The sequence below is a fragment of the Odontesthes bonariensis genome, chromosome 14 (genome assembly GCF_027942865.1).
Source record: "Odontesthes bonariensis isolate fOdoBon6 chromosome 14, fOdoBon6.hap1, whole genome shotgun sequence".
In the NCBI taxonomy this organism is placed as follows: Eukaryota; Metazoa; Chordata; class Actinopteri; order Atheriniformes; family Atherinopsidae; genus Odontesthes; species Odontesthes bonariensis.
Genome location: NC_134519.1, coordinates 28,282,375 through 28,352,304, shown reverse-complemented (window position 1 = coordinate 28,352,304; position 69,930 = coordinate 28,282,375). Strand labels below are relative to the sequence as shown.

Sequence of the window (69,930 nt, the reverse complement as noted above, 5' to 3'; positions counted from 1 at the left end):
CCACAGAAATCAGAGACACCTTCAAGTACATCAACACAGTGGTGTCCTGCCTGGTGTTTGTCGTTGGTATTATTGGCAATTCCACCTTACTGAGGATCATCTATAAGGATAAGTGTATGCGGAATGGGCCGAACATATTGATCGGCAGCCTTGCACTTGGAGACCTGCTGCACATCATCATTGGCATCCCCATAAATGTTTACAAGGTGAGGAAAGGTGCAGAATATGAGTCTGATCCAGGGTCAGATTTTCATCATGATTATCATCAGTATTGATATATTGACACACCTTATCTTATCCATATAGTTAAATTTACAAGTGTCTGTTAATGACTAAGTGCTAACAGTATTTTTACTTTCAGTCAATTCAAAACTCCTTCTTTCTATCTATACTATCCCTTCAATATTTATTACATTGGCTTTCTATGTTCACACAAACACACTAAGACACCCATTCCTAACACTATTCATGTAGTCAAGCATGCACATACATTCCGGTGAAAGGGGGCTCCCAAGTAGTTTTAAAATGTTATTACTCCCCTGGATTCTGAGCCCCTCTATATCCCCTTATGTCTCTTGGCATGTTATTATCTGTCGGACTCATTTTGTGCAAGAGAGGGAGGACCAAATTATTTGTATATTTGCGTAAGGGGGCAAGCTTGTTAAAACAACTGGACGCGGTTACATACCGGGACAGACGCAGAACAGGCGGGGTGGGTATAGAGAGATAGAGGGTCACATATGATTTCAATTGATTTTCCCCTCACATTCCAGTCTCCCATCCAAAGAAGGCTTTAAAGAAAGACCCGTGTTTTACATGTCTCAGCGGTTGTTTGTTGTACTTCAGGAGTTACCGTATCTCATTCGGTTGCAGTGTGCAGAGGTGAAGCTGAGGCCCGCAGGCCTCACAATGTTTTTAAAGAAAAGACCATATTGTTATACTTGACAGCTCTGGATGTTCACAGAAACCGATGCGTTCAGTTTCATGCATGTTTGGCCTGCAGTGGATGCCTGTGGCTGGGAATAAACATTGTGGAGAGAGACAGTTTGCCTCGCTCCCTACTATGATTTCCCTTAGTGAACAGCTCTTTCTGTTGTTGTCTGTCTCCAGCTCCTGGCAGAGGATTGGCCATTTGGGGTGACTTTGTGCAAGCTGGTGCCTTTTGTCCAGAAAGCCTCAGTGGGGATTACTGTGTTGAGTCTGTGCGCTTTGAGTATTGACAGGTATGGAGCCACAACCCCTAGACAATCCAAACTGACACTTCCTGTCATGTTAGCCTCTTTTTTTACATTTCAACAAAGTAGCTGTTTGCTCTCACAATCAATCCACCATAACAGTTCTGTTTTTTCCCAATGTCTCAAACTATCACTTCAACTAATTTCCAGGTATCGTGCCGTGGCCTCTTGGAGTCGAATCAAAGGGATTGGAGTTCCAAAATGGATGGCTATCGAGATAGCCCTCATCTGGATATTATCCATCATCCTCGCTGTGCCGGAAGCAATTGCCTTCGACATGATCACCATGGACTACAAGGGGGAACACTTGAGAATCTGTTTGCTGCATCCCATGCAGAAAACAGACTTTATGAGGGTGAGCACCTACCCTCATGGGCCTTTTTCAGTTTGGAGAAAAACTGTGCTTGTTGACACAGCTCCGCTCACTACTATCAGGCATTTAGGGGTGCAGATGTGCACGTTGTGCATAAATATCTGAGCATACTTAACATAAAGCACACGCACCCACAATCTGACTGTGACAACTCCGTGGCGAAAGGGGAGTTTGAAAGAGTTCACAGGAAATAAAGCATTGCCAAGCATATATCACAGGGGTGAGATTGCTTTCTTGGGTGACAGAAAATATTGCGTGAGTATGGTGTATGCTGGTGTCCAAGCTCCTTCCATCAACCTTGAAAAATAACAGCATCAGTTCCACTGAGGTCTTTTGATAAATCAACTTTTCAAAGCGTGTCAACAACAACTCTAAACACACCCTTGAGTTTCATGCTTCAGTCTAGGTCAGACAGCGGCTACACTCCACTAAATCTACTTGGTTCACGCTTCCTCTTCAACTTGAGCTCTCCAGCGCAGATGTTTGTGCATAATCCCATTCCTTTATTCTCCCTGTGCAGTTTTATAAATCAGCAAAGGACTGGTGGCTCTTCAGTGCATATTTCTGCTTGCCGTTGGCCTGCACTGCCATTTTCTACACCCTGATGACCTGCGAGATGCTGCGGAAGAAGAACGGTGTCCAGATTGCTCTCAGTGACCACCTCAAACAGGTCAGATGATGGCAGTCACCGTATGAAGCCTATTTGTTATTCATAATTGAGCGTGACAGTACGATGGATTCTAGAGTAATAATTTCCTCAATTAATGACAGCAAAAGTGCAAACACAAACGAAATCTTTTATTTTCAACTAATGACACAAGCCCACCTGCACATTTTCAACTAAATTCAATTTAAGTAATAAAAATGAAGCGTGTCTCAGATTCTGCCTAATCTGAGACACGCTTTCTATTTAATCTAACTTGATTTGTGATTTATTTTATGGGAAACAATGTTCCCAAGGAAATATAACACCACTGAGATCAAAGTTTTGCCACAGTCATTTCAGTGCTAAACCAGGATTTACGTGTGTTTGTGTGTGTTCAGCGGCGGGAGGTGGCTAAGACAGTGTTTTGTCTGGTTCTGGTCTTCGCTCTGTGTTGGCTGCCCCTCCACCTTAGCCGTATCCTGAAGCTCACCATCTATGATGAAAAAGATCCGAACCGCTGCGAGCTGCTCAGGTATGGAAAACAAAGGGACAGAGTAGTAATTTAGGAGAAAAAGAAGTGGAGAGGTGGAACATTAATGTGTCTCTGAAACCCCTGTTTAGTTTCTTTTTGGTGCTGGACTACATTGGCATCAACATGGCGTCCATCAACTCCTGCATCAATCCCATTGCCCTCTACATGGTCAGCAAGCGCTTTAAGAACTGCTTCAGGGTAAGGGGCAACTGTCTTAAAGGAATAGCTCAACAGTTTTGAAACTATACTCGTGCATTTCTTGCTTAGTTTTGGATGAGTGTATTGATTTTCTTCCTCGTATCGATACAACTGATATAAATCGTATCAATATGACTGATGTTACTTAGCTGCCACTTAGTTTAGCTTCAATAAAAAAATGGTGAATAGCTGTCCTGGCTCTGTCCACATGGATAGCCAAGATCAAAACAAGTCATATTTGTTTAATTTGTTTTTAAAATTTGATATTTTTAGATCTTTATTGAATTCATGTGGTCGCTTCAGCTCCGACTAAGAAATGTTCACATTCTTCCTGTCTGTAAGCTCTTCTCTGACCACTTTCCTTGTTTCTTTAGTCTTGTCTGTGCTGCTGGTGCCTCCCTGCAGAGATGTTAATGGACGAAAAGCAGTCGTGCATGAAACTTAAAGTCACAGATCGAGCCTCCGATCAGAGCAACTCCCGCATGACCAACAAGTCCACCACAGCCTAAGGAGGCCTACAGGTGAGAGAAGAGGGGGTTAGGAACCCCCCCCGATTCACCAAAAAAAAAAGAAAAAAGAAAAAAACTATTTGATGCATGTCTGAGCGAACGAGGCCCCATTCTTTTCTCATCTACGACATCATATAAAGTGTCCAGATGTGCGTTTGGAAATCAGCCCACACTGAAACTCATTCCAGCCTGAAATCCTTATTATGGAGCGCAACACTCTCCCGCTGTCCGAGGAGACGTAGGAGAGCGTCAGAGCGCTTCAACAGCTGTAGTCTGTGATAACAAGCGTGAGATTTGTGGGGACTGTAAACACAAACGGATGTAAATAAAATGAAATGTGAAAACTGAGCGAGGGCAAACTTGCCACGTTGTGTAAAATTGGGGTTGAGGGTCAATTAGCAGAGACGGCAGGTCATGCTCACAGCCATGAATTGAATGCTACCTGGACACTATAAATCTCGCATTAACCTCTGCATTGCATGGACAATATAAAAGTCTGCCGCTGTGTAATATATCGCTAACAGAGACTGCAGCAGCTTGGAAAAAGCGACAGTGACTCTTAATGCTCTTGTTTGTTTATTGTGAATGGAGCGCTGGTGAAATGTGGGTGTGTATTAAGCATTTTTCATGATGTTGCATACTTGCCACATAAATGTATTGTTCATATGTATTTTCTTGCTAGTTCTTGAACTACTGATGTTGTGTGATTTCAGCTGTGTGACCATCAGCTTTTGTATTATACTGTTCAATAATGGACCTGTTGCTGAGGCTTTAACTGTTCTACGGTCGCATTTGCTCCCCATCATCTTAATCTGACTCATTACCTAAGCGGGTATGTGATGATTTAGGATTTTGCTTTTTTCAATAAGAAAACAAATAAAATCATAAATGATTAAAAGAGAGGTTGAGAATTTTTCAAAGAAAAGCAGCAGTTTTGCATTTTCATAAGAATTCATTGTTCTATAAACCTTTAGTTTGGCCTGTTATTGTCCTAATTACAGTTTGTATTTGTGTGTGTGTGTGTGTGTGTGTGTGTGTGTGTGTGTGTGTGTGTGTGTGTGTGCGTGCGTGTGTGTGTGTGTGCGTGTGTGTGTGTGTGTGTTTATGTGCGGGTTGGCTCGATTTAAGTGTGGCAGCATGCGGAATCATGTGATGGTGAATGCTAACACAGATCATTACTGTGATCTCTCTATTTTCCTCCCTACGTCTTTTCCTCCAAACACACACACACATACACACAGTTCTGACCTGGAAATTTGGCTTGGGGCTTAACCAGTGTCATGCATGTCACATTAGCTGTCAAAGAAGTACTCTATCCTGTGATCTCTCACCACCCCTCGTCTCATTGCTTCATCCGCTCTCCCCGCATTCTCTCTCCTCTTTTTCTGTTTTTCTTCTCTTACCCCCCCCCCCCCCCCCTCTCTCTCTCTCTTTCTCCCTGCATTCCTGCCTGCGCTCCTCCCCGTAACCTCTCAGCTTTCGTTCTTCCAACATGTCTTCAATCACTCCAGTGTGGTTTGTCATTAAATCAAACCCACCGGTGCTGTAAGCATGCCTAATTGAAAGAAATCACATTCAGTACATTCCTCTCAGAATTTTGTACTCCCAACAGAGGCTGAATTGATATGTCTGGCTCTGGTTACTGTTGGGCCTCTAAAGATATGATGGATCCTCTGTTCCAAAAGAGATTGGTCACAAAAAGTTCAAAGTTAATGATGTTCAGTGAGCTCCTTCACTCAACAGTCTTTTAAAGGTAGGGTAGGAGATCCTGGATTTTGAGTCCAGCGAAGCTGCATTTTGAAAATACACAGGTAAAAAGTCCCAACCCTTTTCTTCACTTTCCCCCCGAAGGCACGCCTCTAGAGTACATGAACGCGTACGAGCACGAAGGTGCACGAGCGCTGTTCTGACAGTAAGCATCGATCGTTGCCGTATTTAGTATTTAGTATATGATAACTATACGTTTAATAATGCTAGGTGCTAGCCAAGCTGGCTCTAGTTTAGCTTCCTGCCAAGCTTCGTTCACGGAGCAGGGTACGCGCACAGGGGGAAGGAGGGGGAGGGGGAGGGAGGAGCAGATTGCAGTTTGATAGACGGCATCAGAATCCAATCATTGTGAACGGTCCGTTCACAATGATTGGATACTGTTTTTCCTAGATTGTACGTTCTAGAGGCCACTAAAACTTTTCATATTTGTGTCAAAACTTTTAATTAATTGGTTGCAATGGGGGTGTGAAGAGTATTTCAAGCAATATGTAAATAAATGTTCCAGAAAAAGATCCCCTACCCCGCCTTTAAGCAAAGCTTGATAATATCAGAGCGAAACTGTATATTTCGATCCACAAAACTAGTGTTTAAAATTCAAACCCATTTATTGGCATGAAGCCTTACTTTACTATCATAGAGTTTATTCCATCTTTACTATCAGAGACTTTTTGAGATATAAACGTGCAGTTATACCCAAAAACATTTGGGCACTGACACCATTTTTGCTATTTTACCTGTTTGTAAAGCTATATTCATTTAGATATATTCACACTCAGCTATATCATGGATATGGACAAATAGTGCAGACTCTCAGCTTGAATTTTAAATTTAAAGAATGGTTTAGGAACCACAGCCCTGTACCGTGTAAATCTTCTGTGTTTGTGGCATATTCCTTGAGCTGTTTCTTCAATGAAACAGAGAAAGGGTTTGGAGTTTGTTGAAAGTGTGACATTTGCATTCAGAACATGTTGCTGCGACCCCTCAAAAAGGACCCCCCCCCCAGTCTTTTTAGGCTTATCTGCAGACAGCAGTCAGAGTTCTCTCAGTTTGGAGAATCAGTGAGGAATTCTGAGCTAAGCTAACAGCTGATCAGAATGATGCCACCAGAGGAGCAAATTCTTGTGATTTGTCACTATTTTATCAAATGATAAATGGCCGTATTTTCCCAGTCTAGTCCTAAAATAGCAACTATGAGACAGTAAAAAAATTAACATTAAGCCTGGAAAAGCACAAACATGTTCAAGTCTATGCAAAACAAATGCCAACAAGGTATCCAAGGTATGAGGTATCCAACAAGTTTGCTGATGGACTCAGCTCATCAGCAGCAGGACACGTTGGGCAGCCACTGTGCACAGCGAGTGTGCACAGAGTGTGCACAGAGTGTGCACAGAGCAACATGTTCTTCAGTGACAAAGTAAACAACTGTTAACTTAGAATGGGCACTGCGATAATTGTTCCCTGGAAACATGTAAGTTTACAATGGAAGTGATGTAAAAAACTGCACATTTCTACCACAGCGAGCATGATGCTGCGGCAGATTCCTGCTGATTGAACCCTTTTGATGAGCTAATCGTACTTGCTTGGCTGAAAGCTTCTTCCCACACAAGAATTGACCGTAGACTTTTCTTTTGTTAAATACTTTGAACTCACTGAGTTTGCGCAGACCTCCCCAGTGCAAACACACACCTTTCTAAAACAAACACACACAAAGTAGGCCAGCACATTTTAACACCACATATGGCCCTACAGACCCACATTTATCAAGCTCCCACAGTCCGTCCTCTCCTCTTCACAGCTGGGTCTGGCTCTGGAAGGTCGGGGTGTGAATGGATCCAATCCGGCCCCTCGCCGCTCTCCGTTTCTCCAAACATTCGTATACATATTTCTACCCTTGCATCTTCAGTTTTGCATACTTACACATCATGTTTGGCAGGACTGTTCCAGCAAACTGCATTCAAAAACTATTATGTGCATTTGAACGGGATGTTTGACTTCACGTTTGAGAGGTGACAGTGACTCGTCCTGCATGGCAAGCAGCGCTGCTTGATATCAACACTTCAGGGAGGGAGGCAACATGACGTGGGCGCATCTGTTTTATCCTAGACCTTCATCTACTCTCTTTTGATCTCATCTGAATACACTGCATCTGACAAACATGTATCAATTGAAACGCATATGCAAAGCTCTTGATCTGTAAAATTTGCGTACTTCCCTCTTGGTTTTAGAATATTTATTTTGGATTGATTGCACCAGGAGGAGGGCTTTCAGTCAGGCATAGCTTCTGCTAACATTTGGGAAGAACAGAGAAAATATGCTTTTTTAAAGAGTGTGAAAGTTTTTGGGTGTGCGGGTGAGTGAGTGGCTCTGTGAAGCTGGAGCCATGGAAATAACTTCAAGAGAAAAATGTTGAGCATCGCGCAAACTAAGACCCTAATGCTGCCAATGTAAACACACACAGGAGAGGACGTGTGTGTGTGTGTGTGTGCGCGCGCACTCAAATATGAAAATGCTTTCTGCTTTTTTTTTTTTTACTCCAATTTGATTTGCTGTTTTTTGGTCACACGCCACTGATTTTGCACTTGAAGGAAGGGGTTGATAAATGACACCAAAATGCAGCTCATCACTCACTCTCACAGATGCACAATTGGCGCACACTTGAATAGACACATATACAACACACACACACACACACACACATGCACGCACACTTTGCAGCAGCAGAAGGTGAGCAGACGTGGCCAGCAGAAGGAATTCATCAGACTGACGTAGCATGGACTCCGGAGCATTACTTTCATCCTTTTCCCCCTCAGTTCGACATCAGGGGATTGTCAAACTTTTGTGTCTCAGTCCCTCCCTGTTAACACACTTCCTCTTTATTACTTGTCTGATAATGTGATGACAAATCCATGGGGCCAGAGTACAAGCTGAAGAGCGATTTATCAGCCAGGGGTACGCATATGGTGAGCATATGTTCAGAATAAAATGCTCCAATGTGACAATTGTCACGACGTAATATAAAGTCATAAGATAAATGTGCAGATTCTGAGATTCTGAACTCACTGAGGTCAAAAAGGTCAAATTTGCGAAAAAAAACTGCTGACCCTAATTTTCCCATCTGATCCTCCTCAGCCTTATTAAAATTTGAATCCTTATTTTAAATTAAAACAAACTGCACTGTCCTCCACAGGGACAGTGCAGCTGGAATAAAACAAGCTGCAATCCACTCTGAGCAGGGTGAAAAGTATGTCCATGACTCCAACACATGTTCCGTTTCAAAATTCGATCCTTTTCCAGACTCAAATTTCCAGCTTTCGATGCCAATTACAAGTCCGTATTTCACGTGTTGGTAAAAAAGGGAATTCAAGTGTCGTCATTAGAAAACACATCTAAAATGAAGAAGATCTTTTGTGCAGTTGACCTTACAACACATTCAGCAAGATAGACCATAGACCTGGCCTGAGAAGTCCTATGAGTAAATTCCTACTCGACTGCACGGGCACCGTAAATTTCTTCACGGTGGTATCGCTCCTTTTAGATAAGTGAAAAAAACAAAAATCTGAAGACCTCTGTTTTTTTATCTGTGAGCCACAGGAACATGTGGATACACAAAGGATACACTGGTATCTTAAAGTGCGTAACAATGTATACTTTAATGAAACCCTGAAAAAAAAAAAAGAGTTGCATGTGGCAAGGAACAGATTATTGGATGGATTGAAACTCTTACAGTGATGCAATGGCAGTATTTTGCCAAGCTAAGCTGAAGTAAAATATGAAAAACAGGGGCGTTAAAAATCGAAAAAGCATTCCTCTGCTCTTTTGGCTGTTTCTTATCTTAATACATACCCAGCTGCAAATATAAATGAAAAACAACTATGTAGAGCAGCGATTTGTTTGTAAATGATTCTGAGATCTATTGTGGTACATTTCAGTAATAATGCCCCCTTGCTTCTCTTTTACACACACGCACACACACACAAAAGCAAACCCATGTTGTAATAATCAAATCCCGCTCCCTGCTACTTTCTAAAAACATGATGGGTGTTAACCTTATTTTTGGGCCAAACCAGCACATTCTTGAAGCTCAGCTGCAGCGGAGGTTTGCTTTATTCTGGCTTGTCAGTCAAACTCCACCCCAAAGCAAATATGTGGAGTAAAAGTCCCAGATTTAAAATGAAATGTGAAAAATGTTACGATTCTTAAAGCATCAAAAAAGCAGTGTAAAAACTTAATTTTACTATAAATGACTATAAAACATGATTTTGCAAGAGGAAAATAATAATTTTGCTTCCAAGGAGCCAGACTTTCTTAAAGTCTCCTGAGATGGCCTTGAGCAATAGTTCCCATAGGCTTTCTGAAGGTATTTCAAAATTTTCTTTGGACATTAGCTGTTTTTGACAATTTTTTTAGTTCAGTCCTTGTACCTGACCATTTTCAGAGGAATTAAATTTTTTTTGTTTGCTTGTCAAGCCACTTAACACTGACCTATGAAGCATTCGAGCACAAAAAAAGGCCTCTAACTCATGGGATAACCGGTGTTGTGTCGAGTCACGTCAGACAAATTGGTGTAGAACCTATTTCAAACTGTATCTTTAGACACTTTGGTACTGGCAGCCTGTTACTAACACAAGTCATGTGTCAAATCTGTTGAAAGTACCAAAGATAACACTGCTTGACAGACATAAAATAGTGTTGCCATTATTGTGAAATGTGGTGTGCTTTCTGTAAAACTACGCCACCTAGTTTGTGGACAGGGTATAAAAATCCAACACACAGACAGTGAGTGTCGGGGACTGTATGAGCGCTCGTGCCCATATCTTTAAAGAGAAAACTTGACAAGTGTAGGACAAAAGATGAAGTTTCAGGCCTAAAAATATATATATATATATATATATATACATATATATATATATATATATATATATATATATATGTATATATATATATATATATGTATATATATATGTATATATATATATATATATATATGTATATATATATATATATATATATGTATATATATATATATATATATATATATATATATATATACATATATATATATATATATATATATATACATACATATATATATTATATACATACATATATATATGTGTACAGCATATGAACAGTATCTGAAAGTGATGCTTTAAGAAATAGGGGTAAAATACAGCAAAAAAAACACACACACAGGACCTGAGAGATGCATCTGGACCTTCAGTTGATCCATACTGTTCACTGAAGCCTCATCAGAAATGGTCTCCGTGGAAGGGCAGCTGTCAAGAAGCCATTCTTAAGGAAGGGGAACAGGGAGAAAAGGCTGAGGTATGCCAAATGACAGAAGAATTGGACTGAAAATCAGTGGCAGCAGGTCTTATAGTGTAGAATAGAATGGAATAGAAAAATACTTTATTCATCCCCCAGTGGTGGGAATTCAAATTAGTCAAGTAGCTCAAAAAGCAGACACTGTTAAAAACACTTACGGCTGTGGGGACAAAGGACCTCCTGAACCTCTCAGACCTGCCACGATTTTGTGGAGGGGATGTTTATTGTTCTCAAAAACAAAATATAATTTGCTCCTCATCCGTTGCTCCACCGCAGCACTGAGAGGGTCCAGCCTTTGGCCCACTACAGAACTGGCCTCTTTCACCAGTTTGTCCAGACGCCTACAGTTTTTGTCTGTAGTGCAACTCCCCCAGCAGGCAACAGCACAGAACAGAACAGTGGACTCTCAATGATAGTGTGATAAAACATGCAAATCATGTCACTGCAGACATTGAAGGACCTGAGCCGTCTCTTCTTCCTGAGACGGCTCAGGCCCTTCCTGTACACTGCTTCTATGTTGGCAGACCACTCCAGTTTATTATAAAGCAACAACAATATTATGGAGGGATGAATCCTCCCCAGAGCTCGGACCTCAACATTATTGAAGCAGTGTGGGATCATCTTGACAGAGAACGCAACAAAAAGCAGTCTAACAAGAATTTTGAAATGTCCTTTAAGAAGCCTGGAGAACTATTCCTGAAGTCTGCTTGAAGAAATGACAAGAAAGCTCGTCCAAGAGCGTTCAGGCTGCGTTGAAGAATAAAAGCAGTTAGGGGTGCGCGATGTGACGATATAAAATCGTGACTGGCGAGGAAGAGTGGAGAATAGCAGGCGATCTACCAAATTAGAGAAACCGTATAGATCGCCTTTGCCAATCAGCGCAATGATTTTTTTTTTTTTTTTTAATGCTGGTTCCCACCGATGCGGCAGACGTAGTGCGTCCTTAAACTAACCGACCAATCATAGCGAACTGTGCGTCGTGACACTTTCTTACACGCCTCCATGTTGTGTTTGTAAAAACTTAGAAAACGCATGGACAGCCATGGCAGCCATTTTTTTTTTTTGGATGGAAGATCGTGATAAAAAATCGAAATCGTGATTTTATGCAAAAAAATCGTGATACAACATTTTTTCCATATCGCCCACCCCTAAAGGCAGTCTTACCAAAATATTGACTTTCAAGCTTGTTAGAGACTGAATCTTTTTGTTTTCGCAAAACTTATCCAGTGGTGATGTTCTGATTGTCATCTACAGATATGATGACTTCACACGTGATGATAGTTATGACTTTCACAGAGGGCTCAGTTATACAACCCTCACCGCAGTGACAGTATCCAGAGACAGCAAGGCTGCTTGCAGAAGGTCGCTGTTCTCGTGAGAAAACTGCTGATTTACAGGAGACAGTGTTAACCTTTAGCACTCCTAACGATCAGTGAACAACAGTCTTGGGTGGACGGTCTGCAAGCCTTTTCTGTTCCGTTTGTTAAGTCATTTTTAAAGGAGAGGGGGAAAAAAATGAAAATCAAAGGATGGATCTGACTCTATTTCATTTTAAGGGCATTGGTGCAGAGTTTTGCCACTAGGGGGGGTCAGGGACTGGATAAAATACAAGCCTCTGTTTTGCCTCCATTTCTGTGTACAAGCCTTTCGTTCATATGTTTAGTCTGAATTCTTCAGCCTGTGATTACATTTGTCTTGTTCATGAGCACTAGTTGTACAAAGAAACTTGGTAGTGCACTAAGAAGCTTTTTTAGAAATGTTCTTGCTGAATGTTGTGATAAGGGAGATCATCACAGCCCTCCTGTGTACGCCCTCATATAAAACAGGTCTGTTTGCAGATAGGTCGCTCAGCCCTCTGCTGCTTTACATTGCAAATAACCCTGTGTTTACATTTGCTCCACAATGACAATGGTCACTATGGAAAACCTTGACTAACAACACAGGTAACCAATCAGATCTCACAGGACAGGGTGTGTGTGTGGGGGGGGGTGGACATTCAATTCTGTGGAGAAAAAAAAGAGAACTGATGAGGACTCCAGAGAAGATCAACTGGTACTCCACCCGTCACTGATCTTAGCTCTGTTTGGCACCCTGACTGGTGACCGGAAAGTCACAAAGGGAAACTGATCCCAGGTCTGTAGGCTCTGTGTTTGCCAAATGTAATGAGAACAATTTCCGTTCCTCTGTTTGGATCCTCCGGACAGCTGCTGCTCTGTCACACACAGACGCAGGCTCTGAACACAAGGTAAGCACACTTCTTATTCCATTTAACAGGCCTACAATACTCTGTCGTCTAAAAGAAAACAGGAAATGCTTCTAATTCCAAATGAAAATGTGAGCCAAGTCTTTGAGAGTGTACGCTGGATCACATGTGCTGAATAGAAAGTGAAAGTACTTTCCAGAGACTTTTAAGTTTCCGAGCATGGCTGTTAGATGTTGTTTAAACACTGAGGAAGAGAGTGAAAAATAAGAACATCTTTAAATTATTTATTTTCAGTGACAGCTGTAGTGCTCACACACACACGGGGGAGGTAGTAAAAACAGTGTTTCTGAACAGCGACCATCTCCACCGAAACTCCCATTCTCAGTCTCCCGCTCTGTACACACACTCACACACACAAACCGTATTTCACTGCGTTCGTCTAACAAGGCCCGGTTACCCCAAGCAACAAGAAGGGCTTATCAGCTGCTCTCTCACTTTGCCATACTGTTATCAGCCTGGCCTAGTTCACACATACACACACACACTCTGCTTCTTTCTGTCAAAAACAGCCGTGCTCTTTCTATCGCCGTCTCTCTCTCTTTCACACACACACACACACAGGCAAACTGGGGAATGAATGTAATGGGGGGCTTATCAGTGTCCTCAGGGGCCTGGCAGCCACTTCACAGACTCAGATCCCAGTGCCGGGGCCATAGAGACAAACCTATGTGACCAGACTGCAGATGAACAAAGGCTCCATAGTTAGAGAGTCCTCTATAGACGCAGCAGCCTGCAGGTCACACTAACAATGAACATCTGCACATGGCACAGTGGTTTACAGCAGTGGCTGCCATTCAAAGGAGAGAAAAATAACACAGACACGCGTGTCCTGTTCGGTTGTAACGCCATCGCAGTGCAGACTCAGCCTCCTGTTTACAGATGTAAAAAGATAAAAATGGAAGCTGTGTCCCTCGTGTTTTGTGCCACAAATATTTTCTGTAGAATAATCCTGCCAGCATGCCCTGCCGGACCAAAATGTTTCCACACACAATGGAAGTCGTTGTTGAATACGAAGCAAAAGAGAATGCATCGATTTGTAAATCATTTAAACCCTACATTCAACATAGAAAAAAAAAAGTTTAAACTGTTTAGAATAACCTGAGAATGATTCTTTTATTGAGGCTCCCTTTGAACACGTTTACTTTGAAGCATCACCTGCTCTTTAAATGTTTGGAAACTAAAAAAGCCAACTGGTGTAGTTTTCACCAGTGAAAGGTTTCCCCATTTTACTTAACATAGGGCTTTAGTAGCTCACAGGTTGTGATCCTATTTACTCGTTATTTTCATTTCATAAAAACACCATATTCTCAGTGGGTGACAAATCCAGACAGCACGCAGACAAATGGAGCACCCAGATCCATGTTGTTGGAATACATACAGAATGTGGTTTGCCTTTGGCTTGCTGAAAACAAGTAAGGCCTCCTTGAGAAAGATGTCACTTGAATGACGCATCGCGTTGCTCCAAAGACTGGATTTATCCTGCAGCAGTGGCAGGGCCTTCACAGATGTGCGTGTTACTCGTGTTGGTGCACTAACCCCCCCCCCATGCCATCAAAGAAGCTGACACTTAAACTGTGCTGATAAAAAAAAAAAAAAAGCAGGATGTTCCTTGACTTTTTAGCCTAGAGGATGTGAAGTCTATGATTTCCAAAAAAGCATTTAAATTTTGACTCGTCAGACAATGGGACAGTTTTCAGCCGATTTCCTAAGGAAATTCTGAAAAACAAACTTTTTTTAAAAAAGCAAAATGCCTCATGATTAAGACTTCTTCTATAAGACATCTCAACTTTCCTTGCATGTTAACCGGCAATGCAAACCTTTACTCATACTGCATACTCTTCAGCTCTATGCTTTCCAAAAACAAGTTTTTCACACAGAGAGCAATGAAGAAATGACCAATTTTCACAAAACTCTTTTGCCGTGGGATGTCAGACGCCCTCCGTGTCACTCTGTTCTTGGTGAAACCATTGAGAGCCCAACAATTGGGAGCATAAGAGGAAGCTGAAAATGAAAAGGCCACAGCTGGCAGAGATGTTGGCAGTGTTTTGGCACACAAAGTCAGGAAGCGGTTCCTCCTAACTGAGCTGTGCTTCCTGTGATAACTGACCCAAACATGTCGCGCCTCTATCTCTCTCTCTCACACACACACACACACACACACACACACACACACACACACACACACACACACACACACAGAGGCACTCTCCCTCGCTTTTGCAGGGTATACAAAAAAACCCCCAAAAAAACAGGAACTGTGAGCCTGCCGAGGCAACCGAGGGTTTAACTAATGGGTTTAAAACGTGGGAGCTATGAGAGAGATAACGATTAATTCCTTGGAAGCGATTAGCTCACAGAGCAAGATCTATTGCACACAAAGCGTAATCTTCAGAACAAAGGGGGCTGAAGGTAAGTGCAGGTGTGGCAACAACGTTTACAGCCTACATTTGACAGTTGTGAGGGGGCGGCAGCTGTCCACCAGCATGAGGTGAGACAGAATTCAGTTAGATTGATCAGACATGGAGGACAGGGGAGCAGGGACAGTCAGTCAGTCAGGCTCAGGCGGGGAAATAAGAGAAAGGAGGAGGCTGTGCAATTCAAGGGAACGAAGAATGCCGTGGCGGCCAGAGGACAAGAGAGGAGGGACGGGAAAAGAAAACAAGATAGGCTATGGGGAGAGAAAACTGTGGAGTAACAAAGAGGAGCTGGCTGGCATTAGAGTTGTGTCCTGGGCGCTCCCTTCACAGTCATGTTTGGAGGAATGTGCACGTAACGGCCTTGAAACCACCAACACTGAGCAAAGAAGTGATGTTTCAAGTTCAACACCAGCTGCCCCCACCCCGCCCCCCTCCCCTCCTCCTACCACCCACTCACCAACACAAACGCATGCACACACACTGCGCTGCAAACACTTCCTTCCTGTTGCTGGTTTAGCCCAGTTTAGACGCACGATAAGAGCAAAAGAACGAGATGTGTAAAAGAGAGACACGGACTGCTGTTTTCGTTCTCTTTTCGGAGCAGATTGATCTCATTTCTTTAGAAATCTCAACTCTTCGCCGGGTTGTTTTCACTGTCTGCAGGTGCGGTCCCCCACAGTTAACGGCTCTCAGCTCCCATCACACACTTTGTCCCTCGTGTCTCTCTCTGCTCTTCACTGGCAGGTTTCATCAGACCACAGGACAGTTTAGCAGCCCCCACTTCCTCATCTAGATTTGAAGCAGAGCGAGCGACCATGAGTTTCCTGTGACGCCACCGTCTCTGGTCAATTAGTGCACTCGCATCCCTCCTCCGCTGCTGAGCTGCCGAGTCAACTGCTGCTCATCGGGAGGATCTCTGCAGGAAACTGGATCAGCTCGCCTTCAACGACACCTCAGACCCGTTTAGTTATCAACAGTCGGCACAGAAAAGCTGTGATGCCGTTTTCAAGAGGTTAAACAGTGTGTGTTCCGGATATACAGCCATGCTACAGCAGTCGGAGCTCATCTTTGAATATGCCAGTGACCACTTCAACTTGTCACAGGTGAGTCACTACAATGCCATGCTGGTGTTTTGTTTCTCTGCTTGTTTGTGCTGAAGCAGAGCAACCTAACTGGGAACCTTACACACGGTAACCTGCTCGTCTCATTTCTTGACATTTTGTGTGTTAAAGATGGGGGTTCACCCAGACTACCCTGCAGTGATTGTGGAGCAGGTCCCCCATCCACACCTGCTGACATACACAGGTCTATCGCATGAACAGTCACACCATGAGGATCACCAGCAGCTGCTTAAAGGTCAACACACGCGCACATACTCCAGCCTCTCTTCACCTGTCACGTTCACACTTTATGATATAAATTCCTCTGCGCTAATGCTTTTTAACAGTGTAACCTTTGTTCGGAGAGAGCCGACAGTCTAGGAAAATGTAAAGTCAGGCAGATTCTACTCTTGTTTAGGAGAGCCTTGCGTTGCACATGCGCAGTGGCAATCCTCGCACATGGACCGCCCTCTGCAAAAATCCAGGAAGTGAAACAAAACATTCCTGGCGTGCTCCTCTGTGAAAAACTGTTAATGAATCATATTAGGATGTAGACGTGGTCAAGTTGGGCTACAGCACAAATACCCTTAGCCTGTTCCTCACCAGTGCTGGGAATTAAAAAGTAAGTCACGTCGCCGTGTCGGGCTGTGTGTTTGCGGTGGTTGGAGGAGGTAGCAGAAGTTGAGCACGGTGAGGCTCGGTTAACTTAGCTAACGTTAACAGCTGGTAAAAGCGGCGGTCATTGACATTTCACTTTGGAATTACATCCTCGCCGGGGACAACAACCTGCCTCCTGTGCTTCATTAAACGTAGTCGCTAGTTTTGACAAGCTGCTGTCTGCTTTTGTCGTCGGCAGAAAAGTCAGAGTTAACGATGGGCAGTGTGGCAGCTAGCTGTTTTTTTTTTTCTCCTCTATAAGCTCAGTGCCTCAGCCTACTCACCTCTCATAGAGGGATGCGCACAAAACAATAGACCCCCTTCACTAATATTTTCGCCCCCACTAGCATTCATGTGGGAAGATTCATGTTGTTTCCCTTGATTTAGCACCAGTAAAACAGCAGTTCATTGCCACGCTGGAGCTTCTGAAGAGGCATTAGTTGCGTTTGAATTGGTTAAAAAGTCTGTCAGAGATTAAAAGATTGATGCGCGCTGTGATGCAGTTTAGTGGCTGACTCAAAGAGTCATGAAATGTAATTGTAATTTGGGACGGTTGGTTCACATAATGCGAGGTCATCAATTCTGAATGTTATAAGAGTGTTCTTTAAACACATGCACTCATGAAAAGCACCTGTTTCTAACGCCTTTGCCTATTTAAGTTCAGGTACAGATATACTTTATTTACAGTGCTCCTCACAGCCCCGAGAATAATAATGTTGATGTTAAAGAAATTAAGAAAAAAAACCTACAAAATAAATGCAAAGAAACAAAATAGTAAATGTAAAACTAGGGCAGAGTGAGGCGCATAGTTTATTATATATCCATTGTGTATAAAATGTTTTGTTTTGGGTAAAATAACAGCATTGTATTGTTTTAACAGTAGATTTAATGTAACCAAGGAGAATGTGGATTGACTTTTGATAAATGGTCATAGTGAACTTTTCCATCTCCAATACATTCCAGATTTGCATTAACATACAGTATCCTGCATAATTCTTTAGCTACCTCTTGAGATATATAGATATATATATATATCTATATATATATGTGCGTGTGTGTTATGTAAAAAAACCCCAAGAAATAGTAATTTATTTTAATATATGTGTAAATGTAAATGAAATATAGTGTATAAGTCAAGTTATTGTGTCATTTGGCATACCTCAGCATTCTCTCCCTGTTTCCCTTCCTCAGGAATGGCTTTCTTGGCCTGTTATGTCTTCATTTGTCCTCCACTTGTCCAGTTCCCTCCAATTTTTCTAAGGACACACTGCACACCGTGGCGTGCTAAGATATGCCAAGTTTTCGGCTAGCGGCTCTTTGAGAATCACCTTGTGTGTGCAAAAACACTACGTTGCGCTATTTTGTCTGTCAAACTGAGTTATCTTTTGGTGAGCTTTTCCTGGAGATAAAACTAAAGAATCAGGAACAAATGAAGCGTCTCTGTAACAGGCTGCTAGTAACAAAGTGCCTTAGGTTTCTATAAAAAAATTGGCCCGTTGCCATGTTTTCCTGTTATGAGCAGTCACAACACTGTTGCCGTTTAGATGCTTGAATGAGTCAAAGGTCAGCATTAAGTGGTTCAACTAACGCATCGTACAATGGATGCAAACTGACCAAAACCTGTGTGGCAATGATGTCTATAATTAAGGGGTACAAAGACAGGTATTTTAGCCAAGACAAGTGGTCTGCTTATCAGAGTATTGTGGACTTATCTCTGGGGAGAGAATTGCTATTGAATTATTAAAAGCCTTGTGCAAACCTTGAGGAACACAAATGAAGTTCCTTATGAGTCTGTTGTAGTGGATGGCTTTAACAGTCTCAGTCTGCAGTCCGGAGACGAGAGTATTCTTTTTTTTTTTTTTTTTTTTTTTTGTAACTTTGGTGAACTCGCCCCTCAGATCGTGAGTGTTTCTCTCGTGTAATATTCCTCCCTCTAAATGCTGTCCTCCTCCTCCACCTTCTCAAAGTGTTTTTACGTGTTCCTCCCTTCCTCTGTTGTCTGTAGTGGAGCCATGTGAGAGTGGAGAGGAAGAGACCATGGAGACACTTGTTGCCGCTGACTCCCTTCTTAATATGGACTGTGCTGACACCCTCTCTCTGGAACAACATTACTGTAAGCCCATGTACACTAACACTACTCACACGTACCTTCGAGTAAAGATTTTCCAAGTTCGTCCCCCCCCCAGCTTTCTGGTGTAAGAGCGGTTTGATTGTGATGTTATTTTTAGACCTCACGGCCACAGCGCTGTTCTCTTTCATTAAATCTGTTTATGTCCCCTTGCAGCCCAGGCCTTCTTACCATCACTGGGTGATGTCATCACTACTCCAGTTACCCAGGTTACCGTGTCGGCCGAGGGGGTTGTGGGAGCCTTTGACCAGCCACAATGGCACTCGTTGCACACAGAGAAGAGTACAGCACAGCTGCAGTCCAAAAAGAGAGGTCAGTTGTTGTTGTTTTTTAGGATTTTGCATGGTTTGTGGATTATATATATGTATTCTTTTTAAAAAAGAAAAAAGGTAATTTATTTTTATATTCTTCTTCTTGTGTATGCAGGTAGAAAACCTAGACATCGGAGGGCAGAGTCTCCCACACCAAATATCACAGTAAAGAAGGACAAATACAACAAAGGTATTGCCAGACATAACAAAGCCCATGCGGTACTTTACACATAGATGGCACATCTGTACTGCTAGAGATCTGATTAGCTGCATTTTCTACCACTTTGGTCTGATGTGAGCGGAATTTGTTGAGAGTGAGGGCGATTTTAAAGAGGGTAAGGAAAGCGATCGCCCGAAAAAACCTTTTTCTGCTCCACTATTAAGCCTCTACACAGAGACACTTGTTTAAACACCTCAGGTTTAGGTACAGAAACACTTTATCACTGACACAGTTTTTGTTATTTTGGCTTTTTACGAGAGCATAATTAAGTCACAGGTAAAAAATAAATATTATCAGGTTTAAATGTCAGGTTCTTAGGTTTAGTTTGAGGTAAGTTGCACCAAGATTGGAGGACATGTTTAGAAATGACAGCTCATTGTGTAAAACCCCCTTTTCACGATGCTCAAATGTAATTGGGTCATTTCCAGTCATTTGTAGATGATCTTTTGCAGATTTTGGCTATCTTTAGATAGACAGTGATAATTTAACTACTGACCTTGAGTTCGGTTTCCACATATGTGTGCATTTGTATGCGATAAAACCAAAAGTGCCTCTTTACTCCTTTCATTTGAACTGAAAAATAATCTATAATGACAAGAAAATAGCCGACTAACAATAAGTCGAGCCTTACCCTAATTTTAATTTTACTACTGATTACGATAAAGGAAGCTCCCTTTACCCGTGTACAGTTTATGTCAACGATAAGCTCAGTTTTTACAAATGTACATGGTAGCAAACATATTATCACTGTGGTCCTTTTCATGTAGTAGTTCCGCCTTTTTGGCACAAAAAAAATGTCTTCATTAACCCGCTGCTGTTCCTCGTTGGTAATTCACTCATACCAAACAGACGGATCAGCACCACATCAATGTGTGCTTACACACAGCAAGCCGGCCAAATGGAATCCAGCTAAAACACAAGTTGCATCCATAATGTTAACAAGAAGAAAAGTTGCAAGTTTAGAGGTTTCTACTCACCTCATGAGTGTTTTCCTTTTTCTTTTTTTTCCCCGCCAGCCATTCTGTTTTGAAGTGACTGAAACTAGTGGAGGTGTTATAAAGCAGCACAGAGTGTTGCAAAATTGTATGAAAACTGGTTGTACCCTACAGTGCGACTAAGGTGTATAAAGGCCTACATAATGCGACTAACAACAAAATACTCTACACAGCTTAATTTGATTGTTACTTTTTCCCAAAATGACCTTATTCACGTAATCAGAAAATATTTTTCTCATTCAGAATAAGGTTTTTATCCAATTAATGTCAGAATATAGCTGAGCTTGTAAACAGTTTAAAAAATAGTTTTTACCTTGGTTTGTTCGTGGGTTCTTCTGGAGAATATTGAATTTTTTTTTATCTTCAAAAACTCCTGGGTTGTTTTCATAGTGTGTTTCTAGTCACATCAGCTTTGCTGCGTTTGGCAGAATCTGATTAGACGGTACATCATCTGGAAGCTCTTGTGCCTGATCTCCATTAGAAGCCTTGCATGGCCATGCCAGCACACTGCTGTCATGTGTTTCACAGGGGATGTTGTATGCTTTAGAATCTTAAGCCTTTCAAAGCCTGTGTTGTTGTTGTTGTTGTTTTTTGGCATTGCTCAGGTAAAGGTTTAACTTGGTTCCATATGACCTAAAATGCAGTTCTGTGGATGGTCAGTCGAGATTGGCCTTTTTTTTCAGGATTGTGAATGTTTGTTTTTTTTAAATCTTTGGTAAACCCTCTGTATTTTCTTTGTTTAAGACTTCTCTAAAATGGTAGACTTGTATAATGATGTCTTCCTCCTGTGGAGGACGTGTCATATAATGGGACTTTTGCCTATACCATGGAAATCCATCCACACAGAAACCTTTTCATGTTGAGCTCACCTGTGTTCCTCTTTTCTCAGTACTGTATGTACCAAACTGTTGATGTGGTCATCCACAATGCTCCAGTTCCCCTTTTTTTTTTTTTTTTTTCGTTTTCACAGAGAACTTTGATCACGTACTTGAGCCTCCAAATATGCACACTTTGAATCAATGCCAGACTTTTTACCTTCTCCCTTTTGATGAATAAATAGCTTCCCACTGGTCACGAAACAGCCTTTGGGTCAGTTGACCAGTTATATATGAGAACTTAAAAAGAGAGTTCCACATAATGAGGAGCCATAACTTTCTCTTTCTCCAGTTTAGATGCTAATACAGACAAGTTTAAAGCTGAAAGTCTAGTTGCAGATTAACTAAGTATTTTCACACTTACAAGATTGGTAATCAGCTTACTGTTATAGTAAGATAAAGAGTGTCAACACATTTACTATAAAGAACCAAAAGCATTATATGGTCTGATGTTACGCAGAGCTAACAGTTGGGCTCATGCTTGCAGCAACTGTAGACTCTGAACATGTTCCTCGCCAAAGTTTTTCAACTCCAGGGATTTTTCTCCTTGTCTGTTCTTTTCTCATCACGCTTCATGTGTTTGTGCTTCAGGAGGAAACACACTCTACCTGTGGCAGTTCCTGATGGAGTTGCTGCAGGACAGACAGGTTTGTCCCCGCTACATCAAATGGACTGATCCGCAGGCCGGGATCTTCAAGCTGGTCAACTCAAAAGCCGTGGCGAGGCTCTGGGGCAAACACAAAAACAAACCAGATATGAACTATGAGACGATGGGAAGAGCACTCAGGTACAACTGCCTTCGAATGTGAAGTAACGTTGTCGGACGTTTTTTGGTCTGCACTTTGGTTTAAAAAAAAAAAAAAAAAAAAAAACAGATCTGGGGGGGAGCTTAGTCCTGATATGCATTTAGGAAGCAGGGCCCTGATAATCTGGTATTCCTGTTTCTTCAATTCTGATTTAATTTGATGTATGATGTGTTTGTTGATGTGAAACCCTTGTATTCATGCAGGTACTACTACCAGAGGGGCATACTGAATAAGGTTGAAGGCCAGCGCCTTGTTTACCAGTTCACCTCTCTTCCCAAAGACATGATTTATATCACAGACGGAGACGGCGCCAAAGAGGAAGATGACGACCATGACAACAGCGGTAATGATGACGGCGTGAGTGAGGACTCCGACAGTACGATGTCCAGCGGCCAGTCCGACGAGGAGGTAGATTTCCACCCGCCGCAAAAGAAAATGGCGTTGGTTTCATTCCGAGCGGCGCCCACGCAGCGCACCAAATCAGCTCCCAAGCCCTCAGCTCATCGTGACACCGTGCTGCGGCCCACCAGCACCAGCTTGATCCAGGAGCAGCATTTGCCCATCGTGTCTGCTGAGATGCTGCGGACACTCCAGAACCTGCAGAAGGTCCAGTCCCTGCAGCCCGCCGGGCATGCATCTGTCTTTAAGACGGCACAGCTGCTGGGGAGTCTGTGCGAGCGGCAGGCTGCTACTGAGGTGGCTGCAGACGGCGAAAGCGCTCTGGAGAGGCCCGACGAAAAGCCGCACGCAGGACAGAAAACTCCACAGCTGGTGCCTCTAACAAGCTCTTACCAATAGAATACACCAACAACGTCAACTCACCCTCAAACGCATGCATGCCCACACACTCCGCTGACTCAGGACCACTTACAAAGCTGCACTTTGCTGCGGAAACATCTGAACGCCAGTGATAATTATTTTTTTTTTTTTATGTTCAAGGAGAGGGACTTTTGATCTAGATTTGATTTTCAGTGTCAAAACATACATCAGATACGGGCAACTCTAGATCAGTGCTTCTTTTTGACCTCTTGGTTTGGAAGATATTGTCAGGAACCAAAACACTGCAGTTTAGCTTAAAGTAAAGGCAGACTATGAAAATGTATATCCAGCCTTTAATTCAGCCTCTGCTACTCTTTGTATCTATGAATTATACAAGACACCAAAGAAAGACATGCACTGGAATCCACAGCCTCTCTGCACCTTTTGCTTGCACTTCGGCTCCCGTGTCATGGAGCCATTAGTCTTATGAGCGCACCTCCTCTGCCTTTACTCTCGCCCTGCTCCACTTTGTTTTGTTTTATGTACGATCACATGCTGAATCATTCCTTTGCCTTGAAAGTGGCTTTGCACTAAAAAAAAAAAATCTTCCCCCTGCTGTACGTCTCTTCTCTAAGTGCCTAAAGGTCTCAGTCCTGCCCCGGTTTCACCTGTTCCTGATAATCCCGAGACTATTGAGGGAAAACATTCCATTTTGTTGTTATATTTTTTAAGATTAATGAATTCTGTTTGTATTGTGAAATGTTGAAAACAAGGGAACACTGTTGTTTCTAGAATAGTCGTTGTGCACTGCTGCTGTTTAATGTTGGTGTATCTTCACATCGGGTCTTTCCTTTCTTGACAATCAATGATCATTTTGTATCGTGACTATTTAGCCTTTTCTGCAACGCACACAGTCTGTTTAGTTATTGCACGTATATTAATTCATATATACGAAACCCTAAAGCCTTGATATCTACATGTATTGTGTGTCATATACTGTACGTGTGAAAGTGTCTGTGCTCTGTTGCCATTTTCTCCCTCAGGTTCATGAACTTTTTTTGTGCTGCAGAGACCATATACCTTATGCAAGGAGTAAACGGCTGGCTCTTAATAATGAAGTAATTAGTTCGGTGTTTACTCTTCTGCTGTTTTTAATCGAGCCCCAGAAAGCCAGCCAGACTGGATTCTGCCGGGCTAAACTCGGTTAAGACATGCTTATACAGTGACTGTGCCTTTGCCCGCAGGGAGCCCCTATGCAAAACTTTTCTCACTTTATTAAACCATTTATCTTAACCCCCCCTCACACACACACACACACACACACACACACACACTTTGCTTAATCTGATTGTCTCTTGATGCCGTTTTACTGTTTTTGGATGAGCTTGTAGCCGAGGGAAAGGCCATGCCGTTGCCTTGTTTTTGGTATGCTTGCTTTCACGCAGCCTATGTTGTATTAAATAAACAAAATTTTGTTTTTTCTGTGTGAAATTCATCTGTACTCTTTTTTTCCGAGTCAGTCGTGTTTTTCATTTACAGCGTCTATTGTTAACATTTGGAAACAGATTTCTCCGGGCTTTCCCAAAGTATTTCGAAGCGTTTTTTTTTCCTTTGGACATTGGCTGTTTGCAGGTTAATTTGGCTCTTTTGTGCAGACGTTAGAAAGTAAAAGTTGTATTCGAGACAGTTGCAGGTTTAAGAATTTGCAGCTTTTAAGACAGGACCTGTCAAAGCTGTGCTAAAGTGTTGACTCACACCTGATTTCTTACTGTATTGCTACCAGACCTTCTTGTAATCTTTAAAAGTGGTCATGAGAGATAGTTCTCCTGGTCTTCTTATGGCCTTTTAGACTTTTTCTTACGACACTGGCTGCTTTTCGCTTCATTTTCAGTCCAGTCCTTGTACCTGAACATTTTTAGAGGAATGTGCTTTTGTTTGCCAAGCCACTTAATAATTGGCTAGGAATCATTCAAGCATTAAAAAGGCACCTTACTCAAGGGATGAACTTTACACATAACAGGCAACTTGGCAGAGAAACTACTGTAAATTGTATATTGAGGGACTTTCCTAGCAGCCTGTTACACAGACACATCATTTGTTTTCTTTAGTTGCATCGACAGAAAATCCCAAAGATACCACAATTTGACGAACATATAAAAAAAAAGGTGATTCCCAAAGAGCTATTAGCTGAAACTTAATATCATGGAGTGTGTCCTGAAAAAAATGTGAAAACTGGACAAGCGGAAGACTAAAGAAGAAATGGCAGACAGAAAAAACTACAGCAGATTGACAGTATCTGAAAGGAATGTCTTTAAGAACGAGGAAAAAATCCAGCAAATACCTGAGAGATGCATCTGGACCTTCAGCTGATCCATCTACTGTTCACTGAAGCCTCATCAGAAATGGTCTCCATGGAAGGGCGGCTGTCAAGAAGCCATTCTTAAGGAAGGGAAACAGGGAGAAGAGGCTGAGGTATGCCAAATGATACAAGAAGTGGACTGAAAATCAGTGGCAGCAGGTCTTATGGAGGGATTAATCCTCCCCTAAGCCCGGACCTCAACATTATTGAAGCAGTGTGGGATCATGTTCACAGAGAACGGAACAAAAGGCAGCCAACATCCAAAGAAGAGCTTTGGGATGAAAGCTAGTCTGAGAACGTTCAGGCTGTGTTGAAGAATAAAAGTGCTCATTACCAAATACTGACTTTCAAACTCATCACATTTGTACTCAACTCTGTTTGTGCCTTCTACACACACTGAAAAAAGTGACTTTTTGGTGAAGTAAACTCTATTAGAGTAACTGTCATAATTTCTACCTTGGATTTTTGAGATTCAGTAAGAACTAGATCTTCTTAAGTAAAATTAAACATTTCATTAACATAATACATGAATTATGGGGGAAGAGTAAGTTTTACTTAGGTTTCCTCATACAATTTAAATGTTTAATTTAATTGTACATAAATTGTACATAAATTTTAGCCTGGGAATTCCCATACTGCGCGCGATTTCATTCAGGCTACATAAATCTAGAAATACTACATAAACTTTACTCTGAAAGTGTATCGTTAAAATCTACTAAGTTACTTCATAACAGCAAATACTACAGAAATATAAAATTTACTTAAAATTTTGAGTAAAATGATGTTCCTGCCAATGAAAAACAAGTAGACTTTACTTAATTTGTTTAAATAAATATAACTTAAAACTTAGATGTAATTAAGTAAATGTTACTTAATATCTTCAAAACTGTTATGTTTTATGGTAAGCAAAATTTTCAGTGCAGTACTTCCAAATAATATTTGCACTTCTTTCAATTAATGAGCTATTTCATATGTTTCTATACAGAAATGAGGGGTGACTGTGATTGTTTGTGCAAAATATCTGTAAAATATCATGGTAGATGAGCCTATCAGTTATCAGTGTTAATGGTATCCTTACCTACAAAATGCTGCCTAACCCGCCAGTTCCAATAGTTTAATGTGCATGATTCTACCCTACCTTGTATTTTGCGTTCTTTACGAACAATTAAGTTTACTGACAAAACTTTTACCTGTAATTTCACCTTGAACCACCGACTTGCATACGCTCTTAATATGTGGGCGTTCTCGTGAAATATTTCCATTCTTAAATGCTTTTGTCTTGCCAGAGATTCGTGAGTCTTGTACTAAAACGCTGTCATTTTGACGTTGACTCCTCCCGGCCGTTGGGAGGAGGAGCGGCGGTATGAGTAGTGCGCAGCCGGATGTTGACAGCCCGCTTGGGGCTGGGACTTCTACTGCTATCACGTTTCTAGAAGTCTGCTCGTCTAGAACTTTCCTGTCACTCCAGAAACACAGTTCACATTCAAAGCAAACCCATGGCAGCCGAACGGCAAGTTGAATTAAACTCGTTATTGAGCTTCTGTTTTATTTCTATGCTAATTTCCATTCGGCTTTTTAACGCTTGGTTTCTCGTTTTCGCTTTAGCAGCTTCTCCGATAGCTTCATTGACGAAGATCCACAGAAAGCTCTGGAGGTAAAACATTAGCATTGGTATTTCCCATCGCCGATGGCGCTTGTTGGATAACACATTGAAGTTTGCATTGTCTAACAGGCTATTTTATATAACTGCTTTATATAACTGCAATGAGGCCTGTCGGTTTTGGTAATATATTCTTATGTTAGCCCGTGATTTAAGCTAGCAAAGTTAGCTAATGTTTCCTGCTAGCACCAATTTTCAGGGAGCCGAGTATCAACAGATTTATGTAGTTATATATATGAATTAATAAAGTTATACATGTTATAAGGGGAGTTTTTATTGCCGTGTTGCTACCATTATGAATGTAATATTCTCGTCTATAAGCAGCTAATAAATACGTTAACCGTCGGTTTTAAAGACACTGGTAGCATGACAAGCAGCGTGAAGCCTAACAGAATCAAATTAGTCACGAATGATAGTTTTATTTCCGTATTTGTCAACATATGAACCTCCCTCTAGTTATTTGATTGTTTAGTGTGTCATTATTGGAGACTGTATGAACTTTCTATGCAGTTTTACCTGAACATTAAGCTTCAACAAACGAAATTCTATCAAACAGACATTGTAAACTGTAAAAGGCTCGGCCATGCCTGCTGTATTGCCAGAGCTTTTCCAGTCTTCGTGTTGTCCCAGCAACACGACCCCTTTTTTTCCCTCTTTAAATTAAAACAGTATGACAAAGTTCGCCATCTAACATTTATTTTCCTTTTAGGCTCTCAATGAGGTCTTGCAGGAAGATTCCGGCAATGCTGAGTGGTTCTGTCAGCGTGCCTATGCCCACATACTCCTCAATAACCACACCTGTAAGTCTACGCGGTGCACTAAGCGGCGGACATGTTGATTGAATACATTTATCATGAATGCAGTTGGACCGTTGCTCTTGCTTCCGGGAAGTTGGTGTTTCTTAAAATAATGTTGATGAATCAGACATTGTTTCAACATAACCTGACTAGTTAATCCCTTTTAAAACAGTTTACTTACCGTTTCAGACCCACGTTGTACATACAGAAAAGTCATCATGTGTTTTGAGTGAGATTGTCATCTGTGTCTAGAAAAAGAAATTGAGCGTGTGTAGTGCAGTTGCTATTTTTTTTATTTTATTTTTTTTCTCACAGGTGCTGCTGATGATGCCAAGAAAGCCCAACAGCTGAAACCTGGCCTTCCTCTAGCTTTCCTGCGTACAGGGTACGTACTCTAAAGTAGAGAGAAACTTAATTATAATGGTTGCAAAATGAAGCGACTGAACATTTGCCTTTGACTGAAACTGCTGGTTTATGTGAATGGCTTGATGTCAGTTGATAAATCGCAGTGGAATTTAAATCTGTAGACATTAATGGATGCATTTTGTACATGATGTATACCCACACCTGTTTTGGTGGAATAACTGTTGCCGTTTCAGTGAACAATTTCTCTTTTTTCAAAGTTGTCTTTGAATGAAAAGCCCCTTTTGGGCATATCATCATTGTTGTTTTAAGGCTCTGTTGCCTTGATATGAAATTTATGGCAAAAAAACGTAGGAAAAAATGGTGCAAGACTTTAGGTGGAGTTTTGTGTGGCATTGTGACTCTCAGTCTGAAGTTGATAACTACTATGCTGTTACTATATCACTATTAAACCCTCACAAGTGTACCTCTGACTGTTTAACAAGTGCAAACTTTCATAAAAAGGGATATTTTTTCCATTTAAATGGATAGGTGTGAACCTATCTGAATGGAGTCCCGACAAATGTTGATGCGAAAGTGGCCAACGTCTGAATGACAACCTGTAAAACACTTATGAAGACATTTTTTTTTCTTCATCTATGTTTTAACGTAAGCATGCGGACAGAATCATCCGTGGACTTGAAATTCTTCCTGACACATTTTCCACTTTTCACAGAACTGCTTCACTACAGAGTTAAGAATTCAAACTTGCAAAGTTTCTCTCCGTGTGGCCAGACAGTTGACGCACGATGAATATTTTAACATCCTGCTTTAACAAGGCGCTTGATTCAGATGTTGTGTGTCAGAAGCTGTCACCCAAAGTTTTCCAAGATAATCTGATCAAAGTGTGTGTGGCGTTATTTTTCTTTCTCCTTTCTTGCCCAACTGCAGAATAGCAGAGTACCACCTGAAACACTATGAGTCAGCGCATGCAGCCTTCACTCAGGGACACCAACTGGATGGTGAGTGCAACCCACTGAGGCCTCAAGCCCAGATTTCTTTTACCCGCTCCTAACCAACCAACCACTGTTCCCAGCAGTACCCTGTCTTCTTCACTCTGCTCAGTGAATACAGCGCTGGAGTTATGGCCCTGAGCTTTAAGAATATTCCCATGTTATTTATTGTTTGTGCCGTGGCTTTGAAAACAACCCAGCTGATTGGGTTCCAGATAGCTGAATGATTGTGTTACGGGATTTATTCAGCGCACTGTTTCTGGTTTCAAAGCCGTACTTTTTATTTTATTTGTTTATTCATTATTTATTACCCCTGATGTTGTTAGTTGATTTAAAGGGATATTCCGTTTTTCCTTAAAGCCTCTCAAGGCTTTGAATGTTCAGTAGTGCCACTGGTTGATTAGATTTTACTTTTGTGTTACAGAAAATATACCATATATGTACACACTGTTGTGGACTAGTGTTTAGTTCTTCCTTTTTAAATGATTTTGATATTCAAATTGTTCTAAATTATTTAAACTATTATTCAAATCCGGATTCTGTTTTAGAATTTGTGTCACCAGCCCTGTGATCGTTTTTATTTTTTATTCTCTTCATTCACTTTTTTGTTGTTGTAGTTCAAAGCAACACATAAAATAAGATTTTGAAAATAGAAAAAATACTTTCTCATTAATTGACACCATTTCAATGAATTGCCTCCCTGGTAAATATCTTACTTTCACAACTTATTCCGTCTCCTCCGCCAACACCAACAAACCATCCGCAACACATGGGCTGTAATTCCATTTATATAAAATCCCGACTCAATAAAGATAAATATGACCAGCTTAGAATGCCTTATATCCCAGTTCTTAGTGTATGAGTCCCTCTACTTTTGTAATACTTTGTTTACTAATTAAATTATTGGTTTAAAAAAAAAATTCAACAAAGAAATCGGCGACGCAGATTCGTGCGAGAAATAATCATTACACGCGTCTTACCTGCAGTAGAGAGCTGTCAGACCAGGAAGAAATTCTGTTTGGGGAGCTAAACTGTAATTTTTATTTTATTAAATTTTTTCCCTCCATCTGAACGCCGTCCGTGTGTGTAACATTCTGTGGTTCATTCCAACTCTGTTGGTGTTGGAACATCATGTCACCACAGGGTGTTTGCTCCCCTGATTCTCCAAACTGAGAGCTTTTAACAAAAACCTCACTTAGGAAAAAATTCATTCATTTTAAAGTATTGGTGAAATAAAGATAGATAATGCCTTATTTAGAGGCTGTATTGTCAATGCTAGTGGTGCAACGGATCATCATTGATCCGTGATCCGTTCGGATCAATTATTTCGGTTCGGCACACACATGATCCGCGGATTGATTTATGAAGAAAAAAAAATTGTGCGCATGTATTCTGTGTCTGTTCAAGCTACTGGTGGATCCTTAAATTTCCCTCGGGATTAATAAAGTATCCATCTATCTATCTATCTATGTTCAGTCCTCACACAGCCGTTACCCTTCCTGCTAGTTCCAGGGACAGAGCTACTTTCCACTCTCTGGGTAAAAGTCTGCATTTGCAGCGACATCACCCCGGTGTTTCACTGACAGGAGTGAAACCGAAAGCGGCTCAACGACCGCTCATCACCGCGGCATTTAAGCAGCCCCTTCCTTCACAATCCGACCGGGCTAAAAAGCGATCACAAACGCTATCGGTGTGTTTATAGGTGCAGACATGAGGCCATATTCAGTTGTGCAAAACAAGGGCTTTAAACACATGCTGAACGTGCTCGAGCCACGTTACGACATCCTGTCGCGCACCCACTTCAGCGAAAAGATTGTGCCAGATCTTTATGAGCAGAAGAAAAAAGTTGTGGATTAATGGTCATTGGTCCATGTTTAAAGGAAGGAGATATGCCTTTTTATGTTGCACTTTAAGTTGTTTTTCTTTGATTATGTTGAAAAGAAGATGTTAATTGTGCACTTTAAGTTGATTTTATATATTTCAATTTAATAATTTAAAAGTGTTGACAAACAAAAAGACAAAACATGTTTATTTGTCTTATTTATTTATTTTTTTTGCTGATCCGAAAAATGATCCGATCCGTGACTCTGATCCGAGGAACGATCCGAACCGTGAGTTTTTTGATCCGTTGCACCCCTAGTCAATGCCCTGTTCCCATTATATGGATATATGCGGATCTTGAGTGATCTAAATATCTTCCGAAGGACGCCGACTTTCACCAAAACGAACTTCCCCTTTAACATATCAAATAATGGTTCAAATTTTTTAGCTGAGTAGTAATTACTGTGCAGTTTTACAGTCCAAAGAAGCAACCCACTGATGCCAGCGTTGGTCCACGGTGACTGAACCTTTAGCCGTTATTAGCCAAAAATCTGCCACCGTTTGTCAGTGTACACATAATTTCTGACCAAGTTTTCATTCGTTCTTGATGCTGACTTTATTTTTAAATTAGTAAATCAATTCTCTTTGTGAAATACAAAAAAAAAAAGGTTTTTCATACCGGGACATAATAAACATAATCTCATCCTTGCCGGGTCTTACAATTAGGTAAACACAACCTTAGATGAACAGCAACACATGGAAATTGGTCTCCATCTTTCTGGACAGACAAAGGTTATTAGTGGAAAACATTCAAGATGGTTGACAATATTCCCAGGAGTGGGCGTCCCACAAAGTTCACCTTAAGGTCAGACCGTGCAATGCTTAGAGAAACTTTGAAAAACCCAAGAGCAACATCGGACACTGTACAGGCCTCAGCATGTTAAATGTTAAAGTTCATGACAGTGCAGTTAGAAAAAGACCGAACAAGTATGGCTTGTTTGGAAAGGTTGCAGGAACAAACCACAAGACTTCTGGAACAATGAGCCTCATGCAACAACCATTTGTACGAACAGATTAGTTCTTAAGTCGTGCGTACGAATGATTTCAGAGAATTTGCGCATTCACCAATATTTTTGTATTTCAAGTTTTCTTTCAGGTACGAACAGAATTTACGAGTGATCCAGACCTGTCGTAGGAGTTTCATAAAATAGTCCGCTGTTATTCGAATCAAGTTTGCTTGACTAATGGATTGTATATTTAATTACTTTGAAGCAATCATAAATAAATATATACATTATACCCCATGATTATTCTGACATTATTCTGTTTGACTTAAATTATGCACTAATTAAAGGTTATTTTACTCTATATATAACAAGGTCAATGGGAAGTGTAACCAGCTGCGTCATGACTTGCTACTTTTGGATGCCTCAGGCACATGGAAGAGAGCGTGTGTTCCGAGACCGTGTAGATATCCTTGCGGAGACAGGTGGCTGATATCGCGATTTAGATTGCCAAGGACTGTGCTGCTGCACATATGCAGCTTGCTAGAGCCACAACTCCAAAGAGAAACACGCCATCAAACCCAATTCCGCCACACATCCAGGTCCTCACCACCCTTGGAGTTTTGGCCACAGGAACCTTTCAGAGGGAAACTGGAGACAGATCGGGTGTGTCCCAGTCCTCTGTGAGTCCTGCGCTCCCCTCAAAACTCTCATGAGTTTTAACACCCATGGTACATCAAATTTCCATACACCGCTGTCCAACAAGAACAAATTATTTTGTGTACTTTCTTAATTTCGGTGACATTACGAACTACAGGTGACACTGAATTAACAGCACTCGTAATCGCTTCCCATTTCTTCGCTTTAGCAGGTCCCGTAATTCCACTGCTAAAAATGACAGATTTTCTTTTTTGGATCTCTGAAAGCAGAACTTCTCAGAGCCCGTAAAGTTGTTATTTTTGCGCCTTGATGCTGTTCTCATGACTCAACACTTCCTGCCACAGTAGAGAGGAAGCGAAGGCTTAAATGGTATCATTTTTGGAGTGGACTTTGCAAATTTACTATCCACGTGCACGTGCTCCTAAATACGAATCATTTACGCAGGTCGTTTCCACACTTTTCTGAAGTTAAAAGCGTTTGTTGAATCTGACGTGTTGAATCGTACGAGACCTCACGAAAAAAGTGAGAGAAATTTAGAATAAAAATACGAAAATGTTCTTGCATGAGGTTCAATGTCTTTTTGGACAGACCAGACCAAAGTGGAGATGTTTGGTCATAATAACCAGCAGCTCGTTTGGATAAAACCAAACACAGCATATCAGCCGTTTAAATCTACAACAGAGTGTTTGAAAAAGAAAAGTCAAAGTCCAGACCTCAGTGAATGGAAGCAACGTTGTAAAGAAGAGTGGGCCATAAATCCTCCATATAAATGTGAGCGGCTGATAACGTCGTACAAGTTATTGCTGCTGAAGGCGGTTCCACGAGCAGCTGAATCATGGGCTGTGCTTCGCTTTTTTTTTCTTCTTTAAATTACTCTGTGTTTCACTTACCTGGCAGCTATGAATATAAATTTTATTTGATTTTTCTATTATCTTCAGCTTTTCCAGGAACTAAAATACTAAATCCTGAAATGAGAACATTACTGATGCAGGTCGGCGTTTTCACAGATATGTTTTGGTTAACATTATATTATATGTTTAAAAACGACAAAAAAAAAAAAAACTTAATAGAAGAGGAAAAAACAAACCTGTTTATTTGTTCTGTTGCAGGTTCTGACAAATCATTTGAGGTCTGGATCAATCGTTGTGAAGAGATGATGGGGGGTAAGTTAGATGACTCATTTCAGATGACTTAGATTACTGTTATTTATGATATTGACTGGTCTTTGAATGTTTGTCTGATGGTAATAAGTTGTTAAATGTGTTAGATGTTTGTACACAGTGTTGTGTATGGCAGTTTTATTTCAAACAAGTCTGAGACTCAATAACTAACTTCTGCAGTGTGTTCTGTTTATTACGCCTGTCAAACATGAAGCTAAATGCCACAGTCAGAGAGCAGATCAGCCTGTCTGATCAAACAAATGAGCGCGCACAGACATCCATGGATCTACAGTATGTGCTCACAGTGTTGGAGGCAGAGCTGCTTAGTCCAATAAAAGATGCATGCCATGTCTGCGTGGTGGGCTGCTGTTTGCTGGCGATGCTCGGGCCCTCTGGATTATCTCAAGTAAACAAGAGCACGAGTTTTGACAAACATGCTTCACACCCGCATGCACACGTACTCCCAAGAGCGGTGTGATTCATCAGAGTTAACGTTACTGATGTTTGAAAGTCCCCGATGAGACCCAACCTCTTCATAAGCCTGCTTGCAGGCGCTACACACAAACGCACGCACACACACACACACACACACCCAGTCAGTCACATCCACGCTTGCTCACTTGCACAGCACAAGTAGTCATCGTTTCTTCTGGTGATGGCATGTTTACCACCAACCAACACATATGGCACCTGGTTATTCTATTACATGTGGCACCGAGCGTGTCTCAGTACACATAAACACAGACGCCCCAACTTTTCTTTTCTCTCCTTCTTTCCATTTCAAACGCGACCTCATTAAGACAACATTAACACGCCTCCTATCATCTCATCTTTCTCTGCGCTCCCTCTATGTAATGAAGTCAGTGAATAATGTATGATAGCATGCTGGTAAACGCTGCTCAGGCTTGCTTGGGCTCACAGGGCTTTTAATGGGCGTGGATGGACCAGTAAACAAAGCGATGGCAAGGCTTGTAGAGAGTGCTTGTCTGTACACCTGTTTGTGTGGGACCGCCTGTGCTCCATAGTGTCGTGCAGTAAACATTTTTTAGAGTTTCATCATGCCAGTTAAGGAGTGTAAAGATGTTTCCACCCGAGCGACTGTCTTTATTTATTTATTTTTTGCTTTTCTTCACATCAGATGAGACAGAAAACAACAGCATCAGCACGGTGAGTTTCTCCGCGTGGCCACTTGGGGGCATTGTTGCTCTCAGCACCAGTTCTACCCTGCACATGCATTTGGCTTTAAAAAAAAAAAAAAAAACAAGCTCCTTTTCTTTAATATCCTTTCTCTGTTCTCATTTGTGTGCTTTTTTTTTTGTGCATTTGCTTTCTCACCACGTCTTCCTCTCTAATTACCATCTTGTCTCGGGGGTTGAATGACCCAGAAGACACCAGCCTCTCCACCTGTGAAGTAAGTGCACGTGTATATATGGGGATCTTTTTTTATGTTCTTACTTTTTATTTTATTCTCTTACGCCAAGCTTCAGTGCTTCACAGCAAGCCAATTTATAGTGAAATAAACACGCACATTAGATTCTGGATTGCATGAAATTTCAAAAGTGGCCAAAAAGCAGGTTCGTTTTCTTTGTATCATGAATGTCTATAATGTAGTGTAATGTAGAAAAATGCTTTATTTGTCCCTAACCTAAGATATCTGTATTGTATTGTGATTATTATTGTGTTTGTTTTTAATTTGTTGAATGTTTTGCTTTCAGGCACGACTGGTACCAAACAGAATCCCAAGTCATTGTCACAGTTATGGCCAAAAACGTACCCAAGGATGGTGTGCGTGTCAGCTTCCTGGAAAAGGAGGTATGTACGCACACCGGAATGTGTGGGTGCTGGGGTGAAGAAATCTGTGTTTTCTCTCCATATGTGTGAAACAAAGATGGGTTAGCTCATGGGTGTTTCCTCAGGGGGGCCCATTAGATGGGTCTCATACACATGTACACACCCACATACACACTCTCTCTCCCCATGGACCCAACTATGCCTCCAGTGGTGCCTTGTTAACATTGCCCCCAAAGTACAGATCTAAGAACAATTTACCTCCCCAGCCTCTCCAACCTCCTAATTGTCTGTAGATGGAAGGCATAGCTGATCTAGGATCAGTTTCAGAGGCCTCCGGGGACAACCCTCCGTTCTTTCACTTCTTTCTGTCTTTCCACTTGTCTCTCCCCCTCTCCGAGGGGTAACTGCAGGGCACCCCAGGGAACGGCTTTGTCTTTCCTAATAGAATAACAAACTGAGTTTACCCCATTTCAAAAGAAATAGTTCACTTGCTCCAAATAACACAGTCACTTATTAAGCTCTCTCTGTGGCGCAGAGTACAGATAAGTTCATCATTTTCTTTACTAGGTCAGTATATACAAAAGAAATTAAAGATGAAAGGCAGTGGTTCCACTCATTTCCCTGGTGACTGAGTGTGCTGCAGCTGTGTACCTACAGACGGAACAGAAATTCAATGAGAAAGGAATAATATGGCTTTGATAGTTTTGTGGAATTGCCCAAAAGCAACTTTAGCTCATTTTCTAAGCTTAAATCCACAATGAACCGCTTCTTAAATTTGTTTGGTCCCAGATCAGAAGAGACCACTTTTTAGTGAAGTGTTAGTTGTGGATCGAGTGTTGCTATACATTGAAGTGAATGGAAATTTAAAGATGGAACGAAGCGCTTTTCTCCAAACCTGATTATCGGTGTGAAGATTGTGGGCTGTAGTCAAAGCCGGGTCTTGAAGCCACCCACAGCGCGCAGTTCCAGTGAATGACGGGAGCTGTCTGACCCTCACTCATCACTGGTCACACGGTGTCTACAGGGGACAGGGCGAGGATACTCCCGACCGTCATGGCAGCCACTTCACATGAGAATTCTCATGACACATTCTGACACCCTCAGCCCTTCCTCACTCTTCCTCTTTGTTTGTATGAAATTTCTGGGTGTTGCAGTTAAATCAATCCAAAATATTTATGCAGCAGTTTCAGTTCTGAAAATGTCTGATTAATGTAACAGTTATTAGTTTCATGGTCATTGTGCTGTTGTAGCTAAGCCTGTTTCTTGTTTGCATGTTTTGCTAATTGTTTGCTGACAAACCTATGAGGGCTAACAACTCCTGCGTGCGTGTGTGTGTGTGTGTGTGTGTGTGTGTGTGTGTGTGTGTGTGTGTGTGTGTGTGTGTGTGTGTGTGTGTGATATTCTCAGCTCTCTGCAGAGATCCAGCTGGAATCTGGGAAGAACTTCAACTTCCACCTCCACCTTCTGCATCCTATCGTGCCACAACAGAGCAACTTCAAGATCCTCACCACCAAGGTATCACTTTTAATGTAGTTCAGGTGTTATAGAAGGGTCATTTTTACAGCAACAGCTGTTCTTTGTTTTCATCCTGGCGCATATTTTCACATTTAAAAAAAACCCAAAACATTTAAAGCATGTATTCAAATCATGGACAAGTTCAATGATAAGAAATGTTGCTCATCCAGGTTACCCGTTTCGAACGTAACATTAGTTTACGTTTCTGATATGTTCCTCCAAAGCAGACTAGCTTCAGGCAGAAAGAAAATCAGTTTGCCACTGTCACGTTTCCTAATCTCAGAGTTTCGGCTCGAAGCAAAGTTTTCAACGATGAGTGAAAAGTCATTGAATTTTACCCAGAATCATTTAGAGCATTATTAATTCTTTGCACGCTGGTAATTAAATCTCAACTGTGACAGAGCAGCATGTGGGACATGTCAGGGAACATGTTTTATGGCGCTATAAAGAAAAGATGATGTAATAACGTCAGTCACTGAAGAGATGGTGACTACAGGCTCTGGCTTGGATCAAGCGCCTTTATTTTGTTTTAATTACCAATGCAGTATCTCAAGTTTTTGCATTATAGTGGTTAAAAATCTCATTCTAATAGTGGCTAAAAGCACGCCGAACACTCCTAAATGAAAAATGATACCATGTGCCATGCGCTTTGACAGATGATAAACAATAAACAGGACCATTCCTAAAAAACTAGGTGACAACTATCATTTTTAACATTTTTGGGGGTTATTTACATGTGCCGTCCGTGCCCCCGCTTTGCCCCCCCCTCCGTCCCTGTGTGTGGTGTCTGTGTATTCCGTTTTCTTCTCTTAAGAGATGGCCATTTATCACTTTTCCTGCACTTTCATTTCTTAGTTTGAAAAAAAAAAAAAATAATAGAAAATAATCAAGCAAGAAAAGAGGATGCTGATGCTGAGTTTAAGCAGCTTACTGAAATTGTGGCTGATCATTACTTGGGCTACCACTCTGAGATCAGCATCTTAATCTCTTCAGTAATTTAACGCGGTATAAAGTGGGCTGTCACTACCTTTTAATTCTTTAATGCTGCTAAAGCTTACTGTAGCAGGAGTAGAAATGAGAAAAACCACTCTTGCTGTATACAGTGCAGCTCCTGTGGAAACGTTAGCTCATTTCATCAGAGCAACTAACTGGATATTCGCACATAAGCACAAATCCTTGCTCACACACACAAATATAAGGGCTGTACTTGCTGAGAGTTCCTCTCCACTGTTTTAAGGTGATTACAGACCTAATGAGTAGGATGGGCCCTAATTAGTGTGTATTACAGATGTGGGGTAATGAACATGTCGGCTGTGAGTGTGCTGATTCAGGACTAAGACCACTGTCAGGTTTTAGCCTGCAGATCAAGAGACGTGTTTTTATCTGACAGTTTTTCTTTAATCATCAAGGAGGTGTGAAATGTGTGTCATGTTTTTTTTTTTTTTTTTAGGGGCATCGATCAGTCTGACCTCGTTAATACTGGGCAGCATAAATCTCAGCTCGCTTCTTTGGAATCTGGAGTTTAGGTCTTTGCACAATGTTTTCAGTAGCAAAATTGTATTAAAGGATCTTTGTCTGGTAGCCATTTGTTGTCACCTCAGTTTGGGAGTAAATGTTTGACCTTAAGGTCACAGTGGAGTGGTGGTTAGTGCCGTCGCCGTTCTAAAGTCATAAATGTAAAATGTCAGCATCTTGACTCCTTTGCTTACCCAGTTTAAGCTCCACATGGGAGATGGAGAAAAAGTTTATGTCTGTTATAATTTCAGAGACTATATTAAGACGGACGACCTTTATGGGAAATGAAAAAGACATGTGGCTTATGTACACGAACCACCTACAGAAGATGACAGACAAAAAGAGTGACTGTGGTGTTGATACAGCCGATTACAAAAGGCAGATTTAGTCGCCTGCGTTTATATAAATTGTCTTATCTGCAGGTGGAGCGGTTCTGATGAAAACTGGTGTGGGTTTTAAATATCTTTAAGTCCATTATGAATTCAATGACCTCTTGTTCGTTCGGTACAAACAGTGTAGCTCACATTTTGGATGCGTCTCTGTTGGACAGTTTAGCCACGCCTGCCTTTTAAAGGTGAATTTGCAATGACATGTTGTCTCTATGACAACATGAAGGGATGGCATTACACCGTGTCTACACTGTGTTTCTGATCATCACAACTCTGAGATGATTAGGCTAGTGTGCTACATTTGACTGGAGCGCGTACGACACCCCAGCACAGTATAGGAGAAAGAATACGCTTCCAGCTGTCTCGATGACGGGTGAAACAGAACGGTCTCATCCCTTTCCGCAGACAGAATAGGATGGGAGCTTCAGCTTCGGAGCCTCCATGTTAGACTTTTAATGATGGGTCGGTGTGTGTTTCTGTGAAGAAAATGTGAGCTGTGTCCATTTTTGTTGCACCGACCGTAGCATCCTCAGGGAAAATTGATATGTACACCCAGGGTGTTGTTTCCATTAGCGCTCAACAGAGCTGGATCTGATTTAAACCCACGTCTACTGCAGCCATTTAACGTGGAACTGAATGCTGATTAAACCCTTTCACAAAGCACTCAGAGCCAGATGTTAGGGGGGTTTATTGGGTTTGTTGACCAGTGTGAAAAGGACGTTTGTCTTTTTTCCCCTTCCTCCCCAGACTTGTCTCTTTCACAATGAGTGCTTGGCTTTAAAGTCTTTGCTATCAGATTCCTAATCATGTGATATTGTAAAGCAAACGGAAACACATACAAGAGTTTGTACTAAAAGTTTGCATTAAAAGATGCACAGTTGTAGATTTGCTCTTATTCAAGCGAAGCCGGCGAAGGCATTCATGACAGTTATTTTAGTTCACAGCAAGACCACTGGAGCAATGAAAGGGCAGCACACAGTCATAGGTGCTGGAGTTGGGCGACGTTTGGTGTCAAAGCAAAAAGCTGTTGAGAAATTAGGTTTGTAGCATTGCGTAACCTGTCGTCTGTATTATGTGCATTCTATCCACCGTGGCTACACTTTGCTGAGTCGAGGCTGACCTGCACAGAAACTGCCCCCTCTCAAAGAAGACTTCCTCTCATTCAATTTTCTCACTTTTCCATGGCAACAGCAGACACTGCATACCAGAGGTGCACGTGGGTTGCAGCTTAAACAAGTGCTCAGGAGGGTCTTAGATTCCCTCTGTATGTGTTTGTGTTTTTTTTTTCCTTTTCTTTTCTTTTTTCTGCCATCATTGACCCTCTTTGTTTGGTCAATCTCTTCACACCCCCTCTCTATAAACATACAGTCTCTGCCGTTTTTTATGTTTATGCTGACACAAACACCTACTTCTATGATAACAAGACAGAGTGTTCAAGCCCTCCTCCTCTTCCTCTCTCACAAAGCCCTTCCTGTTCCCTGGTCCAGTGGGCTCCTCGGGTACACATGGCCCCTGCACACACGCGTATAACCCCACACGCATAAGCCCTGACAATATAATTGCACCATTCAGAGTCTTGAAATTGCATAAAACACTCCATACAACCAGTACAGGTGAAATGTGTGGGCATGTGTGCTCGTCATTGCAAGAAACCTTAACCAACTGAGGAGATTTCGCGACGTGTCTCATTTGAATTTTTTGGATTCATTTCGAAGCCCCTGGGGGATAGAAGCATTCAAATGAACAACAGCATCAGCAAATCAAGTTTCTCCAGATTGGCATGCATCCCTAATGAGCGTTCAAAAATTGCATTGCCCTCAGAGCTGCTGATTCTCAACCAACGTCTGACTCGGTAACAGGCTGCCCTGCGCTCTCTGCTCCGCTGTGTTTACGCTTCATCTACTCGCTCTTCTTTAAAGACAACTTAGCAGGGGAAAGCTAAGCTGGGTGTAAGAGTGCACGCGCACACACATACGCAGAGAGACATGTTTAAATGCAGTGGCTTGAACAGTAATCTTTCGACACACTTGTGCTATTTTAAAGTATTTGCCCAGTGTGTGTGTGTCAGTGTCGTCTACAGCACATTATCATCAGCGCGACCTCCTCCTGTCCTCCATCACAACAAACATTCCAACCGCAGGGGTCATCGCAACAACGGGGAGCCAATTACACACCAGTGTGTTTGATCAGAACAGACGGCTGATGCGCGCGCACACACACAACACACACACACAACACACACACACACACACACACACACAGGCGTGTGCACACACAACACAATTTTGAATCCTTGCTCCCTCCTTTATTCAGCTCTAAAGTCGTCTTTTTTTGGCAAATAGCTAAAGTGGCGTCTCCTCTCTTTAATTTGCATGCCTGTCAACGTCTCAGAATGTTTGTGTTTCGTTTCCGTGTCTTTTTAGGGAGTTTATTTTGAAATCTGCAGGCTTCTGTTGAAAGAGGGGGAAGATGCTGGAGGAGAAGTCCTGGCAGGAAGGAGAGGGGGCAACGGTTACAAACGCATGTAACGAGTGACACAGGACCCCAGTGCCCCTCTCTAAATAGCTTGTGTGTATGTCCGCATAAGTGTGTGTAGTGCAGTATTGCATGGTCAAGCCCCTGGGGTCCTGTGGGTGGTGGCCCCTGATTGTGGCTCTGCTGTCACATCCCTTTACAGACCATCGCTTCGCCTGTCATACACACAGAAACGCACACAGAGGAAACACACGTACGGCGCCTGGGCTGCCATCTCCCTTGAAAGTCAGGAAACGCAGATGTGGCAGCAGATTAATGTTGCATGGCCCAAGAGTACGAACAGAAGCACACGCACACACACACGCACACACAGCCTCGGCTTGACTTCTGTCAGACTTGGCACCACGAAAATATTCTAGACAATAAATGGCACCAGCGGCTCTGGCTGGTAATTTTCAGGTGATAACGTTTCATTTATTTCCTTGCTCTTTGGTCCTTTCTTGTTCTCAGACTTGCGTCTCTGCCTTTTTTTATTGATGTTGTTCTAAAAGGAGAAACCGTGAAGCTAACACGCTGTTTAATTGCGGCCTTGTTTCAAGCCCCGTCGAAACCAAAAACGTGGTTTTGTTTCATTTTAATGAATACATAAAGCTCCAAGCACAAACTTGATATAAAACCATTCAAACGCCAGGTTAAGCAAAATAAAGCATGCTAAAAAAAAAAAGTATCGTAAGCCCTGCTGCAAAAGCCTTTTACACTTAACTAAGCGTGCTCCGGTCAGGATTTTTGGGGCCAATCACAGATTACTTTAAGCAGGATTGAGCGATACCAATTACACAGTATATTTGAGGCCTTTCATGATATGGTGTTATTTTCTAATGGCTGTAATTATTGAAATAAGAGATGAAAAGGAATCCTGATTTCTTTCTGCCACATGTGCACCAAACCACGGCAGCCTACATCGTTGACACTCAGGTCTGGAGTATTGCTGTGTCGGCTGTTTTTGGGTGAGCCCAAAACTTTCTTGCTTCAGTGATCCACTGTGTGCGACCTGACCAGGATAGAAAGCCTCGTGGCTCCAAATGATCAATAATTGCTTGATGTTATTCAGGTTTTGAGTACTCTGTTGCCTTCTTCTTTGCGTGAGTCGGTGCAGCGCTCCTCCACATTCAAAAATGGTATTCAAATTTTATTATTATTTTTTTTAAATGATGAAAAAACACTATTAACCGTGGCTTTGTTGTGACCAACAAATTATTTGGGACAAATATCAGCCAGAACAATCGGTGCCCAATGGTCAGACTTCACAATGTTCATTGCTTTTTTTTTTAGATCCAACATGACTTCTTGATACTTGACTTCCCATGATTTGTAACTGGTGCGTGTAATGAAAGGCATTTATGTTAATTGCAGACTTTCCATGATGGAAGATGGCTTTATAGAAACATTGCTTTGTTAAGTAAAGCGTAACAAAGACACAAAATATCTGTGTGTGTGTATGTGTGTATAAATACTCTATTATCAAGATTGGGCATCTGGGGACACTGTTATGAAAACAACTAGCCAGATGAGAAGTAATTCCTAGAAACTTAGCAGATGTTTGGATGAATTTAAACCCATTCGGATCAGCTCCCACCAGCATACAATAAATAAGTCTGGTTGAAGTCAGTTAGGAAAAGAAACTTTTTTTTTTCCCTCAGGAAAAGCCTTTAGTGTTCTTGGATTTACTTGTGAATGTGATTTTTAATTTATTTTTTTCTCCCCATGCTGCCAGCTGCTCCATAAGATGATGAAAGCACATCAGAAAACCATTTTTTAAAAGCACAATATGAGAACCACACATCCAGATGACTGGACACTCGGCACAAAATCTTAAAGGAGGAGCAGCTTCTGGGCTGAAAATAAAGCCGACTTTTTTCTTGAGTAGTCATTTTGCACCAGGCTCTATCGATCCCCGCAGACACCCAGGTTAGAATGTCCAACGTTACAGCAGAAATGCACGAAAAATCTAATAAAAGGTCTCTGCATTCAGTTGTCCCTTTCTGACAGATGTGTGGGGAACTGCATGTTTTTTTTATCCACATCCTAGTCTGGGCAAGTACTCTATTAGACCTGGCTGCAGAGTATCCTGATAACTATCAAGAAGGAAAACGATCAGTATCTCACAACAGCGAGCGTAGTCCTTCAGCATCTCATGCTCTAAATACTGTAACACACAGAGCCACCCTGCCCCTGTGAACCTTGTATAACACGAGCGATCATCTCACATCCCAAAGCTCGGCTCGCTGCTTCGGGCTGACAGTCTTGATATTGATTTTTGGGATAATGACGTTGCTGAATGCCTCACTAGTTTTGTTGTTGAAAATCCTGTCGTCGCTGAGCTGGGTTCTCATCCAAGTTTACCGTTCTTGAATTCTGAGAGTTTACACGGCATTATAGTCTTATGGAAGGGTAATGTCGGGGGAACCTTTTATTGTAATCTTTCACGTGAAAAGATCTCTTCTGTTGAAAAGGAAAAAACACTGTGACTTCAGTGCTCACATGAACCATCCAGATCTTTTGGGACCAACAGAATGAAATGGGAATAAATCCTTTCAGTTTCAGGACAAAGTCGATTTGACGCAACCAAAAAAACGCCAGATGAACATTGCAATTAGTCAGTGTTATCCTATTAAAGAAATCCATTATTATGTGTGAGGGACGGGGAGTGCCGTGACATCGAGCCAAAGGACACTATTAGTACCCTACGGCTATTGGGCTGATCGATCCGTTATACTCGAGTCTCATTACAAAAACCTATGAGGGAGGCGGACAAATTGTGAATTAGACTAGAGGTTAATCAGTGCGAGTCTATGGTGGGAAGTAAACTGAATGAACTGCTGTCAAAAAACACAAAGAACACGCATACCGACAGCAGTGACTCTATTTATTAGTGAGATGAAAAAAGCAAGTATAATGTGGGACGGCTGCCCGATTGGCACTTTGAGAGATACGTACCGGTCCAGGGTTCTGAAGGTCTCCACAGAAGGTGGCACAACTTTGTCCATGCAGAAAATGAACAGGACTTCAGCTGCCACTGCCCTCAAAATAACTCTTAAGGAGTTGACTAATATTACACCATCTTTTGTTCCGCATGGGTTTCCACTAGTTACATTTAGTTACTTCTCCTGGTTTACTCTGTGAATCCCTTTTCAGTGTCCTGTTTGTGCAGAAGTTTATTTGAACAGCCATGTAATGCTCAAAAGAATGTGATGTCCGCTCTCAGTAAGAGGCTCTTCAGACCTCCAAAGAGGTCATGGAAAGGTATGAGGCTCAGGGAATTCCACGTGCTCCCACATGATGCCATTGGAAGACATTGAAATTGTTGCACTTGGTTGTGTTCACACGAGAATTGTTGTATTAGTTTCCACTAGACACACAAAGCTTATATTAAAGCTACTGGCTGCTAATGTTTATGTTTATGCTAATGTTTAAAGCACATTGAGTTGCCTGTGGTATGAAATGCGCTATATAAATAAAGATTGATTGATTGATGGATAAATGGAGCCTGCGGTGCGAATCATCTCATAAACAAAATAAGGATTTTGCATGTATCATTGTGCAGATTAACATACACAATCTGACTATGTGTCAGGTGAATGAAACAGTGGGACACTGTCTATATATGAAGTAATTATGTGAGCGGTAACTTGTATTCTCAGCTGGCATTTTCCGTTTTTAGCCTTTCGAGAGGCAGAAAGTGATGACATGGAGCAAAGCGGCCTATCAGTGCGCCGCGTCACACCCTCGCCCATCACCTCTGCCAGCGATCTCACCGCCTTGTTTCCCCTCAATCTGCTCCCCTCTCTCTCAGCCTCCGCGTCCCTAACCTTGTCTACCTCCTGGTTCCGCTCCTTTCTCCTGCCACCCTCATAAATGAATCAGCACATCACCCAGCAGAGCAGAAATGTTCCTTAATTGCGCCGACATCACCAGATCTGTCTTTCACATGCACACGTATCTAATGCACACACCATTAATAGGTGTTGAGGGGAGGGTTGGGTGGGGCGGGGGGCACATGGCGCTGCTGCTCGCGTGCCTCACTGCTGTGTGCCCTGTCAATGCCGCTCAGTGTTAAAAGCATGTGTCCATGTCCTCTCTCCCCTCGCTGTTTTCCTCCTCTCCCATGTTCTTCTGGTGTAATGATTTGGATGAGATGCTGCTGTGTGGAATTAGGATCTGCCGCCCTCCTCCCCCTCTCGCGCTCCGTCTCTCACACTGGCCCTCTGGCTGACAGGCATCTCGTTAGTGCGGTATGTCTGTCAGTGAGGTTTGAGATTGAGCTGTGCCCCCGCATATCCCTGATGTCTCTCTAACACACTCACACAATCGCACACAGGCGAAGTTGTCCACAGCTCTCAACTACACGGTCTTTGTGGCCTCAGTAATGATCTGATGTCCTGCGCTTTTAACATGTCACTCTAATGGAAGCCTTATTTTTGTCCCATATGCCAAAGACTACTATTTTGTTAAACATCGTCTTCTTTTTTTTCTTTTTTTCTCTCTCCACTCATGTACCTCCACTTTTCTTCTGTCAGGTGGAAATCAAGATGATGAAGACGGACGCCATCAGATGGGAGAAGCTGGAGGGAGAAGGAAAGGAGTCCAGCATCAAACACTTCAATCCAAGTCAGTTCTCACTTTCGGCATTTATACTCTTTTCCCCCCGCTCTTCTCCCACCTCTGCTCTCATCACTCTGCCTCTGCCCCTCTTCCTCTACCACTTCTTATTTCTTCCTCTATGCAAAGATCAATATAAGCTCCTGTTTGTCTGTTCTCCACTAAAATGAGAGTGGGCAGTCAAGCCCTGCAAGAGTCCTTCATTAGTGTGACGGCAAAAGGAGGCAGAGAGAGGGAAAGGTATGACAGCAAAGTGTGACTCAGTATTTTTGCCCACACATTCCTATTACTGACAGGATTAATTACTTATATAACTCTTTTTGTGTGTGTGTGTGTGTGTGTGTGTGTGTGTGTGTGTGTGTGTGTGTGTGTGTGTGTGGAGGGGAGGGGAAAGTTAAAGTTTAGTGGTCAGTCGAACTATGTTTCCCAGCCCAGTGTCTTCCCTGCTTATTATCGCTTGCTTATAACTCGGCCTCCTGTTAGATTTAGCACTTGATATTTGACATCTGATCTTAAAGGATGGCACTGCAGTATGTCCACACTTGGCCTGAATCTGTCTACTGTGCGACTTCTGCTGCATTTATGTAAATTTGCGTCCGGATTACATTTCTTTCTCTGCCTTGCCATCGCTTGTCGGGATTAAGAGTGGCCGTATTATGTTCGGAGAATATAGTACTTAAATAACAATGTGATTCTTTGGCATGCAAGTTTGGCTAATCAGGAACAAAGTGAGTGAAATTTATTCAGACTTGCCAGTCAAGGTTTCCTGGTGTGATTACATTAGTCAGATCATTTATTACATGGCATCTGCTTAAGAGTTCAACAACAACATTCTCGGTGTATCAGTTTTCTTTGACCTCTTTACAGTCGTAAGGATTCAGTTTAGATCTGCCCAAAATAGGCCTTTCAGCAGTGAGTCCTCTGTCACCGCCTTTCAACCAAAACGGCTCCAGTGCCGGTTCAGGGCTGGTGCGAGAGACAGGCGGTCCTAGCAAAGAACGTGTTTGGTTTCCCACAGCCAGAGAACCGCCACAGAGCCACGTTGTTCCGTCACTTTGAACGTCTCTGCGGCACACGCTTGACCCTCCCTCTGGTGTACTCTGCATTTCTGCGGAGGACCACCCTGCAGGGAGACCGCTTATCTTCCCAAAAATAATAACAGATGACAGTTTCTTGTTTTCCCAGCAAGCTGATGCCTTATTATCACCAAAAATAAAACCTCTGTTTTTCCTCCCCCATCAGATCAGTACCCCTCGTCATCCCACTACATCTGCAAATGGGACAAGATGGTGTTGGACTTGGGCGAGGAAGAGAAAGATGAGAACCTGGAGGGAGATGCAGCGCTCAACAAACTCTTCCAGCAGATCTACACGGACGGCACAGATGAGGTCAAACGAGCCATGAACAAATCCTTTGTGAGTATTCTGTTCCAAGCGACATGTGACTTTTAGGCTCACTGTAACAAACCCATTTGCAGAAAAAAAACAGCTTTCTTCTTATGTGCATTTTTTTTTCTCAGTTTACAAAAGGAACACCTGTTGAAAGGAAGAGGTTTATTTTTATTTTATTGATTTTTGCTAAGTTTACATTCACCGCTTCCATTATAGAGATTTAGGAAGCGCCGTGGGTTGGTAATGCATCTTTTGTCCAGTAACTTAATCCTTCCAGAGCCTCGCTGTAGTTAAGGTCATCTCAGGACTTTTAAACAACACAAAACCTCTGTGCTGTTGAGACCTTCATTTCCTTAGAAGAACAGACGTAGGCAGATGATTGTGTGCAGGAAACAATATGGCCCCATCCGGCTCGCCGTCTTCTCTTTAAAGAATTGGATTTAATCATTGAGCGAGGAAAACCAACTTCTTCTGAATAAACGCTTTAAGGCACTTAAAACAAAAGTGTGAATTTGTGATCAGCTTAACTTCATTCTTGACTGAAGAAATGTTTTGTCAAAAGACACTTTTTGCTCAAAACTACATGAATATGTAATATGGCTGCCCTAAAACGTTGTGGCAGGAGCTCGTCAACGTAGTCACACATGACCACCGGAAACGTTCAGGACAACAAAACTGGTTCCCGCATTTTTTTTTTTTCCCCCGCAGTAGATGTTTAAACGGGCACCTCACAGCTGGAGAAGCACCCTCACAACCGGAAATGTGAGTTTTATAGTTTATCGAGGAGGTAAAACACGATGCAAAACGTCACAGTGGAAATCAACGACCTTTGGGAAAATATTTGTGAGGCTTCTTGATGACCATTGTTATGTTCATGTTCAGACGCACGTAGTATTTATATGAACACAACGGGGAGGAGCGAGTGGAAAGCACCATGAAGGTCAGCAGAAAGGAAATGAAAGCAGCAACTGTCACACACACACACACTTTCTCAGAAGCAGTAAAAGCTCTGGAATTTTCGCTGCTACGTTTGCACATCGTCTCACCCGCTGATGTTCCCGAGAATGTACCTCTCGAGAAGAGTTGGGTGGAAAATCTCTGCCAGGCGTCCGTAGCGAATGTGGCGGACATTTTCTTTCTCACACGTCAACACTTTGGAACATCTCTTGAACATTTGAAGACTTCAGTGAATGTGTGAAAACAGCCTGTCGGCTGTGTGGAAATATTTTATAGGGGAACACGAGAGTAGTCCGACAACCTCTGTGAATTAGTAATGTTTGTCTGAAGCACTTATTACTGAGAAGTGTGTTGGCAGCGGAGGTCAGAGCGCTCTCAGTTTAGAGTAACAGGTGGACAGGGGTGCCGAGCCAAGAAGGTTGGACAGTTCCGGGCAAACATCGTTTGAGGTTTATGAGGTTTTAGTTTTTTTTACACAATAAAATCTGCTCTCATTTGATTAGCTGTTAGCTAGGCGAGCCTGTCAGCCCCCCCTACCCACTGCTCCAAAGTGAAAGTGCTTTGACTGCTCTCAACTAAAACTCCGGAGGAGCTTTCTGAAGACATTTCATCTAATTTGCATAAATTTTACACAGTTAGCATTGTTCAACAAAACATCAAATCAAAACCCATGCAGCGCTCCGTGGAAGTGCAAAAAGAGCTACATGGCAACTTGTTTAATTTAATTTACCGCGTTAATATTAAAAAAACAACTTGGACAACATTATGAACTTTACTGTTCTCAGCGTATGTGTGTTTTTTATTTTTATTTTATTTTTTAAATGTGTGCTGTCAGATTGAGACGGAGCAGCGGCAGATGCTGAGTCTTACATGATTCAGATTATCATTGAAACATAAAGCTCTACGTCGGGACATTGGGAACTGTATGTTGGGCTCTCAGCTGATAGTTACAAAACTAAAAAGAAATGTGAGCTTTCACAATTTTTCCCAAACAATCTCTTATGGTCTAAACAGAAAAATCTTGATTTTTGGCCCTCTGAAAGAAAGGATGTGGGAGATCTGCGTCTCTCTCTCCGTATTGTATGGAGCTCTGACCTTTTGATAGAGGCAGCTTTGGTCTTTTCACCCTGTAATAATGTAAGTAAAGTTGATGTGAGCTGCAGCTCTTTGTGGCCTCGAACGCACAAATCTTCTCTGGAATTTATTTGGTCAGAATCAAAGCTTTTCTACACACCCTGAACTCACAGCCACCCCTCAGCCTTTCACCTAACATCCATCTGCACTTATCCCAAGATGCACATTGATTTGTCTCGGCCGTGCCGCCTGGATCTCTACAGGAGAGCAAAGTTGGCAGAGCCAACCGTCAAAGTGACAACTGTGAAAATAAGACCCAAGTTTTAAGAACACAGTCATTTTCTTTTAATTAAACCGGGATAGATTTTCTAGTTAATAAACTTCTCTGACAGAGTATTGAAGTGCCTTGTAATGAACTTGAAGAATTATTTGGTGTCGTTTAAAGGCAAATCTAAACCCGATGCTGTTTTAACATCCACGGCGAGGTATTATTTCTAGGGCTGGGCAACGATTAAAATGTTTAATCTAATTAATCACATGATTTCCCTGATTAATCACGATTAATTGCATTTATATGCAGAATCCAAAAATGATTCAAAAGTAGTGCCTAGCCTTTAGCATTTAGTTTTATTTTAAATGTGCTGCCATATAAATGAAAGTGCCATAACATTTGAGAAGAGTTGATGATGCAGAGGTGATGTTGTGTGACGCCTCATGTCTCTTTGTCTCTCCTCCCTCTGCAGATGGAGTCCAGCGGAACCGTCCTGAGCACGAACTGGAGAGATGTGGGCAAGAGGAAGGTGGAAGTCAAACCACCGGGTGATGTGGAGTACAAGAAGTACTGAGCTTTGCCTCCACTCCCTCGCTCTGTCCTTTCTCTCTCCCACCTCGGTTTAACATCATCTCTCTCTTCACATTCGTCCACTGGAGCTCCGGTGGGAGTCCTCAGCCCACTTCCTCGCCTCTTCATCGTGTCTTTGCTCTGGTGTTTTCACTAAGTGCAGGGAGCCACTGTGTTCTTACTATCACCCAACCCAACCACACATGGCCTACTCTTTGCAGGAGCTTAGCAGCAGATGGGGTCAGTTGATCGGAATCTGTTGAACGGATTGATTTACATTGTGTGATTTTTAAAGGCCAGCGCACTGAAAAGGGAAGTAACAACAACAGAAATGAAATTCTGCAGTTCAGTTTTGTTTTTGTTTTTCGTCTTTTCTATCCCGTCTCAAATCAAAGGGGCAGCCTTTTCTGTTTGGAAGCCTTTTATGATGTGCTATTATCAACAGTTGTGTAAAAAATGTAATGTTGCTAAGAGGAAGAAAAAAACAACATGTTTAAATTAGAACTATTGATAGATTTCTTGGCCCATATTTTTATTAATTTTTTCCTTTCCCCTGTAAAAAACCAAGAGCAATACACGACAAGCTCGACTTGTCCACCAGTGGCTTAGCACCTGCTTCTCCCTCAGTGTGACTCAAGCTTCAATGTAAATAAAAGATTTGTTGTATGGCTCTAAAACGCTGTCGTGTCTTCTGGTTTGTTGTCTCTGGAGGTAGTTTTGGACAGGTCGGGAAGTCTCGGAACAGCTCACCCAAACACAGAAACAGCAGTGTATTAAGACGGGGAGCCGTGCTCTGTGATTACACGCTGGGAGCGATGAAATGTGGCAGTGCTGATATGAGAGCAGGCGGTTCAGATAGGGTTGGCAGCTCGAGGATGCGGTTTACTTCTCGCGCTTTGACTGGTATCAAGAAGAGCCCCGAGTTGTTTGGCCAGCAGGCGAGGATGCAGCCCCGAGGTGGAGAGCTGATTTCCAGGCGCAGATGTGGGAGCGGGCGAGCCTCCCCTGATCTCCAGCCACGCGCTGCATATGCGGCAGCTGAAACTGTGAGGGGGTGTCCTGCCGAGGCAAGAGAGCATTAATATGGATCAGCCTCCCTAACCGCATCATCAAGCCTCTCACACTGAGTTAAGTGTTAAATTCATCACACATCGTTTCATCTCTGGTGACGATCAAACGCCCATTTGTGGCTCTGGATGGAACTTTTAGCTTTGTGACACTTACTCTCTCAAACACACACACACTTCTCCAGTATCCCCGACGCACACAAACACACCGCCCCCATCCTTACCCCCTACCCCTGCCTGAGGCGCCTCTGTGACATCAAAAGGAGCTAAGCACTTTCCATCGTGGGTAAGATCTGCGAGCGTGACGGCTACAGAGTCTTTAGTCTCATTAAAGAGTTCTAGAGCTGCAACTCTCACATTAAAGAACTCTTGAAACTTCTTGCTGCTCAGCCCTTTGGAGCAGCTACCAGATGTGACGCATCTCAAAAAAAGTGCTTTTGATGGGAGGAACAGAAGAGAAAGAAGAAAGGTGTTCCCAAACAATCCAGCTGATGGAGGCAAGATGCACAAACAAGTGGCAGATACACCCGTTTCATCAACAACGGAATAAAGAACGCTGACACGTAGAAGTTTACTTAGAAAAGTTTATTCAGTGATATTGCACTTTTGAGAAAATTTAGATGAAAGTTTTTGAGAGCAAGTGTACAGTACATTGTTTTAATGAGAGCTACTCATGAAGACAATAATGCAGAGAGAGTGAACGCGGGAGTCGAAAATACTTTGGAACAGATGCTATTTAAGTCAGCTGACTCAAAGCAAGCATGGGCTGGTATTCAGCTCAGTCGTACAAGCTTACCTGCTTTCTTTATGCATTTTAAATTTTAGATTCAGTCAAAATTGGTGGGGGGGGGGGGTTCATAGCCATATCTATATTTTCTAGATAGCATTTTGTGCTTTAGTTCACGAGAGGCTAAATCGGTATAATTTTTTTAATAAGGCCGGCCAAGCAGTGAGCAGGCGCTGCCTTACCTTCCCATGCGAGATCACAACCATCTCAGATTTGGTTCCTTTCTTTACATCTATAATATGAGCACAGCTACCACTGCAAGCCATCTTGTACAAATCTGCTCAGGTCTCTACCTACAGTAGATAAGAATAAGTAGCAAGCACCCCCTCCTTTTTTTTCTTTTAGCTTGTTTCCTTTCCCCCCCTCTTTTTGAACCCCATGCCTTTTTTTCCTTTGTTCCCTCCTGGGCTCAACCACCTCCCGAGGAAGCCGGGAGTTCCTACACCAGGCCCAGAATGCGTGCCACCCACCATTTGCAGGGCATGATCATCCTGCAGGCCACCCTGCAGCCTCTGTAGTGGTACGGCCAGGGATGGTACCCTCCCAGCGGCTCGCAGATCCTCTGGCAGTGGGGGTAGCTGCGGCGGCACTCGTTGCAGCACACGCCCTGGTGGTCCAGCATGGGGTCGATGTCCATTGTGCCCTGCTCGCCCTCGAGACCTCGCTGAGATGTGAGATGAGCAGGGGGGGAGAGAGGGGGACAACAGTCAGACACGAACTCGTCACACTGTGCATGTTCAGCTCATTTCCAACCAATTAAATATGGATTTTCAGCAGGCAGGCTTGGGATGCAGCGATGTCAGATGTGGGTTTTCAGTGTGATGCTTGCTGTTTACCCCCCTCTGTAGTTGTCGGGATTGTGTTGGCAGGCGGGGGGGATTAGAGAAAGCAGGGCCCAACATAAGGGCGAGGATGTTTATCTGTGGGAGTCTGGGTGTGCTTAGCGGGGCAAAGGGGCCGCAGAGGAGGAGGGGAGCGTAGTGGAATTATTCATACAGCCTCATTCCTGAAAGGAAAGCTTTAGACAGCCGCACACAGAAAACGCACCCACTCAGATTCGCAGCGACAATCTGGGCCTCTCTGCCATGACCCCGGCATCTGCTGCCGCTCCTGCAGCTGTGAGAAACTCTCTTCGGGAAAAGCCTTCTCAGGTAGCCCTCAGATCCGAACGGACAGCTTCGGATGCTGTGGCCGCATGTAAACACGAGTAAGAGAGAAGGGACGTGTGAGTTTGTTTGTGTGACTCACCTGATAGGGGTTCTCCGGGTTGAACTCTGCCTCCACGTCCTCGTAGTCCTCTCCCCCCCCAGTCGCCTGGCGCCGCTTGCGAGGAACAGCCCTCCTCTTCCTCTGGCCGCCTGAACACATCACAGTGTCAATATCTGACAGCAGTGCTGCTAATGTGGCGCAGCTCCTCATTGAACAGACGTTTCTCTGGCAGCATTTAGAAGTCCTCGGATGTATTGAAATAAAATTGTGTTTTGAAAACTATTGACCTCGCAGCATGCCAAATCATTCTACACTCAGTAGCTCGGAAGCTTCAAAAGGACTCCTGCTTGTCCTGTTAGCCTGTTTTTCTCTCTGAAACTTAAACAGATGTTAAATAGAATTGCTTGAGACTATTTGAGCCATGTCCTCTTTGTTTTGAGTAAACATTTGCGTAGTCTTTTTTTTTTTTTTTTGTCTTTTCATTTCAGAGTTTCGAAACTTTAACGCGAGCTGTCTGCTTACTGGTTGTGTAGGTGGGACGGAGCCAGAAGATTGGCAGGTCTCCGCACAGGTCCCTGATCTTGTTGCTGAGGAAGGTGGGGTCAGAGAGGGGCGTGTCAGCCGCCACCAAGATCAGATCATCCTCAAACTTTGCCGGCATCACTTCGTCCTCCTTCAGGGGGAAAAAAAATAGGTGAGGCATATACTGAAGCAAACATCCCGTGAAGCAAATACCTGTCTGCCGAGGATGGAACGTCATACTTATTCATGTAGCTTGTCAACAGCCTTTAAATAGCCCACACTCTTTGCATCCTGCCCAAGTCTAATCCGCATTATTGGTGCTCTGTTAGTGGTCCTGATAAAAACATAAAATCAAGCAGTAAGACAGAAGCCCTCAAGGCTTCTGAATATAGATTCCCTTTGCGGTAACATTTAGCTGCATACACAGTGTCAGGACTCATCAGCATCTGAGGGAAAGAAGTGATTTAATCTCCTGAATTTACTGGATTCTGCAGTTTGACTAATGAGGTTTCCAGAGGAAAGACTGTGTAAACATACGAACTCAGTATCCACAGCCTATAGGTGAAAAAGGAATTCTGTTGGGAGGATCTTGCCCACGGGCGCTTTTTGCTGAGAGCTGCACTGCACTAGCCACCACCATGTTTGGAAACCTTTCAGAAATGCTGCTGCATTTTTTTTCCAGCTCAAATGATTTGCTGGAGGGACAAATAAAAGCAGGGGGTCCTTCTTCACTGCTCGACTGACTGATAAGAGTTTATCTGACCCACTCTCTCTGGATGGAGACGCGTGTTTGTGTGTATCTCTCTGTATTTCTGTGTGTGTGTGCTTGTCTAACCCATATTTGCCATCACTCTAAATTATAGCAAATGACCAGCCTGCAGCAACCATTATAACAACATCTCCATGTCTCCAAACTCACACAGATATGCACGCACACACTCTCACACACACAGTGTACAAATGATCATTTATGAGGCAAAGAGAAGCAATAACACAAACACACACACACAAAAGCACAAATGTGAAATAAATGATCGTTTATGAGGCAGACAGAGGCAATAAGAGCAGCCTTGCGTGATAATTAATTGTGTTGTTGTGTGTGAGCGTGCGAGTGTTTATGCAAGTATACGTTTGTGAGAGCAATTTTGGTGATGTGGATTTATGTGGATGTGAGGTTTACCCAGAACTAAATGATTTTAATTATCAGAAGGCTTCAATTGAACAATCACAAGCTGTGGTGTGTTTCGTGGTAAACAATCCTCACACAGTATACAGTGCACTGCTTTGTGCGCATGTGTTTTGAGTGTGTGTTTTCACTAAGAACGCACACGTGAAAATTAACTTTATGAACCAATTACGTCATTAGCTTGAATATCTCAGCAATAAGAATACAGTAGTCCCAACAGTACAATATGAATACTTGTTTTTTGGGGGATTTTCTTCTTGAAATTCAGTAAGACGCCATTTTAAGTATGTTTGGTTTGCTAATTTTGAAATATATAATTCAGGTTTACTAATTAAAGAACCAGATAACTGTAACTACTGGGAACACAGCAATAATTTGAGCTAAATGTTAATATTTTCTAACATTAGCACATGCTGATCAATAAAAGACATTAAATTTACGCTGCTTGTCTCGTTGGTTAGCATGCTAACTTTAGCTAATTAGCCTAAAGAAAGCTACAGCTAAGATTAATGGGAATGTCGTATTTTACAGACAAAGTCAAGTTAAATAGCAAATTAGACTTGATGGTGCTGGGGGTAAAGTTAAGGAATCATCATAGTGATTATGAGCGATGCAGCGTCTGCCATATTTTCTGACAAATAGATGAGCATAGATTTAGACCATCAAGTAGGATTCATTCACTGGAAGTCAAAAAGATCAAGCCTTGTCTTACAAGTTGTGTTGTTGTTGTTTTTAAAGATATGGTTAGAGAAGAGAAGTTTATGTTTTGTTTTAAGTATTTGCATTTTAAAATCATTGTCGTCTGGCGCTGAGGAGTCTTGAGGCTAAAAACCAGGCTAGTAGTTACTTTGGTCCACAGGCAGTAAAATCTTGGGTTTAGCTTATTCTTTGGGTCAAACTCATCATCCTGTCAATTTAGAAAAATGGAAGGGTGTAAAGGACTATTTGAAGCCACAAAATTAAAAAAAATTCTAATCTAAACCTAACCAAGTAACTTGGTTTGGTGAATGAGCCTTACCAAGCAGTAGCCTAGTTGCATTAAGTATAGCTGAGTATAAGTTAAGCTGAAGGCTGATCTGAACACCAGCCCATATCAGCCGATTCCCTTCTGTGCATTTGATTTGCAAATCTTATATGGAGTGCTACTGTTGCTTTTGCTACCCCCTCAGCAAGCTGCTTTGTAACCCACCTGCACCCCAGCTCCTCCATTTTAAGCTATGTTTGACTAAATCACTGTCAACCTTTTATGCTGCTCTGTGCTGTCTTCTGTGGATCTTTGCTACCTCTCTGTATGCTACCTACTGTATGCATTCCATGTTTCCATGAAAGGGCAAAAAGGTCCCACAGCATAACCACAGAGATACATTATGAATGTTATTAACATTATAATAAAAATTGTCCTGACTGAACTAAAAATTAAATTTAAAAAAAAAAGAAGATGGGAAGTTATATGAAAATTATTCTGGTGGCAAATGAGACATGAACACTAGTCCCCTGGATAAAAGTTTTTGACAAATTCATTCTGCCACCACGTCCCTCTACCACTGAAAATGAATTATGTGACTTTTCTGTCTGCAGAGCTGATTAAATCTGACACTTATGAATACCATTAGATATGAATTGACCAAACGAATGAGGATTTTATCTTGTTTTTTTTAAATTTTGGAATGTGTGACTATATGCTTTGCTTTCATGTGAGCTGAGGGGTCTGATAGAACACCAGTAGGTTTTGAGAGATTTCAAACTGGAGTGGAAGATGAACAGATGAACAACCCATACTTATGTTCAAAGAATATACAACATCGAGTTGTCATAAGAGCAGCTGCAGGTGAAAAAATGTTGTCCCTTAAGGTGATTGTGGCATAGCAGAAAGAATGTATTTCAGCCCTGACTGTGATGAACCACCAGGAAGTAACATAGTGTTGTAACGTGTTGTTGTGTTGACATGCCACCAAGGCAACCAGTGAAATGGCATCCATTAAGGACACAGTAGAGCTGTAGAAGAGAATATATTCCCGCCTTAGCCATGGTCGTTTTCTGCAGTATCCCTGATAAAGTAACGTTATTGTTTTAGAATTGTTAAAGTTTTAGAAAAAGTGTTGAATGTAAATCAGAAGTGAAAATAGCAGTTGTAACAAAGCTGTTTGTAACTGAACTGTCTGCCACAGCTCCCCAAGAATTTGAGAATGGAATTTGCTCAGATGTGTAAACTCTCAAATGAGTCATATCTCCCTCCTGCTGCCTGTAGGGGCGCCAGTTCAGAGGCTAATCAAGGGTTGGCTTGTACTCAAGGGTATAAACAAACGACAAACCCGATTTGGTTATTTTGTTGAAGGACTCGTTGGACCAAAGCCTTACAAAGTTCATTAAAGTTCAGGGATTTTGTGTTTCTACATTGGATAGGAGCCTTTGGAGACTGCAAATGCACATTGGCAGCATGGAGAAAAATGCCATAACACAAAGACAATCAACCCACCAGGTCAAATGTCATTGAGTCCTTGTTCAGTGTCTCCACATCGGGCAGGCGAGCTTTCACCTGGGTCTTGATGTAGCACTTCTCTCCTCCTGAAAACCGGATTCCTGTGATTCCCTGGAACAGTTGGGAGGCAAGGGCATCAAAGAAAGAAATGTATTGAGTGTTGTCACTGTTTTTAACAAAGTTGGGGACTTTAGCCATTTATACACTACTTTTAACATATGCATATATACGTGTGTGTGTGTGTAGACAATCACAGAGAAACTGTGATTAAAGGTCAAAATTTTAATAGTTAAAAGGCTAAAACTGCTGCTTCACTTGTCTGATTGGCCTGATTGGGGCACTTTAATTAAAGGTCAAAAACCACCAGTCTGAATGATGAAAATTAGGGGGACAGTGCATCTTGACACTGATTATCCCTGAGGGGAAAGCATGTCTCCTTGTTCTTAATTTCTCTGCTGTGGTGATGAGCCAATCTCCCCTCCAGGGCTTTTAATGTTTCAACCAATCTGATTGACTCTGCCGATGCTCAAAACCAGCCTCCTCATATTTTTCAATTACTTTCAATCGAACTCACAATCTCAAAGTCGTGGACCTCCACCGCCTCATCCGCCCCGCTGCTGGTGCTGAATGTCTCCATGTTACTGGCTGTGTCGATCTCCATTGAGCCCTCCTCCACTTTGCCATTGATGCTCATGCTGTAGTGGACGTTGTAGACCTGCAGACACACATACACACAAAATTTCAGACTGGCATGTAAGGTATGAGAGTACTGAGAGTCACCCCACCCCCCTGGCGCCCCCCCTTGCACTCTCTCTCTCTCCTTCACCCTTTTTCTTTAATCTCACCCCGTGACTTTTTCTCACATGTACCACCCTATTTTTCTCAAATACTCTTTCAGACTCACATTCATCCAAACTTGGTCACAAGGGTACAATCCTTGCAGCTTGCAGTAATGAAATTGCCCCTCCGCAAGGCAACATTTTACCTCTAGTCTTATACACCTCTTGCCCCTGGAGCATCAGCCGGACCAGAGAGGCCCCCCCCACCCCCTTCCACTACCCTCCACCCTGTTAGGATCCTTTAACCCACCACATGCAGCACAACGCCTCCATTCACAAAGCTCTGCCTCACACTGTACCACAGGGAAAAAAAGCGTTTGCTTTACATGTTCCTGTTTGCCTACACTGAAAAAAGAAAAAAAAGGAAGAAAAATCTTTAAAGACTGCTTTAGTCCACAGAAACTTTTCCATTCAAACAAGTTACAAAATCAACGAATGACAAATGAAAAAACAGCTCGTTTCAATAATGTCTGTTAAATACCTTTTTTACAAATTTAATTAAATTATACTTTGTTAATCCTAAAAGGGAAATATTAGCATTGCAATATAGAAAAGTCATAGTTATTAGGCATTATGAATAGTCATTGTGTAAGGCTATTGATTTTGGCAGGAATGACCTCTGTTAATGTTGTTTAATGCAGTGGAACTGAAGAAGCCTCTGGCTGAACACACTTAGCTGTTCAATCGCTATGGAGGAGGATGTATAGTGTTGTCCATTATGTTCATCAACATTCCTCTTTGCATAATCAGATTTCACTCTTTGTTATAAGTCACATATGACAAAACATTTGTGGAGGTGCCAGGGAAACAAAGGAATCAGACGTCACACGTTATAACGTTTTATGTTGAAAGTCTCAAGGGACTGTGTTGGATCTTACATTTCCTCATATATTTGATTGTGTTTAAATAAAGTAAGACTACAAATCAGTATAATCCCCACTGCAGGTCAGATATAACTGCTGAACTAGCAAGTTATCTTTCACTTTAGACATCTTAAAGGAAGTTACTTGGCACAGCATTAGAGGATCATTTCATCATCATTTGAATAAATAATGTAGTTAAACTATTTGCTCACTACATTCACACAGTTTAAGCTTTTCTCTTCTTTAGCAGTGTAACATTTCCTCTCATAATAATAGAAGAAGAAAGAGTAAAATGTCACACTTACGTGTCTTTCGTTGTTGTTCCAGAAGTAGAAAGCCCCGACTGCTCCCAGCAGCAGCAGCAGAGCCCCGGCAATCAGCACCGCGATCCCGGCCTTCACAAGGCGGCCGGTGGTGGCTGGCTTCACCGCCACAGCGGAGTAGGCCTGTACGGCAAAGCAAACCGGAGAGTTAGAAAAGAACTCAGTAGGTTTAACAGCTTCGAAACAAGAAAATTCGCAAACAGCGTTGTCCACTAAGAGTTCATGTCCAGCTTTAACTGGATCAAAGATCAACGCAGCGTCGGAATTTTTTTCTGTTGGCCCCTGACTGACCCCAACGGATGCACAATAACTTTACATAATGGGCCCTTATAGACTGGTACACAGGCTGTATTGGGCAAGAAACTCACCGGAGGCATAAACTGATGCAGGTCCTCTGGTCCCGCAGATGCAATCGGTACTTTCTCTGAGCTCCCAGCCATGACTGCTGCCACACAACCAAACACCTGAGGAAACCCCACTCTACTCACCCCCCCCCCCCCCCCCCCCCCCCCCCCATTTCTCTCACTCTCCCTCTCGGGGGAGGAGGAGGAGGCAGAGGAAAGGCTCACCTCTCTCACACTAGTCCATTTCTTTGCCGTGGTCCTCAAACTGCGTTTTTTCGAGTATATTTGAAGCTCCAGCCGATCATAACCTACACGAGGAGCAAGCACTAATGCATTCACAGGTTTCATGCTTTCTTTAAAAAAAAGTCAGTAATGATTTTTTTTTTCCCCCTCCTTTGAAGATCATAGGCTGCTCATGTAACTTACATGAGTTTGATCCACCTATGATCCTCAGAAATGCATGTCGTTAGGATTTATGCCAACCTTAGAGGGCAGACGAGAACCTTTTCAGCAATAAGGAAAGGATGGGTGAGCTTTTCTCTTCATCACACCTTTCCACACCCCTCCCTCCCTCTTCTTCTCTTACAAAGCCCCCCCCCCCAGACGGCAGATATATGTGTATGGCCGTGTGCCAAAAACTTATCTGCTATAGTTGGGCAGATTCTGACCCTTGGAGCTACTTCCCTGCATCTTCTTCGCCGTCCAGAGCAGCGCTGTTATTAAAATGCCTTGAATCCATGAATGATAATGACGGGATTACGTAAAGGGCGCACGGTGCGCATTTGGCAGCTCGACAAAAAAAAAAAAAAAAAAAAAAAACTTCCTGACAGAAACATAAGATTTCCTCTTCAGGACAACCTGTTTGACAAAAAGCACCAGTGTATCTGGATCCGGATGTGCGCTTTCAGACTTGTTCTGCGACTCTTTGTGTTTGGAAACAAAAAAAAAGGCAAAAATGAATGCGCTTTTACGCAGAGTCGCACATGTAAAATTTAACATGTATGTAGATGAGTCGTCATGCACATGAGTACAGTGTATCATGGCTATATGTGTGTGTGTGTGTGTGTGTTTGGGCTAAGTTGTGTGTAGGATGAAGGAGTCATTTGCTCCAAAACCTTGGCGTCTGTTTTTGGCATCTCACCAGCAAAATTCACAGAAGGGGGAAGAAAAAAAATTAACTGACCTTCCTCAGTGGGCTGCAAGGACGGAGGCTCGTGCTGCATTAACAGCGACGCCTGTTGGCTTTTACAAGAGACTGGCCTCATGCTCCTGCACTCACATCATCCTCATCCTCATCATACTTTGGAACAAACACTTAACACTCATGTTCACAAGAGTATTTCACAGTTTATTTCCTTCCTCCAGAATATTGTGATGATTTGAAAAACAAAAACCAAACAAACAAACATCTGTACACTGAATTATTGCATTCAAATGACTTCACTGTTGTCAACTTGATACATTTTGAGTCACCAGCCCTCAAAACTGAACACTCTCTGGGGGCATTTAAATAGTAAGCATGCTTAGGGGTCGGTAGTTACATATATTTACACATCTTTGCTTAATTATCTCTTTTATAAAAAATAAATCTCTTTATGTACAAATCTTGCATATTATACACTTCACGTCCAACAAACCTTTTTAAAGTGATCAAACAAACTTCAAATGTGGCTTTTACATTAAAAAAGAAACACACAAACATCAGGGTAAACTTATATGTGCACACTCCCCACGACAAATAACTTCAAATAGTCTCTCATTTTCAATAACAGTTAAATTAAATCTCTGAATAGATTATACATTTCTGTGAGACTGTGTTTGTGCGCGTGTGTATGTGTGTGTCCCGTTCTAGTCGTCATTGTTGGGACAGTGCGTCGGGGTGGGGGTGTAAACAGGAATGGTTATGTCACTGATCTCCTGCACCCTGACAGGTCTGGGCGGGGTGACCAGCACGTAGTCGTACTCTCTGTCCAGCACCTTCTCGTACACACTCTGGAGCCCCACCGTTTTGGGGATGTGGGCCTGGTAGTAGTTGTCCCTGCGATGGGGGTCCCGGGGCAGCGAGGCCGTTTTGGGAAGGCTGCTGAAAGAAGATAGAGTCGGAGCTGGGGAGGGGGCCGCGTTGGCTCTCACCGCTGAGGGGCTCCAGCATCGATCCGAGTGACCCAGGACTTTACACTCACTGGTACAAGCCCAGAGAGCTGAAAGAGAGGTGCAAGAAAGAGGTGTTAGAGTTGACTCACACTCCCATTTCATGTCTATTTAAGTTTTCCCTTTTTTTCTCCTTCTCTTACCATTTTGGCCCCCCATGGGAGGAACCACCGCCCCATCTTTCTTCAGGCCAGTGTCTCCACTGACATCACTGTCACTATCGTTGAAGTCACTGTCCCCCTTGCCACTGTCTTTGCCACTGAAGGCTGGATCCCTGGCAGAGATGGTGGTGTAAGAGTTCCCCTTCCAGATCGTGATGGGCCTCACAGCCTCCTTACCATTCCCATAGCCAGGCAGAGTGGAGTAGCCCTGCAGGGGACAGAGGAGAGAAAACACAGGTTACTGTCTGCCTAATGAAAACACAGACTGCTCATTATTGTGCGTCACCCCACACCTCACCCCCCAGCTGAGCTGTCTGTCCCAAAGGAGCATCTCACCTCGTGTTTGGTCCCTCTGAGCTTGCTGTTGTTGTCAGAGTCATAAACACAGGGCACCTCGCTGCCGTCCTCTGAGGCCGAGCACATGTCGCTGCCCCCTGGGTGCGCAGGGGTGAAACCACCCGGCTGGCTGGTGTACGAGTGTCCGTCAAAGCCCTCCCCTCCCCCGGCCCCGTGAAGGGGCAGAAGCGGGTTGTCCACCACGTGGCTCCGACCCCGCTCAAGCGTGCCCTTCTCCCCGTACGAGTCGCTGTCTTCCCCACTTTTGTCCCTCTTGCGCCGGTTGCAGGTGGTAGCGATGAGGATGATGGCAAGCAGCAGGAGCGTGCAGCTCCCCGCGAGGACAACGATAATCACCACCGACAGGTCCCACTGCGCGAACGCCTCGTCCCCGCCGCCCGGTTGGTACAATGTCCTGTCGCTCGGCGGGGAGCCCGCGATGATGAGGAAATGAAGCGTGGCAGTGGAGGTGAGCGCGGGCCGCCCGTTGTCACTCACCGTCACGGTCACGCTCAGCGTTTCGTCCACGTCGTGGCTCAGAACCTGGCTGAGGTAGATCTCCCCCGTGGCTTTGTTAACGGAGAACACGGAGGGCTCACCGGTGGCCAACCCGTAGGACAGCTCAGAGTTCACGCCCTCATCCGCATCCCGTGCGTCCACCCGGGTGATGACGTAGCCGGTCGGTGAGTCCCGGGGCAGGAGGACTTCTGCGGAACCGTTATTGAGAGCCGGCTGGATGATGACCGGTGCGTTATCATTCTGGTCCACTATCCTCACATAGACGTTGGCGCTGCCGGACAGGGGCGGAGAGCCGCCGTCGCTGGCGGTGATTCGGAGCTCCATCTGCTTCATCACCTCAAAGTTGAAGCTGCGGAGCGAGTAAAGCGAGCCGCTCGCGGGGTCCAGCGACACGAAAGTGGAAATGGGGGAACCCATGAAATAAGTGTCCGCCAGTTTGTAGCTGACCTTCCCATTTGAACCCATGTCCATGTCTCGCGCCACGACTGTGGTGATGTACGCGCCAGGCGCGTTGTTCTCCACCACGGCCACCTCATACACGGGCTTACTGAACACCGGGGCATTATCGTTCTCATCGGTCAGCCTGATGGTGTACTGAGTGATGGTCCTGAAGGGAGGCGAGCCCAGATCCTCCGCCACGACTGTTAGGTTATATTCGGGGATCTTCTCGCGGTCCAGTGGGCTGGTGCTCACGATCATGAAGCTGTCCTCGTACGCCTGCTGCAGTCTGAAGTGATCGTGTCCGTAGAGCGTGCAGTGCACCTGCCCGTTAGCGCCGGAGTCTCTGTCCGAGGTGCTGACCAGAGCCACGAAACTCTCTCTGGCTGCCGCCTCGGTGATGTACGCAATTCCCGCCGTTATGGACGTCATGGGGGTGATTGAAATCTCCGGTGCGTTATCATTAACGTCCTGCACCTGTACGACGATTTTGCACATGGCCGGGCTCGGGTTCGGACCCAAATCGGTGGCCTGTACGTCAAACTCGTATGTGTTCTTACTTTCAAAGTCAACAGGACTCTCCAGAGTGAGCCGCCCGCTTTTCCTGTCCACTCTGAAGAGTTGACGTATCTCAGAGGGCACCTGGTTACCGAACCCGTACACCACCTCGCCGTTCAGCCCCTCGTCCGGGTCCTCAGCGTTCAGGTCCAGCAGGAGGGAGCCCACCGGCGCGTCTTCGGGCAGGTCCACGGAGAAGCTGTTCCTGTCGAACACGGGGCTGTTGTCGTTGTAGTCTTTCACCTTGATGTTTATGCGCGTTGTTCCGCTGCGGGACGGGTTGCCGCCGTCCATGGCGACCAGCTCCAGCGCGTAAGAGGCTTGCGTCTCGCGGTCCAACTCCTTCATGAGCACCAGCTCCGCATATTTAACCCCGTCGGCCCTGCTGAGCACGTCGATTGAGAAGTGGCTGTTGACAGAGATCTGGTAGCTTTGGATGTAGTTTACCCCAACATCCTCATCCACGGCAAAGTCCAGCGGGATCCGCGTGCCCACCGCTGTGTTCTCGGAGATCTCCAGACTCGACTCTTTTCGGGTGAACTCGGGGGAGTTGTCGTTGATGTCCTTGACCTCCACCTCTACGTGGATGAGTTTGAACTGTTCCTTGGAGAAGCTGACCACGTCGAAAGCGATGAGACAGTGCAGGGTGTGTTTGCAGATCCGCTCTCTGTCTATCCTCTCCCCGATGGTCAGCTGCCCGTCGCTCTCCCTCAAACGGATGAAAGACGAGTTGAACTGTTTCATCATCCTGAAATTGTTCCTGAAGCCCGAAGAGGAAGAGGGAGTGGAGGAGATGTCCTTGGCCAAGTTTCCAATCACCGTCCCCGGTGCATCTTCCTCAAATGTCTGATATTTCACCGTCTTTCCTCGTGTGACAGCAGCCAAGCTCGCCAAAGAGACGCACACGAACACTAACAGCCCGTTCCACCCTATATCTCCCATCTTGACACAGTCTCTCCCAAAATATTCTGGAAATTCAACAAACTGTCCTCGCAGTCCAACTTGGAGTTGAAACAAAACACGCCTGGAAAAAAAGAAGCTGTTTCCGCCCTTTTGTAGACTCTCCGCGGCTAAATTTAGTTAGTACAAAGCCTGTGATGAATATTCCAAATGCCTGTTAATGCGCACTCTGGATGCGCTCCGCTCTGTCTCTGCTGAAGGTGTGATGCTCTCTCAGCGCAAGCGGGCTGCAGTGTCTGCAGGAGGGTTTATACGGCGGGGCATGCAAATGAGCCTCACTGTGACCAATCCGGGCTTTGAGATGAAAGGAGGGGAGAAAAAGGGGGTCTTCTCTGAGACCTCTAAACCCTGTTTACAGATTCCTGGACTGTACGGAGAAACTTGGCACCCAAAATGTGGGCTAAACGCGGGGTTTGATTTAATACTGCTAAAGTTCCAGTTGCTTGTTTATGTTCCTCGAGCCGTTAAATGAGTCTGCGCACCGACACATTGGGGGGGGGGGGGGGGGGGGGGGGGGTTAGAGATGCGCAGTGTCCCTGAGCTAGAGGACAAAGCATTTGAATAAGAGTGTCTGTCCAGGCTGCCTCTCCTCTAAAAGCGTTTCAGTGTAAAGAGATTTATGCTTAAACGCTTTTCGGTTAGAGCCTCGCGCGCGTGTCCATGTGTAACCCACCAGAGAGAAGACAGCCACTGACAGGCTGAGCTGTCCCAGTGACCTCCCCACCTCTGATTTAGGGGAAGAAAACTTCAAGAATATGACACGATTTGCCCTTTTCTCCAACCTCAGAGCGCCCTGATCGACTCGGCCAGACAGATAGGGTTTCTTACAGCCTCGTTTACTTTTGACAGATTCATAATGCTGAGGCAGCTTAAAGAGCCAGGCCATCAAAAGAATGTGGCGTAACTGGTGGTAGCAGCATCACATTAGCGCTCATTTTATTCACATTAATACATTCCATGAATCTGCTGTTCATTCATCCCCCTGGTGTGCTGTAATCCTGTAATTGTTTGCTTTAAAGATAATATCTTCAGCAAGAAAGGGACTACATCCACTTTAGCATTGATTTTATTCTAATTCACTCTCAGCTCAGATCGGTTCACGAGATGTCTCGTGTGCGCGGCAGAGAGAGACGGGGGGGGGGGGTTCTTAAAAAATGAAAGCCAGTGAAACGTCCCGGTTTAACATGCGACTCTCCGTGGCCTCGGCTGCCAGAGCAGAGAGGCGCAGGTGAAGAAAACACGCACACACACTTGCAGTCTTTACCCGTTACAAATGGGATTTGGCTGTAAACTCAGGAGGGATTTATCAGGATTTCAATGGTGAGATTATATCAAAGGCCCATGAAGCCCTCGTTAGTAGCGGCGGGATAATGGCGTGGCGGGGTCTCCTTTTGCAGCCGTCCTCGCTGGCATTGTGGCCCCTAAGTCTGTCTGTGGGGGCCCTAACCCCCTCTGGCTCCACGCAGCCCTCTGCCTAACTGCGGCATAATGAGGCAAAGCCACATGTAGCCCTTTGTGGCACCCCTTCATCCTCTTTCTCCCCCTTTCTCTAGACCCGAACCAGTCCCGGCCACAGCTCCTTTCATTACATGGAAATGGGAGACGAATTGGCCCCGACATTGGTCCCTCTTATTAAAATACATTTAGGGTGAAACCGGGGCCCCGTTACGGGTCTTGAAGGGATTTTCTCATTCTTCCCATTGGACTCATTCTCTCTCATTCACCCCACTCGCCCATTTTTTTAGGGGCAACACTTTCCTTGCAGTTGAGGCTAATATCACTTGGCATGTTCTCTAAAGAACCCATCTGCCACAGAAAGTCAAATAGAAGACACCTGAATGATCCACAAACAGCAGGCTTACTTAGAAACTGTCTGAATGGAGCAGTGATTGGCGTCAACGGTAACTCTTTTCAATCACGCAGGTTTGAATAAAGAGTTTCATGAATTGATAATTAATTTGGGTTGCTGTGTGAGAAAACTCTCTACCTGGGATATACAGTAACAGGAACTCCGTGCAGTTATTGATTGAAACATTTGCACCCATTGTAAAACTCCAACAATCTAGAAAGTCAATACTTATGAGCACCTTTATTCTTCAACATCAGAACCCTCTTAAACAAACTTTCTGTCATTTCTTTAGTCGTAGGGCTGATATTTGTCCAGTTTCCACAGATTTTGGGAAGGACACACAGCACACTTTCCAGAGATTTGCCAAATTTTCCGCTAATAGCTCTTTGGGAGTAACCTCATTCGTGCAAAAATTCTATTTTCTGTCTGTCCGACTGTTTTTTCATAGATGTGCAAAGGAAACGGGGACAGAGTGTGTCTTTATGATAGATTGATAGTAACAAAGTACCAAAATATACTATTTTAAATAGTTTCTTTGCTAAGTTTGTCATGTCTAGACACAACAAATGTGCATAGTGCTTTATGTTTGAATGATTCATTGGTCAAGTGTTTAATATCTTCTTTTTTTAAAATGATCATCTCTGAAAATGGTCAGGTAGAAGGACTGGACTGAAAATAAGAGGAAAAAAACAGCTAATGTCTAAAGAAAAACTTTGAAAGACCTTCAGAAAGTTTGGAGAACAACTGCTCAAGAAACACTTTAAAATGTTACAAAGAAGTCTGCCTCCTTGTGAGTAAAATTAGAAGAAATGAAGAGTGGCACTGTGTTGTATAAAATAAGGGCTGTATACAATTAAGCCTGTGCCATATTATCCCACATTTACCATGTTTCATCAGAGTTTTACAACGCAACGCTACAGTGGGACACTGCAGGGGTGGAGGGCACAATGGCAGCAAAACAGCGATAATAGGATAAAATTTGATTTTGTTGTAAGGGGACTGTTAACCCTGGTGTAAAAGATCTTTCATTCACTCAACGCTGATAACTCGTAGAGCTGAACAAGCTCAGTGCGGTGTGAGAGAACACAGGATTCCCGCGTATTCCAACATTTTCTCACACAGCGCCGAGCAATCAAAAGCAAATCCCACCGCAGCCTATATGTCGAGTCTAGCCTCGTGGATTAAAATCTCTGCGCGTGCGCGCGCGCACATATCAGAGAGACAGGGGTACTTTTCTTTAAAACAGTGTTGAACAGGTCATGCATCCTCGTCCCCCTCCCTCACACGCACACACACACACACACACACACTTTCAGGCAGAGCTGAGGGGGACGTGCACCTAAGAAATAGAAAAGGTCTCTCACGTGATCACCGTGTCATTTGCGCCCGTCTGCACGCGAGTTCAACAAAAGCAGAATTAGGGAGTCTCTGAAATCCCTGCTATTCTTCACGAGACATATTAGCATTTTCTTTAACATATATAAATATGTCTTTAGAGCCCCCCCCCCTCCCCCCTCTCTTTTATTCTCCGTCCAACAGCCCCCCTTCTTTCTTTCTTTCTTTCTCTCTTTCTTTTCTTCAGCATTGTGGCTCCATTTGCTGAAGTGATCGCGGGGTATTCGGGGTCTGAAGCTGGTCGCCTGAGCCCTCTTGTTGGGGCTTAACTCTTTCAGATGGAAATGGCCGATTTAGTCGCTTTTGTGCAGCTGATCAGCAGAGGGGGGGGGGGGGGGGGGGGCACACACACATCTGTGTGAGTGTGGGAAGAGGGGGTGTCTAAGATAATCGATCAGTGAGCTGACCCTTTCAGCCAGTCACCCCCTTCTCCCTCCGTCTCTTTCTTCCTCACGCGGTCATCCTTTGCTTAACTCGCGTGCCATCACAAGCACAGAGTTCTAATTGGTTTCCAGCACTAATTATCCAATTACCACCTCTCCAGCAGAGAACCGCACTCCATGCAGGACTCGCCTGGATAATGGCCTGCATCCTTCACACAATTGATGAAAATCATTAGGAGTGAATGCGCCGTCAGCTCCAGAGGGCAACACTTAAGGATCCTGTGTCACTGCCCCCGTGCAGAACTTAAAAGTGAGGGTGGCACTTCACTTATAGAAGGATGGATGAGGCCATTCAAGCCGTGTTATTCCTAAACTCATATCGAAATTGAATACATGATAAAGTGGCAACCAGGTTAATTTGATCCTTTTGTGTGGCCGTTAGACAGTAGATGTTGACACTTGCAGGTTTTCGATGGTGTAAAACTAAGAATTTGCAGTTTAAAAATTGTAAACATTGCAGCGTTGTAAATGACAATGATGTGCATACGTTTTGAGCCACCCATCATTTTTCTATATGTTGTTTCCAGACTTTTGAGGTGGTCATGAGCAATAGTTCTTCAGCCCTTCTGGGGGTCTTTTGGAGTTTTTCTTTGGACAAAGCTGTTTTTTCTTGAATTTTCAGTCCACTTCTTGTACCTGAACATTTTTAGAGGAATGTGTTTTTGTTTGTCAGGCCGCTTGAGAATCAGCTAAGAATCCGTCAAGCATTAAAAAAGGAACCTATATGGACGGAGCAGTGTTGTGTGTGTGAAACTGTATCTTGAACCACTTTGTTACAAAAGCCTGTTAGCCTACATAAAGTTAATAATGTGCATTGTGTCCTCACAAAGATTTGAGGAAAATGGACAAGTGGAGGAAGTACCAGGCCTAAAAAAAACTTTCCATATGAGATTAACAGTATCTTAAAGGGATGTCCTTCAGGAAGAGGAAAAAAATCCAGAAAATACCAGAGAGATGCATCT

The 69,930-nt window shown here is 43.2% G+C and overlaps 5 protein-coding genes across 9 annotated transcripts in view; 3 read left to right on the top strand and 2 right to left on the bottom strand.

The window, feature by feature from the left end:
* The window catches only part of ednrba (endothelin receptor Ba), a 6,239-nt gene extending 1,917 nt beyond the window's left edge, over positions 1 to 4,322 (top strand). For both annotated transcript variants that reach the window (XM_075482374.1, XM_075482375.1), the window contains exons 2-8: positions 1 to 206; positions 1,111 to 1,223; positions 1,386 to 1,590; positions 2,129 to 2,278; positions 2,653 to 2,786; positions 2,876 to 2,984; positions 3,359 to 4,322. The exon at positions 1 to 206 is cut by the window's left edge. In XM_075482374.1, the coding sequence (XP_075338489.1) occupies positions 1 to 206; positions 1,111 to 1,223; positions 1,386 to 1,590; positions 2,129 to 2,278; positions 2,653 to 2,786; positions 2,876 to 2,984; positions 3,359 to 3,493 (1,052 nt within the window). In that variant the 3' untranslated portion in view covers positions 3,494 to 4,322. The remainder of the gene's footprint in view (positions 207 to 1,110; positions 1,224 to 1,385; positions 1,591 to 2,128; positions 2,279 to 2,652; positions 2,787 to 2,875; positions 2,985 to 3,358) is intronic.
* An 8,208-nt stretch (positions 4,323 to 12,530) lies between these two features.
* LOC142399299 (ETS-related transcription factor Elf-1-like) lies at positions 12,531 to 24,607 on the top strand. 2 transcript variants are annotated; one of them, XM_075483890.1, is made up of 8 exons: positions 12,531 to 12,830; positions 16,010 to 16,368; positions 16,498 to 16,621; positions 19,028 to 19,135; positions 19,307 to 19,462; positions 19,577 to 19,651; positions 22,143 to 22,338; positions 22,561 to 24,607. In XM_075483890.1, the coding sequence occupies exons 2-8, from the start codon at positions 16,309 to 16,311 to the stop codon at positions 23,153 to 23,155; spliced, it is 1,314 nt and encodes a 437-aa protein (XP_075340005.1). In that variant the 5' UTR covers positions 12,531 to 12,830; positions 16,010 to 16,308; the 3' UTR covers positions 23,156 to 24,607. The 2 variants fall into 2 exon arrangements, with proteins under 2 accessions (XP_075340005.1, XP_075340006.1); XM_075483891.1 differs by lacking the exons at positions 12,531 to 12,830; positions 16,010 to 16,368; positions 16,498 to 16,621 and adding an exon at positions 16,795 to 16,987.
* A 2,250-nt stretch (positions 24,608 to 26,857) lies between these two features.
* Positions 26,858 to 51,216, top strand: sugt1 (SGT1 homolog, MIS12 kinetochore complex assembly cochaperone). 3 transcript variants are annotated; one of them, XM_075483888.1, is made up of 13 exons: positions 26,858 to 26,985; positions 27,084 to 27,129; positions 27,845 to 27,935; positions 28,248 to 28,317; positions 29,226 to 29,296; positions 33,882 to 33,935; positions 35,071 to 35,099; positions 35,318 to 35,343; positions 35,648 to 35,744; positions 37,131 to 37,238; positions 46,195 to 46,285; positions 47,519 to 47,691; positions 50,442 to 51,216. In XM_075483888.1, exons 1-13 carry the CDS (start codon positions 26,972 to 26,974, stop codon positions 50,541 to 50,543), a joined length of 972 nt encoding a protein of 323 aa, XP_075340003.1. In that variant the 5' UTR covers positions 26,858 to 26,971; the 3' UTR covers positions 50,544 to 51,216. The 3 variants fall into 3 exon arrangements, with proteins under 3 accessions (XP_075340003.1, XP_075340004.1, XP_075340002.1); XM_075483889.1 differs by having other exon boundaries at positions 27,081 to 27,129; positions 35,321 to 35,343; XM_075483887.1 differs by having other exon boundaries at positions 27,081 to 27,129.
* A 985-nt stretch (positions 51,217 to 52,201) lies between these two features.
* LOC142398397 (leukocyte cell-derived chemotaxin 1-like) lies at positions 52,202 to 60,292 on the bottom strand. Its single transcript, XM_075482372.1, has 7 exons — positions 60,183 to 60,292; positions 59,797 to 59,937; positions 58,364 to 58,504; positions 57,787 to 57,900; positions 54,125 to 54,275; positions 53,642 to 53,751; positions 52,202 to 53,057 (listed from the first exon to the last, which is right to left on the bottom strand). Exons 1-7 carry the CDS (start codon positions 60,252 to 60,254, stop codon positions 52,833 to 52,835), a joined length of 954 nt encoding a protein of 317 aa, XP_075338487.1. The 5' UTR covers positions 60,255 to 60,292; the 3' UTR covers positions 52,202 to 52,832.
* Positions 60,293 to 61,485: 1,193 nt separating this feature from the next.
* On the bottom strand, positions 61,486 to 65,497 carry LOC142398396 (protocadherin-8-like). The gene is made up of 3 exons (XM_075482371.1): positions 62,807 to 65,497; positions 62,453 to 62,678; positions 61,486 to 62,359 (listed from the first exon to the last, which is right to left on the bottom strand). The coding sequence occupies exons 1-3, from the start codon at positions 65,261 to 65,263 to the stop codon at positions 62,007 to 62,009; spliced, it is 3,036 nt and encodes a 1,011-aa protein (XP_075338486.1). The 5' UTR covers positions 65,264 to 65,497; the 3' UTR covers positions 61,486 to 62,006.
* Positions 65,498 to 69,930: the final 4,433 nt, after the last annotated feature.

Bases quoted from the DNA above. Each gene is read 5' to 3' on its own strand.
- LOC142399299 (XM_075483890.1), top strand. From the start codon at position 16,309: ATGCTACAGCAGTCGGAGCTCATCTTTGAATATGCCAGTGACCACTTC. The intron at 19,136-19,306 runs GTAAGCCCATGT...GTCCCCTTGCAG, and splicing joins CTCTCTGGAACAACATTACT to CCCAGGCCTTCTTACCATCA. The intron at 22,339-22,560 runs GTACAACTGCCT...GTATTCATGCAG, and splicing joins ACGATGGGAAGAGCACTCAG to GTACTACTACCAGAGGGGCA.
- sugt1 (XM_075483887.1), top strand. The intron at 27,130-27,844 runs GTAAAACATTAG...TTTTCCTTTTAG, and splicing joins ATCCACAGAAAGCTCTGGAG to GCTCTCAATGAGGTCTTGCA. The intron at 46,286-47,518 runs GTCAGTTCTCAC...CTCCCCCATCAG, and splicing joins CATCAAACACTTCAATCCAA to ATCAGTACCCCTCGTCATCC.
- LOC142398397 (XM_075482372.1), bottom strand. From the start codon at position 60,254: ATGGCTGGGAGCTCAGAGAAAGTACCGATTGCATCTGCGGGACCAGAG. The intron at 58,505-59,796 runs GTAAGTGTGACA...GTGTGTCTGCAG, and splicing joins GGAACAACAACGAAAGACAC to GTCTACAACGTCCACTACAG. The intron at 54,276-57,786 runs GTGGGTTGATTG...TTCCCCCTGAAG, and splicing joins ACTCAATGACATTTGACCTG to GAGGACGAAGTGATGCCGGC.
- LOC142398396 (XM_075482371.1), bottom strand. From the start codon at position 65,263: ATGGGAGATATAGGGTGGAACGGGCTGTTAGTGTTCGTGTGCGTCTCT. The intron at 62,679-62,806 runs GTGAGATGCTCC...TGTCCCCTGCAG, and splicing joins TCAGAGGGACCAAACACGAG to GGCTACTCCACTCTGCCTGG. The intron at 62,360-62,452 runs GTAAGAGAAGGA...CCTCTCTTTCAG, and splicing joins TCCCATGGGGGGCCAAAATG to CTCTCTGGGCTTGTACCAGT.